The 72,089-nt window shown below is 33.0% G+C and overlaps 2 protein-coding genes and 1 long non-coding RNA gene across 3 annotated transcripts in view; all 3 read left to right on the forward strand.

Annotated features, from left to right (window-relative positions):
- Positions 1-32,828: 32,828 nt before the first annotated feature.
- Positions 32,829-40,455, forward strand: LOC134694851 (receptor tyrosine-protein kinase erbB-4-like). Its single transcript, XM_063555929.1, has 6 exons — positions 32,829-32,980; positions 36,215-36,583; positions 37,166-37,297; positions 38,813-38,893; positions 39,200-39,318; positions 40,034-40,455. Exons 1-6 carry the CDS (start codon positions 32,878-32,880, stop codon positions 40,121-40,123), a joined length of 894 nt encoding a protein of 297 aa, XP_063411999.1. The 5' UTR covers positions 32,829-32,877; the 3' UTR covers positions 40,124-40,455.
- A 4,820-nt stretch (positions 40,456-45,275) lies between these two features.
- On the forward strand, positions 45,276-48,253 carry LOC134693956 (uncharacterized). Its single transcript, XR_010102531.1, has 3 exons — positions 45,276-45,429; positions 47,160-47,194; positions 47,912-48,253. It is a non-coding gene; the product is annotated as an uncharacterized LOC134693956 (long non-coding RNA).
- A 14,135-nt stretch (positions 48,254-62,388) lies between these two features.
- Positions 62,389-72,089, forward strand: part of LOC134694428 (uncharacterized) — a 16,895-nt gene continuing 7,194 nt past the window's right edge. Inside the window, exons 1-3 of the mRNA XM_063555437.1 lie at positions 62,389-63,445; positions 64,140-64,255; positions 70,345-70,409. Of these exons, the coding sequence (XP_063411507.1) occupies positions 62,389-63,445; positions 64,140-64,255; positions 70,345-70,409 (1,238 nt within the window). The remainder of the gene's footprint in view (positions 63,446-64,139; positions 64,256-70,344; positions 70,410-72,089) is intronic.

A 72,089-nucleotide genomic window follows, 5' to 3' on the forward strand; every position in this document is an offset into this window, starting at 1 on the left:
TTCAAGTCCAAAAAAATATGACGGCAGATTAATGTTTAAGATTCGAATTGGGTAATTTGATTTGGATTTAATTCCCTGTTAATGCACATAAACTTAGGAATGATTGAACTTCCCATATAGTTTCCTTGGAATAACTTGCCAAATTAGTATAGTTAAAACTTACAAGATATGTTGTCACTTTTTTCTTTATCATTGATTGCTACATTGTAAGCAAACAAAAATTTGGTTGGACAAGAACAAGTTATTAAGGTTCTGTACAGTAGATCTTCCAGAATAAAGATAACAAAAATTCAAAAGGAAGATCATGAAGAATGAAAACTCTGAAGACTAAAATACCGACAGAGCATGCGTATGGAAACACCAATAACTTGCTTAAAAGGAACTGGTGGAGCGATATAGAAGTCTGTGTCAAATGATATTGAACAGTTTGTTTTGAGCCAACAATTTATTGTCCTGCTGAATACTAAAAATCAAACAGAACTACTTCAGGAGGCATAAGCTGTATCTAAATCTCTATCGATAACGTGCATAGTTATACGTAATCTGAGTATTTGATTCCATCATTCTTGGTTTAACTATGACCCAATAAAGACAAACATAGCGTAAATGTCAGCTGGCATAACTCTGAACTACAATGTGTAAATATCAGCTTGCAATAAATGAGTTTGTCTGCAGCGTGACAACAATAAAGCAATATTGTGCAAGCTTTTGTCATTTAAAATCAGATTTAGGTGATAAATACAGCAAATTTAATAAGCATGTTGTTATGGGATATGATATGCATTATAACTATACATTGCCTTCTTAAAATAACTTGTTTAATACTACTTTCGATAGCGTTCATATTTATCTTATACGGTACATTTATTTTTGATTACAGTTCGCATTTCTGCGTACATGATGTAGTGCGAGGTATATTTTTATAAAAATCATACAAAACTGTGTCTTAAATAAAGTTTGAATGTATTGGAAAGAATTGGTATATTTCTTATTCTGGCAAACAGCAATATTTGATATTTCCCACACGTCAGGTCTACAACAATACACAAACAAACATCGTATTGAGGCCCTTATTTGAAAATTCTGGACAAAAACAACAAGAAAAACATATGTCCATATTATCAGGAAACAACGTTAACAACAAAAACAACTATGGTAGAAAGGAACCAAAGATATAAAACGAGTAACAGATATTCGGCTGTTTCCGGTAAAAATGTAAAAGGAGCTAACCCACTGCCTTATAAATTCAGCAAACATGTCTCCTTGCGCTCGCGTTAAAGAACAATTATAGCAACAAATCTTTTTCTGAGTTCTTATGTGGTCTCTACCTTTTAAATATTTTTTGAAAGCTCTATCAATGAATACCAAAGGCATTTTTGGCTAGATTAGTTGGTTCCAATAAGAAAATGTCTCTATATTTTCAATGCGTGTTTTCGACGTGCTGTAATCAATATGAGTGTACTAGTTCTATCACACAAATACACTGCATGGAATTTGACCTGACAAGAGCAGTTTACAATTGTATAAAGATCGAAATCAAAGGAGTAGGTTCAGTAAGACCCCTTTTTGGCCTCAAAATTTACCAGTTTTACAAAATTGTGAAAAAAATTACCTTTAGGCTAATCATTAGACATGTTACGAAAAGGTATACTCACGACGCTGAGGTTGACAATTTACACTTTAAATGAGGGGAATGTGTCAAAACACAAAACAGTTTACATGTGTTTACATGTAAATTAATATTATTTAAAAACTGCATTGATCCTTTTGAAGGCAATTCTGTATGGAACGAATATCCAATAACATTTTTATCATTAGAAAAATAAGATATAGAAATGAATAAATTCCATAATATTTTAAATAAACTCTAATGCAAAAAAATGGCGAAAAAGGGGGTGTTGGGGGTGGAGGCGGTCATATGTAAATGCTGTAGATGTGCGGGGCATTGGAGTCACGGGGTACATACGGCGAGCTCTTAATAGGTCTTTCAAATAATCTTAAGTATTAAAATCTATATATAACGGTAATTTTACATACATATGAAAAGCGAACAAAGGAGTGTATGTATTTTGATCCAGTTGTTTGGCACCTAAATTTTTATCTAACAGTATCTGTTGAAACACGTATTTTATATTCTTTATAGAATTTCAACTTCAAACATGTTGCGCTATAGTTTAGAAATTATATGGGGTTTTTGATTGATTGATTGTTGGTTGCTATACATCCAGTGGCAAATATTTCATGAATATTCAGAACGATAAGAGGTTTGCGTAATATATGACTCACTACTAACCGGTTGAATATCCCTGTAGCGTTTCAAACGCATTGCATTGTGACTTTGCATTTACACTTTAACACCACTTTATGTCGATAGTTTGTATTCTATAAATTCCAAACACGTTCACTGTGGATATTCGCCAACCGTTTCATTAGAAAATGATGATAGGAAAATTAACACCGATGGCCGTGCTAGGGAGTTCTCTAAAATTATGTATGGCCTTTTTCTATTTAATCTGTTGGATGTGTACATACATGTATTACTTACTCTACAGAGGCACAGGGTTTTTTTTCAGGGAGAGTGCTAGGATTAAATTTAAAAGGGAAGAACAGGAGGTTTGAGTTTTAAAAAAAGGCTGGGTGACAAATCATGTCATAAAAGGGCATAATAAAGTTAAAAAAGGCCGGACATAATAAGGCGATAAAAAAGGCAGGGAATATATTACAAAAAACGTTTATGTTCGCATGAGCCTGTCCTAAGTTAGCTACTGTCTGTCTTACTGTTCTTCGTAAATGGTTACCCCCTACAGACACCACCAACTAAGAGCTAAAGCAGGAATAGAAAGAATTTTATATGAGAAAAAAAAAACGATTTGCGTAAATCAGAATGTCGGGCATTTGTAGAAGGTGCATAAAAACTTTCAGAATCATTGGAAGCTTATGAAGACCGAAAGAAAAAACATATCAACCAGACTGTAGAGCTTTTTGCGGGATTAATGGATCGACATATTTCAGGAACTGTAATACAACAATAAAACTAATTACTTATTGGCTAACTGTGTATATATTATCAATCTAGAATCGAATGAACTTGTATAACTCTCAGTCCCCTCCCCCTTTTTCTAGCCCACTCTCTCCTACACGCGTACACCTGTCATGTCTTATAATAGCCAGCAATGATCTCATACAAGCAATTGTCATAAGGGATGTTAAATGATGATGTTCTATATAAATGTGATTTGAAATTACCAAGACGCACAGGATTTAAATTTTACCTATTTAAATTTATAATCAATGTTTTGATACCGTCTCCAGATTTAAAGTCTAATTTGTCAACCTCAGCGTCGAGAGTATACCTTTTCGTAACATGTCTATTGGAAAGAAGAATGTTTCTGCTACATATACATGGGATGGTTTTTTACAATACAATGCACATATATCGTATGCTAGCATCATCAAGTCTTGCTAAATTACTGAAATCTTCAACATTTTAGCTTTTTAGTTAAATTTTAGACGGTTTCCGTCTTAAATGAAAGTGGCCGCATTTGTTTTTATTCATAATATAGAAGTGTTAGTTGTATTTGATGATAATACATAATATATATAAAGGTTGAGGATGAACACGGATGCGGCCACTTTCATTTTTGACAAAAAAAAACATCTGAAAAGTGACGTTTTTTGGCATATTCGATAGATTTTGCATATCTAAGCTTGAATCTGAACGTGTTTAATGACTAAATCAGTTAACATCTTTCACATAAACTATTCGAATCAATTGAAATGGGCACTTGTTTGTATAAAAAGTGTCTAAAATATTTCGTTGGATTGAAAACTTGACAAATGAGGCAAAAATCGGTCCTTACAGGACCTACTCCTTTTGATTATACAAACCAGTTAATTGCACGGACTTCTAACGGAGCAAAGACCAAGTTGAAAAGACATCCAACTGTACTTGTTTATGTACTTTTGGAGTCTCACTAGTTATCAACGGTACCAGGATTAAAATTTAGTACGCCAGACGCGCGTTTCGTCTACATAAGATTCATCAGTAACGCCCATATCAAAATATTTATAAAGCCAAACAAGTACAAAGTTGAAGAGCATTGAGGATCCAGAATTCCCAAAAAGTTGTGCCAAACACGGCTAAGGTAATCTACAAACGTTATATTCATTTTGATTTGTTTACATTTTGGTCTCAAGCATAGACACACAAGTTTTACCTAGTTACATACCCTCTTTGTGTATACACAATGAGGGTTGGCAAAAAGTATAAGGCTAGAACTTTGAAATTAGAATATAACTTTTATTTGAGATTTAATTACATATTTATAGATTTAAAAAAAAATGATCAAAAGGAACAGGATGCATAAAATATTATTAAAGATTTAAATACCCACAGCGCAAGCGCAAATAAACATTAAAAATGCTTAACAAAGGAACTAGTAGAGCGTTAAGATATTTGTGTAAAATGATATCGAACAGATTTTTTGAGCCAACAAGTAATTTCAAACCTGAATACTAAAAATCAAACAGAACCTCTTTAGAAGGCATAAACTGTATCTGAATACATATTTAGATAAAGGGATTAGTTCTACGTAATCTGAGTCTTTGATCCCTTTTTTGTTGGTTTTACTGTGAATAAATAAAGACAAATATGGCATGATTGTCAGATGGAATTAAAACTTGGAACTACTGAGTGAAAAGATCAGCTTAAAATGAGTTTTTCAGTCTGCAGAATAACAACAATGTAGAAGTATTGTGCAGCTTTTGTCAATTAAAATCAGATTTAGATGATAAACACGCATGTTATGTTATAGGATCTAATATGCATTAGCATTATATATTGCTTCCTAAAATAACTGTTTTAATGCTACTTTCGATAGAGTTCAGATCATACAAAACTATATTTTATCAAATATAGATCGAATGTATTGGAAATAATTGGTATATTTGTAATTCTGGCGAACAGCAATATTAGATTATTTTGATATTTCTATTATAATGAACATTTCCTATGACTTTTTACATTGATCTGTTAATTTTTGTACTGATATTCTCAGAATAACAGAACAAACAAATAACAGAGCAAAGTCACTTAATATATCTTCTACATGTATTTATTGCAAGACTTAGTACTTTTGTCTGAAATAGTGCTCAAATTAAATGTATAAGACATAAATAATATTATGAAATGAAATTGATAGATATGAAAAGGTGTGATATGAGTGCCAATTAGATACTCTCCATCCAAGTCACAAGTTGTAAAAGTAAACCATTAAAGGTGAAAGTACGGTCTTCAACACAGATCCTTGGCTCACACCGCATGAACAAGACATAAACGGCTCCAGAAATGTTCATGCTCACTTTTCTTTATTTTATTTTTGACTCGTAACCAAAGCTAGTTATAAGCTCAAGACGAACACTTCAACATAAAAAAACATCAGGTCACCCGATATACGTTTTAAACACACTTTTCATTCGAAATAAAAGTAAAACAATTGCTTTATGGAGGAATTATAGTTTTCAATGTTATAGTTCTCTCAGCGTTCATATAGAAAAATAGAAGTACTGGCACTCGAAGTATTTTATTGTTTTTTTACGTGTGTCAAAGTTCTGTCATTTACATGTTATATTTCCTTGTTTTTAGATTTGCTCAAGACATCATACTCCGATTGACACTTAAATGCGTGGATGAGGACAACCAACAAAAACAACAACAAATTGGTACCCTGCGAACATAAGAACTTTCAAAGTATCACAAAAGAGTAAATGTTATTCCAGTTCAAGTTAGGGTTCTCAATATATTTCAAAACATGAATATTTATCTATTCTCTTTTCTAAAAGATCTATACATCTGCAAGGCTATCGACTAAATGGTAATGATTCCCTTGACCCAGATTATTTGTCTATATTAGATATTTGTATGCTTCTTTCTGCTCTTAACTGTTTATCCGAAATTTTTGTCTATCATAAAGTTTCTCAGAGAAGACATTTTTTGAAATAACGGTAGTAGATGTATTACTATATTAACACTGGCCAGGCTTTGAAATTTGATGGAATGAAATCGAACCAGCAGTAACGTCATTGTTTCATCTATGTCCCAGGTGTCCTAGAAAGATTTTAAAGTAATATTAAATAAAATGGTCTATTGTTAATGAGATATCTCAATTAAAACTTTAGGAAGACCATAAAAAATGTATGTCACATTAACGTTAATGTTACCTTCTCAGTTAAATGAAAATAAGAAAAATACTAAACTTCGAGGGAGATTAAAAAAATGAAAGTCCCTTATCAAATGACATATTTAAAACATCAAACAAATTAAACGAATAGATAACAACTTTCATATTCCTGACTCGGTACATTTATTTTTTTAACGTAAAAAATGATGTATTAAACCGGGTTTTATAGCTACATTAAATTAACCTCTCACTTATATTTCAGTCGCATATTTGTGAACAAAACAAACAGATATAATAGGTATGTATGTCAAAAAAGGAGTACGTCAGTCAAAAATGTACTAATGTGCATTCTTTTTTTTGTTGGTGTTACTAATAGTTTTATACGCCAGACGCGCGTTTCGTCTTCATAAGACTCATCAGTGACGCTCATATCAAAATAGTTAAAAAGCCAAATAAATACAAAGTTGAAGAGCATTGAGAACCCAAAATTCCAAAAAGTTGTGCCAAATACGGCTAAGGTTATCTACTCCTGGGGTAAGAAAATCCTTAGTCTTTCGAAAAATTACTAAACTATTCCTCAAGGGATTAAAAAAAAACGATTGTGACAATGATTATGACGTCACAAGTGTAAATTTGTGAACAAAAAGTGAACATACAGGAAGGAAAAGAAAAAATATATGCATTGAAATCTGGAAGAAAACATTACGTCAAGTTTAAAGACTTGTGTAATTTGATTTCGATTAAACCTTCTTTTCAAGTACGAAAAAAAAAAATCTCTAAATGATCGAAATTCCAATATAGGTTGCATGGAATAACTATTCAACGTACCGTATAAAAAAAACAAGAAATGTTGTCATCTTTTTATATAATGGATTGCTTAGGATCTAAAACAAATATTAAGTTGTACAAAGACATGTAAATTGGCTGCTATATACGGCGGAAAATTCAAACAACTGTCACTAAAGAGTTTTTACAACATTCATTTTTTAATGCGAGACGAGGCATCAAAGTTAATCTCACTATTTCAAACGGACTTGGTTAAGTAATGTTAAATTCGGCATATCTCAAGGAACGATCATATTTAGCAGGAATATATTCTTTAGGATGATACAAGTAGAAACATTGTTTTAATTTTAAAGTACTAGTTGAGTATGAAGTCAACATACATTTGATTTTAAAGCATTTGAAAAGAATTGCGATAGGTATAAATCAGAGTTGCAAATACAATTGTATTTGTTTCTCCCGTTCAGAATCATTCATAATGCACGGGGTACATGTATATGCATACGTTTGGAATTGTATATCAAAATACAAGTGTATTATTTATAAATGGAGAAAAGCTATGGGAACATAGTGAATAAACGCTTTAATGCAGTAAAAACTTGACAAAATTTACGGATAACATATTTTCATATATACTCCATAGCATTTGACCTAACATTGCGGTTCATCCGTTTACAATTGTATAAGATCGAAAACTCAAGTTTTGAATACCCAAACCTGACAATTGCATGGACTGCACACGGAGCAAAGACCGGGCGGAACAAGAAAATTCGATTCTGCTTGTTTGTGTAGTATTTGGATGCTACCATACGTTCTATTTACTTGCTGTGACCCCATTTTATTTTTGTCTCAAGTATAGACATACAGGTTTAACCTAGATGTATGTCCTCTCTATGATGTACATGTACAAGGAAGATGATGAAGATTGAAAACAATGAAGATTGAAATACTGACAGCGCATGCGCATGTAAACATCAATATCTTGCTAAACAAAGGAACAAGTAGAGCGATACAGTACGCTGTGTAAAATAATATTGAACAGATTTTTAAAGCCAACAATTTATTTCAATGCTTAATACTAAAAATCAAACAGAACCAAATTAGATGGCAGCAACTGTATCTAAATATATATAGATAAAGTGCATAGTTATCCGTAATATGAGTCTTTGATTCAATTTTTGTTGGTTAATCTATGGTCTATTAAAGACAAATATAGCGTGATTGTCAGATGGAATTAAAACTCAGAACTACCAAGTGTGAACATCAGCTTGCAATACATAAGTTTGTAAGCAGCGCGACAACAGTATAGGAATATTGTGAAAGCTTTTGTCAATTAAAATGAAATTAAGATGATAAATTTTGCAAATTTTTTTAGCATGTTAGTTATAGGATCAAAAATGAATTATTACTATATATTGCCTTCCTAATTAAATTAATTTGTTTAATGCTACTTTCGATAGCGTTCTGATTTATCTTATACGTTACATTTATTTTTGGTTATAGTTCGCATTTGTGCGTACATGATGAAGTGTTGGTATATTTAATCATACAAAACTATTTTTCAACGTTTATAGTTCGAATTTGTTCGACAGAATTGGTATATTTCTAATTCTGGCAAACATCAATATGGTGGTTTTTTTTCTACTTAAGACCTAATTTGTGTTAACTAAAGAATTTGAAATAATTATTCACTGAAAATATTACCTCTTTGATTTGTTATGGTAAATCTGAGAACTGTATATATCGTCAATTTAAATGTTCCTGGAAAAACAATGAATAATTTCGAAATTTCTACAAAATAGTGATTTTCAAAAGAAATCTTCTGATTTATATATTATAGTTAAGGTACACCACTATTTCATGGTCCTATTGCTTTCTGTGTTAAATTCCTCCGATTCAAGCAGGCACACCTCTTTTGTTTTAAGTTCAAATAAAGTGGCAATCATTGCATTTCAAAGCAACACTTTATGGTGTCTTGCACTGAAAAAATCAACATACCTTTAATTGCATATAAGAAAGAACTGGTTCCCGGAACTTCGGATGTACCAAAACAGGTACTTCAGATCTAACAAACAGACAAAATGTACCCTCTTTTTAAAATTTGGTGCAGTCTTTTTCAATATTCAAAATTAAAAGTCAAAAAGTGTTTTACAATGATCACCAGTCCTTCAGCTTTCATTTGATACCAAAAATACCTACATATTCTACATATTTTGTAGTTACACTCATGCGTAGGAACTATTTTGTGTTACATATGTACTACTTTCTGGTATGTGCTTTCTGGCCGGGTCCGAATTAGTGGTGTTACACCTTAATGATTCCCTAATCATAATGGGTGACTGGAGAATAGGAATATGGTCATTTGGTCTTTTTCCGACCGGCAGTACAAGTGGAGCGTCCGTTTGACTGTGCGGAAAGTATCAAGTTCGCAGCCACGTCCGGTCAGAATGTGGATGTAAGATCCGATGCCTTGTATACAGAGAGAGTTACGATCTATAAAATTGAGAATGGAAATGGGTTATGTGTCAAAGAGACAACAAACCGACCAAAATAAAAAAACACAACAGCAGAAGGTCACCAACAGGTCTTCAATGTAGCGAGAAATTCCCGCACCCAGAGGCGTCCTTCAGCTGGCCCCTAAATAAATATATACTAGTTCAGTGATAATGAACGCCATACTAATTTCCAAATTGTACACAAGAAACTAAAATTTAAATAATACAAGACTAACAAAGGCCAGAGGCTCCTGACTTGGGACAGGCGCAAAAATGCGGCGGGGTTAAACATGTTTGTGAGATCTCAACCCTCCCCCTATACCTCTAACCAGTGTAGAAAAGTAAAAGCATAACAAAACGCACATTAAAATTCAGTTCAAGAGAAGTCCGAGTCTGATGTCAGAAGATGTAACCAAAGAAAATAAACAAAATGACAATAATACATAAATAACAACAGACTACTAGCAGTTAACTGACATGCCAGCTCCAGACTTCAATTAAACTGACTGAAAGATTATTATTTCATCATATGAACATCAGGCACAATCCTTCCCGTAAGGGGTTTAGTATCATACCATCATAACATATATGAGAAGAACATAACCCGTGTCATGCCAACAACTGTTTTTAGAATAAATGTGCTTAGTTCCGACGCAAAGACCTTATCAGTGACTCAATATTAACGCCAAAATATGCAATCTTTAATGACTTGACAACAGTATCGTAATTATACCCCTTCTTAATAAATCTATTCAAAGGTTTTGTAAGTTTATGAGGTGAATACTGACACCTTTGTGCTTTATAAAGAATATTTCCATAAAAAATTGGATGTGAAATACCTGAACGTATAAAAAGTCTGCATGTTGAGCTATATTTACGAATGATGTCTTTATACCGATGATAAAATTTAGTAAATGTTTTGACTAGTTTGTGATATCGAAAACCCTGGTGTATTAATTTTTCAGTAATACATAAATTTCTCTCGTTAAAATCTAAAACATTGTTACATACACGAGCGAATCGTACAAGTGGAGATATATAAACACTGTAAGATGGTGACAAGGGAACGTCACCATCCAAAAACGGATAATTAACGATAGGGAATGAAAAATCATCCCTTTTATCATAAATTTTAGTATTCAGCTTTCCGTTAGCAATATACATATCAAGATCGAGGAAAGTTCAGTGGTCATTGTTAGTATTAGCTTTATTTAAAGTAAGTTCACCAGGATAAATTTCATTAATATACATACTGAAGTCGTCATTATTGAGAGCCAAAATATCATCCAAATATCTAAAAGTATTATTAAATTTGTTTATCAGATGTTGTTTTGATGGGTCTTTGCTTATTTTTGTCATAAATTGTAACTCGTAACAATACAAAAAGAGGTCCGTAATAAGTGGTGCACAGTTAGTCCCCATTGGAATTCCGATAATCTGACGATATACGGAATCCCCAAAGCGAACAAAAATGTTATCTAGTAAAAATTCCAGGGCATATATAGTATCAAAGCATGTCCATAGTTTTTTGTTTATTGCTACTAAAAAATGACCTAAAAGAGTTTGAACATATATATTCACATTCTGATTTTTTGAATGCCCATTTAATTAGGTGTGTAATTTTTTTCTTAATGAGAATGTGAGGCAATGTGGTATACAGGGTAGAAAAATAAAAACTTTGAACAGATTCAAAATCACCAATATAAGCATGCAATTTATCAAGTACTTCCAACGAGTTCTTGACACTCCAGTGACCGGCAGTACAAGTGGAGCGTCCGTTTGACTGTGCGGAAAGTATCAAGTTCCCACGTCCGGTCAGAATGTGGATGTAAGATCCGATGCCTTGTATACAGAGAGAGTTACGATCTATGCATGTTAACTTAAGAACCCTTGTAATAACTCTCTGAAGGGGTCCGTAGTAGGCCTCTTGCAAGGCGTATTTCTGCCCTTTCCATTAAACCCTCATTTTCCAGTAGCAGTGCAGATTTCCTCGACCATCATTCCGTATCACCTCTATTACTACAAGAACAAAATGTTTATCTTTTGTATTTATTGTTAACTTTTTTTTGTCCTAAAGATGCATGAAAACTGGACGTTAAACAATCAATAATCAACCAATCATTAATCATACTGATAGACATCAGGTACTGATCAAGAAACTATATTCTTTACTGTTAAATCGATTGGTGATACTAAATTATGTACTCTACGATCCAGGTTATACATTCAATGTCGATTTTACTCATTTAAGTAATAAAAATGACGTCAAACTTATAAATGACGAAAGGAAAGGGGAAAATAAATTGGGATACGTAGAAACATGCTTTGTAGATGATTGAACATTGATCTAAGGTTCAGTTTATTATTTTGTTGCATGCAAATGAAAAGTAATGAAACAACAATGAAAATACAAATTACATGTCATTTGATCTTTGTTACTTTACAAAATGCACTATCGCAGGCGTAGTCGATCTAGTACAGCTGGTTACATAAAAGATATATATTAGGAATGAAAAACTTTTTAAAAAACAACAAACGACTATACCAAGAATCTACCAAACCGTAACGTTTTCGTAGAAGATAGAAAGCTAACCACAGATAAATGGTTTGTTTTTCTGACTGTGACAGCGATATTTTCCTCTTCGTTTTATTTCGTAACAATTCAAACTTAATCTAAAAGCAAGCGACTATTGTTCTCCAAATTGCTTATTTCACGGCCGACACTCGGCTAACCGAGAGATGGGTCGGTTAATCTATATTGAGTATGCGGCTATATCGGCAGTGGGTCTGTTAATCGGGTTGGCTAAAGTCTGTTAAGAGTAAAACTCACAATTTAATGTTAAACTCTGTTAAATATACAGATTTTTTGGCACATTATGAGAATTACATCAAAAAAAGAAAAGTGTCTGACAAAATGATATCTATCATAGAACATTTTCCACCATTAAAACAAATGCATAGCCTGCGCAATTTTAAGTATAACGAAAAGGCGTCGTGCAAGTATGTGGTTTTTATGCTTGTACGCATACCAATATTTTAGATAAAAGGCCAGAAACCATTTTTAGATATGATTTAAAGGACACAAAGTAGTACTTTGGTTCTAAAAGATCAATTGTCATTGATAAATATTTCATAATTGTTATATAAGTTGAGTTATACCACATTTTAATGAATATTAGAGGAAAACAGTCTGTTAATGGGTTGGACAATTTAAATCGTGTCAGTTAAGAGTTATTTAGCTACGACAATAGTCTTACTACCTTGAGTTTATATTTTCACATTGAAAACAATGATATGTACTTATGACGAAAAAAGTTCAATACGGTGCAACAGTATCCTTATAAAAAGAGCACTTTCATTTTAATTTTTTTTCTCTGCATTTCATTTAAAGGGTATGTCACTTCAAATTAGCGTTATATGGACTGATTGGCCGCTCGAATTTACATGAATTTATTATTTACGCCAAGTTATCAATCAGCCTTATTTTTTTGTCTGTTCAAAGTCTGTAACATCTATGAATCTGTCATGTCTTGCAATTCAGCTGGTTAAATTCCATGCGTTTTCTTTGGAATACTAAGACTTTTCTACCTTAGGAATATATTACCATATGCCGGCGTCACACATTGACGGATAGACCAGCGTGCACTAAACGTACAGAGAAAACTGACAAAGTCGGTATACGTTAGTTGCACGCCATAGGAACGCTTAGCAATCGTTCAAAGCGCGTTGCATAAGTTTGAAGTACGTCGAAATACAAAGGTAAAATTGAGAAAGGAAATGAGGAATGTGTCAAAGCGACAACAACCCGACAAAAGAATAGGCAACAGACAAAGGCCACCAATGGGTCTTCAATGTAGAAAGAAACTCCCGCACCCGTAGGCGTCCTTCAGCTGGCCCCTTAAAAAATATGCATACTAGTACAGTGATAATGGACGTCATAATAAACTCCGAATTATACACAAGAAACTAAAATTAAAATTCATTTAAGACTAACAAAGGCCAGAGGCTCCTGACTTGGGACAGGCGCAAAATTGAGGAGGGGATAAACATATTTATGAGATATCAACCATCCTCCGATACCTCTAGCCACTGAAGGAAAGTAAATACGCTTGATGAACGCTACAACCCGAGGACATTTTTATGCAGCATAAAAAAACATACAACATACGCCAACATACGTTTCTTGAACGCCGGATAAACGTTTAGCCTTAGGTATGCTTCTAGTACGCACAATTCACGCTTAAAGCATATTGGCAGCGTAAATGATTTTTAACACACCAGAGCTATACGCTGATGTGTGACGCCGGTATTAGTTGTATTTCCTCAACGCTTTTCAACTTTGTTTTTGGCCTTTTAAACATTTTTTTTACCGTCACTGGTGATTTTTTCGTAGCCGAAACTCGTGTCTGGCGTAAATATAAGGCGCAAATATCAAATTTCAATCCTGTAATCTATGAGGAGTTTATTTCCGGTATGTATTTTCCTTTGAACCGAGTCATCATTCTCATTTTCTGCCGCCTAAGGAAATGTCTGTACCAAGTTCTAAACCGTGGTTCTAAACAAGAAATAGACATTAGTAAGTTTTTTTTATATTAATGTTGGGTGCTGATTTAATGGGTAACAACAAGACAATTTTATATTCCTGTAAATCACAATAAATGCATATTATTAATTCTATTTTTCGAGTAATGATGTATTCCAATGATATCGTAAGTCATTTAGCCGACTCGCAGTCCGCAAACGTGCTTGTTTTTTTCTATCGAGTGACCTTCAGGGTGGTGTAGAGAAAGGTTGATGTTGAAAGGTTTGTCTATATTTGTTTGCATTATAAACATATTTCAGTTCATTTGATTAAAAAAATCAAAACATTAAGAAGTTTATCTCTGATTTATGTACTTGTTAACTATGTAAATGACAAATTGGTGCCATTCATATCAATGAAACAGAATCCACATGATATATGCGATCATTCTTTGTTGAAATTAATATTACTCTGATTTTACACTTTTTAAAATCATTTTTATCAATTTTCAGATTCCATTGTCTAAACTTATGTTTCATTGTTCATGTGTTGTTTCCATTTATTCTAGCCACTAATATTGGGCATATCTCTTGATTCAGATAACACCCCATATAACAATTAAAATTATAATGTCATTCATAACTCTTAACAGACCAATTAACAGACCGAGTTTTATACATCCGACCCATTAACAGACCATATTTTTATTAAAAATTGATTTATGTCACCAAAATACAGTTTTTCGTGTAGATTTTTCACATATTGATGTCAATATGGTAAACAAACATAATGCCAGTCTTTTTTCGATGTTCAAAAGATTGCATGCAAGTAAACTCAAACAACTTGTCATTTTTGTGTACATTTTTTGTGTGTAAAATGTGTATAAATTTACTGATGAGTAACTCGACTTTTCATTTTATAGATCGTTTATTGAAGCTAGAAAAAAAATAATTACACCACTGGATTCAGTACTCCAAATCATTTTGTCAGACATGAATAGTTTTTATGATATAAATATAACAAAAAAGTTACACAATGAAACATGCAGACCTTGAACTGATTTTCACGATAACACCTGATTAACAGACTTTAGCCAACCCGATTAACAGACCCACCGCCGATATAGCCACATACTCAATATAGATTAACCGACATATCTCTCGGTCAGCCGAGTGTCGGCCGTGTATTTACACGTTAAGAAGTTAATCCATTTTAATCCTAGCATTGTTCATTTCTTGTCATCATATACATGTTTTTAATTTTATTATTCGTTTATAGCATTACGTGACAAATTTCGTTATTGCATGTAGTTATGATTAAGCAAGATTACGTGATTGATATTATATTGTTTCTATGCTAATGGTCAGTTGAATACCATCGGCCAAGTTGTACGGACGCCGTGCATTTACAGTGACATTCATTGTGTTTAGTACAGAACATTTATAGGAATTAGTTACCATTTGTTTTGTCTTTTCGGAATATTTAATGTATTGCACTATTAAAGAAGTTGTATATAGAACCCCCCCCCCCCCCCCCCACCCTTTCCAATTCAAAATATAACAGGAACGACGTAAATCCCTGTAATACTGACCTCCAAGTAAAAGCGACAGTATGTTTTCAAATTTGGCAGAAACGTAATGAAACGTACGTGTTATTTACAGATTGATGGTTTGATGGTGTAAAACTATTCAAACAAAATAGAATTAATAAATGATGTAAAAAAAAAAAAAAAAAAAAAAAAAAATCATATATACAACGATCTAAAAAAAAAATTCTTTTTTTTTTTTTTATTTCTTTTAATGTTTCCTTACATATTAACTGTTTTTGAGACTTTTCGAGACCTGTCAAATGCCAAACCATATTAATCCAGTGTTAATAAAAGTGTTCAACTTTCTTTCGGTCCATCTACAATCTATGAACTTGCGTACCTACTGGAGTAATTTTAAATATTTGTTGCTGGATGTTCAGCATCTGGCAACCAAGCAAACTATCAAAATAAAAAATAGATAGATAATCAAATCAAAACGATTGGAGGCAGCTAAATTTAAGATAAACATTCGTATTCTCTACACTACAGGCGATAGACACACTATAAATGATTGACTTCCCTCTTCCTTTATCTGGCCTGGGGAACGGTAGTTCTTGCAATTTTCACCAAGTAAGGAAAACATTTTCTTGTAACAAGCTTCTGATTTTGACGGCAACAGACAAACTACTAAGGGAATATAATGTCTATTCTAAAGCCATGTATAGTATAAAGTTGTTTGAAATATTATTGACAACATTTATAGGTAGTATTAGGTACCATCAGCAAAAACTTCCTCTGTACACACTGTACACATAAATTTTAAATTAGCCTCGCATCTTATAAAATTAGCCCGCTTTTTGGATCGTTAACAATACAAAGTCAGCATCTTTGTTTGTAACAATTAACACAATATCATCTAATATTCTGTGAAATTCTGCTTGTTTTTTAGGTTGAGCCGGATGGAGTTTTCTTCTCTCTATATACATTGACTAACGCACATATTTTAAATCTTTCTTTTATAATTTTTTTCTTCAATTTTGAAAAGCTCTGAATTTATTATTTTTTGAAGGTTGTTTTGACAACATATCGGTTGCTTTTCTTTTTCAGACATCTTCACTCGTGTAAAATATTCTATTACTAAACAATTCATTTTTTTTTTAAATTTGACGAGTGTTCAGTTAAATTTTAAGTAGAAAGGTAAATTATAATACATTTATGATATAGGTAAAACATGTACAAGTATGATATAGGTAAAAATTATTTACAGGTAAATGTGGCGCAATTTCATTTCATTTAGTGGCGCAATTAATACCACCAAAATAAAAGATAGTGGCGCAATTAATACCTTTTCAAAACTACAATTGGCGCAAATTGATTCTGCCCGAAATCCTTTTCTGCCATCGACAGTACATCAACAACACCTTCTTTGTACACATGACAGTAAAAGAAATAAAACTCATACACAAATTCATATTTGCCGACAGCCCGTCGTTCGTGCTTGAAGCCAGATATAATTGTATAATATATATGTATATACATATAAATCAGAAATTAATTTGCATTTTCTTTTACAAATCATTTCATTATGTACAAAACACGGCAAGATATTGGATACTGTACGTTTAATAAAATTACCCCTCATTGATATCCAAGACCGACCAGGAAAAATCGTATTACGCAAACCTGTGCCCGAATCAATGCTAAGGATAAAGACGTCGGACCTAGTCAGTTCAAAAACAGTTTACGAAAATCAAAATTTTTGTTATAGTGTACAACAGATATATATCATCCTTTAGAATAATGTAGTCAATACGACGGCTAGAAGTGAAGCTACCACAGAAAACACACATTATATATGACCACAACTCACTCCTCTGTTTGGATAGATTTTCATCAGCCTACCGAAAACTGACGATTCTCATATCGAGCATACACCATTTTCCTGCTATACTGATTGAAACGCGGGAAAATATTAATATTCTGGTGCAGCTGTTAAGTCGTTAAAAGTAATAAAAAAAAATACATAAAATAAAACCAAAGGATCTGAAGATATATAATATCCTAATTTGTACAGCCATACTTTAAAAACACATATGAAAAAGACTGGCAAAATATTTCAAATGACATTCAAACTCACAAGTTGCTAATAAACTGACAATACCATGGTAAAAAGGGAAGACAAAAAAAGACAAACATTGACCTATAATGGTTTAGTTTTATATTGTTATTTGGATGGAGAGTTGTCTCATTGGCACTCACACCACATCTTCCTATATATTTAAAGAGCAGAATACAAAACGCAACATAGCATACTAATTTAAAACACTGAGAAACATGAACCGCTCTAAAAAAAAAACCTGTGGACGTCTCAGTGCTCCTGAAAACTGACATTTTCACCTTATCGATAAAGAAGATTCCCAAGTAACGTTTTATCCTGACTTGGCACAAAATTTACTATGTTGTTTGGGATTGTTGCCTCACTTTTAATCTTTGTGACAATAGATGAACTGTGCAGAAATCCAGTTCGGTATTCAGCTAACTTTTATTTATTTTGAACCTAGTTTCATTCATGTCCCTGAGATGTCGGCACGGGTATTTCTACGGTAGAAGAATACCCGCTTCTTTGTCTCAGGTTTCAATCTAATCCTCTCACTGGGCTATTGAATGTCACAGATACATCAACAGTGGCAGAGTGAAGGATAGTTGTTTTTGATCACCCGTAATATGGTCTGATAATATTTAAAAGGGTTAAAAGCCAGTCTTTCAACCTTGGTAAAATGTAAATCAGAGGTTTTCATTTTTTGATGTATTCTGATTTGCTTTGAATTTTTTTACTATGTACTACAACTTCAAATAGAATACAAAAAGGTTATTATAGATTTAAATTGTTTGTAGATACAAAATATGAATATGGTTATATTTATTGTAGTTCTGTCTTTTAAAGGGGAAGTAATTCATTTTTGTTCTGAAAGACAAGAGTATAATACATTATAAAGTCCCCTATAAAGTCATTCAAATTTATAACTATTAATAATACAACTAAAAAGTAAAATCACAAAAATACTGAACTCAGAGGAAAATCAATACGGAAAGTCCATAATCACATGGCAAAATCAAATAACAAAACGCATCAAAAACGAAAAATAAAATACACATTTTCCGCCACAACCTGAGAGACTTTGAAAAAGATCCAATTTATGACAAAACACTATAAGGCGTCAAAATTTACAAAATCTATAGTACCCGGGTATAGTACATACAGCTCAGAGACTGAGTTTATATTTATAATTATTTTACCCTCGCACCGTAAAATATTAAAACGAGCTATCTTGAAACATTAGACAATGGGTGCTTATTTCTCATATATTTGTATACGTAACCAAAAAGATCCAACAGTTTAATAAGTTGGAAAATGCATATTAGGTCGAGCATTAGACATGGTATCCACTCAGGCTTACGAAATTCTAGCGCTTCACAAAAAAGTAAACTCCCGGGTTTTTTTAACCTAATACATGCAGAACAGTACTCATTATTATAGTCGACGTCACTCAAAAAATAATCATAGATTCTAATCTGAAGTATTTCTTTTAATTAGGGACGGAGTTTGCAAAAGTTATCACAGTAAGACATAACAACTTGAGTTTTTTTGATCTTTTTTTACCTAGAGTACATTGGCATTATAGCACTAAATGAGTCGTTTCACTACTTTAAGTTCCAAAACATTTTAGAGTACTAGTATGTGTATATATATAGCTGATTTTTCAGTTATTGTAAAAAGAGGGGATAATGCGTCTGCGCAATGGGTCATTCCAGTTAATTTCTGACAGGTGGGGATGGATGGGGAGAATTTTGTTTATACGTATCAGAAAAAAACATCAGGAAAAACTACCTATCAGATCTAAAAATTAAGACCTATCAAAAGTAGAGTTTCTGTTCATATTGGGTGGATGGGCTTTCATGGGGGAAAATGACCTATCAAAATTTTATACTGCAAGGATTGTACCCATTATTTGAAATAAAATACCAGATAATGCATGATATGAAACTGTCTCCATTCCAAAGCGTCCCTAAGATCTAACATACCCATTTTTATAACCCCATAGATGTTATTATTTTTAATTATTTACTGCTTCAAGACCCTCAGAAGTTTTTTGCGTATGAGTGTACGTGTCAGATGAAAAAAACAAATTTTTCACCCTTAAGATGTATAAATTTTACACCCCTCAGAAAGGACCATCCAACTCCCTTTAGCAGATATTAACTGGAATGGCCCAATGCTAAGCGGTTTTGTCGTAGTAGTGAAGTGAAAAATGTAAAGAACAGGCAACAGCCTCAGCCGACGAGGAAGTTAAAAATCAAATCTAGTCTAACATTGTTAGGTTGATTTTCTATACACTTTATCTATAGATACAACGCGTATATTCTGTCACATAAAGGACGTCACAAAAAACTGCTGCGTGATTTCAAGAATTGGTGACCCTTGGGAAACCAATATTTGATATTCCCGATAAGTAAAAAATGCCGGTTCTTATGTAGACAATGGTGTATTAAATCTGTTTTTTTAGCTAGATTAACCTCTCACTTAGAGTTCAGTCGCATATTTGTGAACAAAACAAACAGACATAATAGGTATGAATGTCAAAAAAGGAGTACATCAGTCAAAAATGTACTAATGTGCATTCATTTATTGTTGGTGTTACTAAACTATTCATCAAGGGATTAAAAAAAACGATTGTGACAATGATTAAGACGTCACAAGTGTTAATTTTTTTTCTACTTTAAAAGACCTAATTTGTGTAAACTAAAGAATCTGAAATAATTATTCACTGAAAATATTACCTCTTTGATTTGTTATGATAAATCTGAGAACTGTATGTATCGTCAATTTAAATGTTCCTGGAAAAACAATGAATAATTTAGAAATTTCTACAAAATAGTGATTTTCAAAAGAAATCTTCTGATTTATATATTATTATAGTTAAGGTACACCACTAATTCATGGTCCTATTGCTTTCTATGTTAAATTCCTCCGATTCAAGCAGGCACACCTCTTTTGTTTTAAGTTCAAATAAAGTGGCAATCATTGCATTTCAAAGCAACACTTTATGGTGTCTTGTACTGAAAAAATCAACATACCTTTAATGGCATATAAGAAAGAACTGGTTCCCGGAACTTCGGATGTACCAAAACAGGTACTTCAGATCTGACAAACAGACAAAATGTACCCTCTTTTTAAAAGGAGTAGGTTCAGTAAGACCCTTTTTTGGCCCCAAAATATAGCAGTTTTACAAAACTGTTAAAATGTAAACTTTTAGTTATTTATTGGATATTAGAATGGTTCTGCTACATAAATATGGGCTGTTTTTGACAATGCAATGCTCATATATTGGGTACTAGCACCATTAAGTCATGCTATATAACTGAAATCTTGACAATTCCAGCATTTTAGTTAAAATTTAGACGGTTTCCTTGTAAAACGAAAGTGGCCGCATTCGTGTTCATCCAAAATATTGAAATGGAAGTTGTATTTTATGATAATACATAACATATATAAAGATTGAGGATGAACACGGATGCGGCCACTTTCGTTTTTGACAATAACCATCAGAAAAGTTACATTTTTTCGCATATTTGGTAGATTTTTCATATTTGAGCTTGAATCGGATCGTTTTTAGTGACTAAATAAGTTAAAATCTTCCACAAAAATTAATTGAATCACACGAAATAGACACTCAAGTGTTTAAAAAATGATCAAAATCTTTCGTCAGATGAAACTGAAATTTGAGGCCAAAATCGGTCCTTACCGGACCTACTCCTTTGATGCAGTTTTTTCAATATTCAAAATTAAAAGTCAAAAAAAAGTGTTCACAATGATCACCAGTCCTTCAGCTTTCATTTGATACCAACAGTACCTAAATATTCTACATATTTTGAAGTCACACTCATGCGTAAGAACTATTTTGTGTTACATATGTACTACTTTCTGGTATGTGCTTTCTGGCCGGACCCGAATTAGTGGTGTTACACCTTAATGATTCCCTAATCATAATGGGTGACTGGCGAATAGGAATATGGTCATTTGGTCTTTTTTCCGACCGGCAGTACAAGTGGAGCGTCCATTTGACTGTACGGATTGTATCAAGTTCGCAGCCACGTCCGGTCAGAATGTGGGTGTAAGATCCGATGCCATGTATAAAGAGAAAGTTACGATATATGCATGTTAACTTAAGAACCATTGTAATAACTCTCTGAAGGGGTCCGTAGTAGGCCTCTTGCAAGGCGTATTGCTGCCCTTTCCATTATACCCTCATTTTCCAGTAGCAGTGCAGATTTCCTCGACCATCATTCCGTATCACCTCTATTACTACAAGAACAAAATGTATATCTTTTGTATTTATTGTTAACTTGTTTTTGTCCTAAAGATGCATGAAAAATTATCCACTGGACGTTGAACAATCAATAATCAACCTATCATTAATCAAACTGATAGACATCAGGTACTGATCAAGAAACTATATTCTTTACTGTTAAATCGATTGGGGATACTAAATTATGTACTCTACGATCCCGGTTATATATTCAATATCGATTTTACTCATTTAAGTAATAAAAATGACGTCAAACTTATAAATGACGAAAGGAAAGGGCAAAATAAATTGGGATACGTAGGAACATGCTTTGTAGATGATTGAACATTGATCTAAGGTTCAGTTTATTATTTTGTTGCATGCAAATGAACAGTAATGAAACAACAATGAAAATACATATTATATGTCATTTGATCTTTGTTACTTTACAAAATGCACTATCGCAGGCGTAGTCGATCTAGTGCAGCTGGTTACATAAAAGATATATATTAGGACTGAAAAACTTTTAAAAAAACAACAAACGACAATACCAAGAATCTACCAAACCGTAACGTTTTCGTACAAGATAGAAAGCTCACCACAGATAAATGGGGTTTTTTTTTCTGACTGTGACAGCGGTATTTTCCGCTTTATATTATTTCGTAACAATTCAAACTTTATCTAAAAGCAATTAAGCGACGATTGTTCTCCAAATTGCTTATTTACACGTTAAGAAGTTAATCCATTTTAATCCTAGCATTGTTCATTTTTTGTTATCATATACATGTTTTTAATTGTATTATTCGTGTATAGCATTACGTGACAAATTTCATTATTGCATGTAGTTATGATTAAGTAAGATTACGTGATTGATATCATATTGTTTCTATGTTTCTATGCAAATGGTCAGTTGGATACCGTCGGCCAAGGTGTACGGACGCCGTGCATTTACAGTGACATTCATTGTGTTTAGTATAGAACATTTATTGGAATTACCATTTGTTTTGTCTTTTCGGAATATTTAATGTATTGCACTATTGAAGAAGTTGTATATAAACCATCGTAAAGCTAAACTTAGTTTTGTTTCATCAGTATCCAGTGACTCCCCCCCCCCCCCCCCCCCCCCCGAATTCAAAATATAACAGGAACGACGAAAACCCCTGTTATACTGTCCTCCAAGTAAAAGCGAAAGTATTTTTCAAATTTGGCAGAAACGTAATGAAACGTACGTGTTATTTACAGATTGATGGTGAAAAACTGTTCAAACAAAATAGAATTAATAAATGATGTAAAAAAAAAAAAAAAAAAAATTAAAATCATGTATACAACGATCTAAAACATTTTTTTATTTTTTTTTATTTCTTTTAATGTTTGAATTCCTTACATATTAACTGTTTTTGAGACTTTGCGAGACCTGTCAAATGCCAAACCATATTAATCCAGTGTTAATAAAGAGTGTTCAACTTTCTTTCGGTCCATCTACAATCTATGAACTTGCGTACCTCCTGGAGTAATTTTAAATATTTGTTGCTGGATGTTCAGCATCTGGCAACCAAGCAAACTATCAAAATAAAAAATAAATAGATAATCAAATCAAAACGATTGGAGACAGCCAAATTTAAGATAAACATTCGTATTCTCTACACTACAGACGATAGACACACAAATGAAATCCTTTTCTGCCATTGACAGTACACCAACAACACATTATTTGTACACATGACAGTAAAAGAAATAAAACTCATACACAAATTCAAATTTGCCGACAGCCCGTCGTACGTGATTGACGCCAGATATAATTGTATAATATACATGTATATATATAATCATGATATATAAATCAGAAATTAATTTGCATTTTCATTTACAAATCATTTCATCATGTACAAAACACGGCAAGATATTGGATACTGTACGTTTAATAAAATGACCCTCATTGATAGCCAAGACCGACCAGGAAAAACCGTATTACGCAAACCTGTGCCCGAATCAATGCTAAGGATAAAGACGTCGGACATAGTCAGTTCAAAAACAGTTTACGAAAATCAAAATTTTTGTTATAGTGTACAACAGATATATATCATCCTTTAGAATAATGTAGTCAATACGACGGCTAGAAGTGAAGCTACCACAGAAAACACACATTATATATGACCACAACTCACTCCTCTGTTTGGATAGATTTTCATCAGCCTACCGAAAACTGACGATTCTCATATCGAGCATACAACATTTTCCTGCTATACTGATTGAAACGCGGGAAAATATTAATATTCTGATGCAGCTGTTAAGTCGTTAAAAGTAATAAAAAAAAATACATAAAATAAAACCAAAGGATCTGAAGATATATAATATCCTAATTTGAACAGCCAAACTTTAAAAACACATATGAAAAAGACTGGCAAAATATTTCAAATGACATTCAAACTCACAAGTTGCTAATAAACTGACAATACCATGGTAAAAAGGGAAGACAAAAAAAGACAAACATTGACCTATAATGGTTTAGTTTTATATTGTTATTTGGATGGAGAGTTGTCTCATTGGCACTCACACCACATCTTCCTATATATTTAAAGAGCAGAATACAAAACGCAACATAGCATACTAATTTAAAACACTGAGAAACATGAACCGCTCTAAAAAAAAAACCTGTGGACGTCTCAGTGCTCCTGAAAACAGACATTTTCACCTTATCGATAAAGAAGATTCCTAAGTAACGTTTTATCCTGACTTGGCACAAAATTTACAATGTTGTTTGGAATTGTAGCCCCACTTTTAATCTTTGTGACAATAGATGAACTGTGCAGAAATCCAGTTCAGTATTCAGCTAACTTTTATTTATTTTGAACCTAGTTTCATTCATGTCCCTGAGATGTCGGCACGGGTATTTCTACTGAAGAAGAATAACCGCTTCTTTGTCTCAGGTTTCAATCTAATCCTCTCACTGGGCTATTGAATGTCACAGATACATCAACAGTGGCAGAGTGAAGGATAGTTGTTTTTGATCACCCGATTTATGGTCTGATAATATTTAAAAGGGTTAAAAGCCAGTCTTTCAACCTTGGTAAAATGTAAATCAGAGGTTTTCATTTTTTGATGTATTCTGATTTGCTTTGAATTTTTTTACTATGTACTACAACTTCAAATAGAATACAACCAGATGCTCCGCAGGGCGTAGCTTTATACGACCGCAGAGGTTGAACCCTGAACGGTAGGGGCAAATATGGACACAACATTCAAGCTGGATTCCGCTCTAAATATGGATTGTGATTAAATAGTTGACACAGCATAGGTTTCTGACACAGAATGAATGTATTCAAATGAACTTAAAATTTTTGTTTTCTCTTAGAGCAATTCACTATGCTGTTGAATATTAATCCTCTCAAAAAAATGTTTGAAGAAATTTTCTTTTTATTTATGAAATTTCAAATGAGAAAAATTGAACCCAATTTTTAAATCACATCCCCCTTTCCCTTATTCCAAAACTAATTTCAATTAAAATATTCTAATGGAGTTTGCAACAATTACTACTCATTTAAATACATCATAAAATATTAAGATGTAAAAAAACTGCTTGTTATCACTGAATGGTAAAGATTATTTAAATTTATCAGTTGGTAGTAAAAAGTGAATATACATTGTATATTGTATATAACAAAGATTAAAGTTGATTCTGGACAAAGAAAGATAACTCCAATTAAAAAAAATCTTGCAGATATTTCTTGCTTACTATACTGGACAAAGAAAGATAACTCTTAATTAAAAAAAAATTTGCTATTTCACAATATTGTGAAATTAGATATTTCTTGCCATTGCACAATACTGTGCAATTGAAAAGACTTGCTATTGCACAATACTTAATATAATAATTTTAGATCCTGATTTGGACCAACTTGAAAACTGGGCCCATAATCAAAAATCTAAGTTCATGTTTAGATTCAGCATATCAAAGAGGCCCAAGATTTAAATTTTGTTAAAATCAAACTTAGTTTAATTTTGGACCCTTTGCACTTTAATTTGGACCAATTTTAAAACTGGACCAAAAATTAAGAATGTACATACACAGTTAGATTTGGCATATCAAAGAACCCCAATTATTCAATTTTTGATGAAATCAAACAATGTTTAATTTTGGACCTCCATTTGGGCCAACTTGAAAACTGGGCCAATAATCAAAAATCTAAGTACATTTTTAGATTCAGCATATCAAAGAACCCCAAGGTTTCAATTTTTGTTAAAATCAAACTAAGTTTAATTTTGGACCCTTTGGACCTTAATGTAGACCAATTTGAACACGGGACCAAAAATTAAGAATCTACATTCACAGTTAGATTCAGCATATTAAAGAACCCCAATTATTCAATTTTGATGAAATCAAACAAAGTTTAGTTTTGGACCCTTTGGGCCCCTTTTTCCTTAACTGTTGGGACCAAAACTCCCAAAATCAATACCAACCTTCCTTTTATAGTCATAAACCTTGTGTTTAAATTTCATAGATTTCTATTTACTTATACTAATGCTATGGTGCGAAAACCAAGAAAAATGCTTATTTGGGTCCCTTTTTGGCCCCTAATTCCTAAACTGTTGGGACCGAAACTCCCAAAATCAATACCAACCTTCCTTTTGTGGTCATAAACATTGTGTTTAAATTTCATTGATTTCTATTTACTTTAACTAAAGTTATTGTGCGAAAACCAAGAATAATGCTTATTTGGGCCCTTTTTTGGCCCCTAATTCCTAAACTGTTGAAACCAAAACTCCCAAAATCAATCCCAACCTTTCTTTTGTGGTCATAAACCTTGTGTCAAAATTTCATTGATTTCTATTAACTTAAACTAAAGTTATAGTGCGAAAACCAAGAAAATGGTTATTTGGGCCCTTTTTGGCCCCTAATTCCTAAAATATTGGGACCAAAACTCCCAAAATCAATACCAGCCTTCCTTTTATGGTCATAAACCTTGTGTTAAAATTTCAAAGATTTCTATTCACTTTTACTAAAGTTAGAGTGCGAAAACTAAAAGTATTCGGACGACGACGACGACGACGACGACGACGACGACGACGACGACGACGACGACGACGCCAACGTGATAGCAATATACGACGAAAATTTTTTCAAAATTTGCGGTCGTATAAAAAGGTTATTATAAATTTAAATTGTTTGTAGATACAAAATATGAATATGGTTATATTTATTGTAGTTCTGTCTTTTAAAGGGGAAGTAATTCATTTTTGTTCTGAAAGACGAGAGTATAATACGTTATAAAGTCCCCTATAAAGTCATTCAAATTTATAACTATTAATAATACAACTAAAAAGTAAAATCACAAAAATACTGAACTCAGAGGAAAATCAATACGGAAAGTCCATAATCACATGGCAAAATCAAATAACAAAACGCATCAAAAACGAAAAATAAAATACACATTTTCCGCCACAACCTGTTCAACGTCCTTGGGGGACTAATAAAGGACGAAATCGTTTCTAAAAACTAATTTTACTGCTCTCAATATATTTGTGTGCGACTACCTTAACATGCGGTGGTAAAGAGAAAAAAAACAGGCATGCTAATGTAATTTGATACGGAGGATATATAGATGATTATACTATTTACAAACATCATCCCGGAGCACCCCTGTGATTCCGGTATGATACGTACTGAACTACGTTTCCAACAACCATATACAAATCAAGTATATAACATCCCCGCCCCGAAAGAAAAAGAAATTCAAAAATTTCGTGATGGTTGTTGGTAAACGTAGGTCAGAGAATATACAACTAAAATAAGACAACAAACATTATAGTCGACCATAATAAAAAAGATAATTAAAAAAAATATATATATACATGTATATGCAAGTTTCTCACTAAACTTCAACAGGTTCAAGCTATCAAATCTCTGACGCCGACTACCACACAAATCTCTTACAATGTAATATTTTCTCATCACAGTTCTGGTCTTGCGCATGAAACATTCAAATGAATCATAATTTCAGTTATGCAATTGAGGAATCATAGTCTATTTGATAAGTCTAGCAGAGACCTGAAACTCCTAATATTTCAGATAATACATTCATAAATAATATCAACTTTCACACACAGATTTGGTTCACACTGGCACTCTCACTTACAAAAACATACGAAAATATTATAGGAAAAATAAACAGGTTTTATATCTAGAACATGCCAATCAACCTCATTTGACACAAAGTCTATTAATGAAACGACCAATAACAACTAGTAATAATAATACAGTGATAAGAGAAAGGTGGCAGTCACACACAGTACATTCAAAAATCATAAATCTCAATACAAATTAACAATCAAATCAAATAACTTGAGTCTCAATTATGTCTACTGTTATCAACGATAACTGGTCCCTGGTACTGGACGAATATAATAGCGATGCAATCATCACTGATTAACACAACATCTGGATTCAGCAAGTTTGGCGATGCAATCATCACCGATTATAACATCATCATTGTCCAACAAGTGTGGCGATGCAATCATCACCGAACATCAAATCACTAAGCTGGTTGTGGCGATGCAATCATCACCGATCATAAAAACATCTTCGTAGGTATTTACAAAAACACATTTAAGTAAACGGTTAAAACTACACTTTGGCGATACAATTATCACCGAATAATAACAAAATATCCATGAGCTCTGAATGTGTGATAATCTTACTATCCAACATTATTGAAACAATTACGGTATATTACACTAGCGGAGGTGGCCTAGCAATAATCAGCTCCTGTGCTTTTGGTGGTAGCTCCGACAACGGTTTCCATTTTGCATTTTGTGCAGGCTCGCCTATCAAGTGCCGAAACATGTATTAAAAGCTGTATAACGAGAAGATTCAGGTGTTATGCCCATTTGGAAAAATCCTGATGATAAGTCAATCGATGTTATATAATTCGGCGTCATTTCCGAAAACGATTCAGTAAGCTCCTGCAGATTTGGTATGGTATACTTAAATTCCTGTGTTTGAGAATTCAAATAACGAAAATCACAACAAAATCGAAAGTTCTGAGGAGCATGCTGGTCGGAAGATTTCGAACGTTTTGTTACTAAAACTATCGGACTTGTTATTGGCAAATCTTCGGTCTCACTGACTGGTGAGATTATACCTTGTGTCAAAAGTTTATCTAAGTGATGTCTCAAAATCTCACGCTTGTATGATGGTAATCGATACGGTTTCTGGTGTTTACCACTAGCATCGGGCTTCAAATGAATCGTACGTTCGATTAGTTTTGTATATCCCAAGTTAGGATTGTCATCGGTAACAAATAAGTCTATATTTTTATAAAGAAGCGATGCAAGTTCAGTCTGTTGACTTTCTGAAAGGTGATCAGACAAGGTGAATTGATCCTTTACCTTCTCTATATGTTCATTACTAGCACAACTTTCACTACAATCATTCAAATCAGGTTTAACACAACTATTTACAATATCAATATTCTGTACAACTAGACAACTTTGGTCAATAGGCACATAACTGTAATCGGAATTAAGCGATAAAAACTCCGCTATAGTTCTGTCTTTCGGAATAAAAAACACTCAATGCTGTTACGTTTAAAACTTTCACAGGAACCTTGTGATTATAAGAAACTGTGACAAGAGATTTAGCTACCATTAAACCTTTTTCGAGTATGAACTTATGATTCGAACAAACACCATTTAATCCAGGCAGAACATAAGTAGGAACATGTCCTCATACAATACATTCGGAATTGGGAGGAATTGTAAGTTTCTTGTGTGTTTGCACTTTGTCTGATTAAAATGTAGAAATGGAAGCTGATGTGTTTTTGTGTGTCCATATGTAATCGCCTCCATCCATGCTACCAGAGCTATTCCCCTAGTCTGTAATATGGAAGCGGGTGAGTATGATGAAGACATTAAGGAAGTTGTGTTTCTAGTAAACGGTAAATGAGAAATGTCCGTTCGAGGAGTAGATTTTGAAATGTTGGTTATGTTGTCAAACGAACGTGTCGGGGTCGGTAAAGATTTAAACTCGTCCTCTTGTATAGCTTGTTTCGAAATAAAACTGTCACTTAATAAATATCTAGACTGAGAGAGGTCATTTGAATGTTCTTTACACATGTTTTCAATTGAAGATTCAGAAATGTTGGGGTTCATTTTGTCTTCCTCAAAAGTTACAGACTTACTCATACCATGTCGTATTAATACAAAGCAATCATGAACTTAAACTTGGTCTGGCGAGACAATTCTCACCGAGAGCCTCATCTGTATACACATAAAACAAATAAATTCTTCAACACTGACAATTCCTTTATTACAATAAAACATATGTGATTATGCGCAATCAACAACAATCAAAGCTACTATTCGCAACAGCCATAGTTTGGACAGCAATGATGTAGGATGAATTCCATCTAAATAAAAGGCATTAAATTCGTATGTAAACCGGCTATTTCCCATTTGTCTGCATTGTGTAATTTTAAATATTTACCTTTACTATCGGATAAAATTATAGGTGTTTTATTAAAGGCACGTTGATGTGAAAGTTTGTTTCTCAATTTAAGAATTTCTCGCTGTAGCTTATCATTGCTCATTATCATGTAGCTCATTATCATGTAGCTGGTCACTGCAATCTAAAAATACATTCCTTATCTGCATGACGATTGCGTGCAGACGATACACACACTAAGCTGTAATTTGGGTCAAATTCTCACAATCAAAATGCATTATTAAAACTAGTATTATTTAAAGACGGAATGCAAACAAAAAATACAATGTTCATAACGCCAGCGGGAAGTATTTGAGGTCCTCCACCATTCAACGTCCTTGGGGGACTAATAAAGGACGAAATCGTTTCTAAAAACTAATTTTACTGCTCTCAATATATTTGTGTGCGACTACCTTAACATGCGGTGGTAAAGAGAAAAAAAACAGGCATGCTAATGTAATTTGATACGGAGGATATATAGATGATTATACTATTTACAAACATCATCCCGGAGCACCCCTGTGATTCCGGTATGATACGTACTGAACTACGTTTCCAACAACCATATACAAATCAAGTATATAACACCTGAGAGACTTTAAAAAAGATCCAATTTATGACAAAACACTATAAGGCGTCAAAATTTACAAAATCTATAGTACCCGGGTATAGTACATACAGCTCAGAGACTGAGTTTATATTTATAATTATTTTACCCTCGCACCGTAAAATATTAAAACGAGCTATCTTGAAACATTAGACAATGGGTGCTTATTTCTCATATATTTGTAAACGTAACCAAAAAGATCCAACAGTTTAATAAGTTGGAAAATGCATATTAGGTCGAGCATTAGACATGGTATCCACTCAGGCCTAGGCTTACGAAATTCTAGCGCTTCACAAAAAAGTAAACTCCCGGTTTTTTTTAACCTAATACATGCAGAACAGTACTCATAATTATAGTCGACGTCACTCAAAAAATAATCATAGATTCTAATCTGAAGTATTTCTTTTAATTAGGGACGGAGTTTGCAAAAGTTATCACAGTAAGACATAACAACTTGAGTTTTTTTTATCTTTTTTTACCTAGAATACATTGGCATTATAGCACTAAATGAGTCGTTTCACTACTTTAAGTTCCAAAACATTTTAGAGTACTAGTATGTGTATATATATAGCTGATTTTTCAGTTATTGTAAAAAGAGGGGATAATGCGTCTGCGCAATGGGCCATTCCAGTTAATTTCTGACAGGTGGGGATGGATGGGGAGAATTTTGTTTATACGTATCAGAAAAAAACATCAGGAAAAACTACCTATCAGATCTAAAAATTAAGACCTATCAGATGTAGAGTTTCTGTTCATATTGGGTGGATGGGCTTTCATGGGGGAAAATGACCTATCAAAATTTTATACTGCAAGGATTGTACCCATTATTTGAAATAAAATACCAGATAATGCATGATATGAAACTGTCTCCATTCCAAAGCGTCCCTAAGATCTAACATACGCATTTTTATAACCCCTAAGATGTTATTATTTTTAATTATTTACTGCTTCAAGACCCTCAGAAGTTTTTTGCGTATGAGTGTACGTGTCAGATGAAAAAAACACATTTTTCACCCTTAAGATGTATAAATTTTACACCCCTCAGAAAGGACCATCCAACTCCCTTTAGCAGATATTAACTGGAATGGCCCAATGCTAAGCGGTTTTGTCGTGGTAGTGAAGTGAAAAATGTAAAGAACAGGCACCAGCCTCAGCCGACGAGGAAGTTAAAAATCAAATCTAGTCTAACATTGTTAGGTTGATTTTCTATACACTTTATTTATAGATACAACGCGTATATTCTGGCACATAAAGGACGTCACAAGAAAAACTGCTGCGTGAATTCAAGCATTGGTGACCAATATTTGACATTCCCGATAGGTAAAAAATGCCGGTTCCAGAATCGTTTAGAGGAACTTTCAGATGTACTCAAACATTTTAGGTTGATTTTCTAGGAACTTTCAACATAAATATGAATTAACTGAATTTTCCACTTCCTGGTTCTAAATCAGTTTTCAACATAACTGTGTACAATCATTTTTTTAAACAATTATTTTTTTTAACAATATTTGTTCATTAATGAAATCCTCATTTACATACATCTTTCATTTTTACCACGTGAATTTTCCAAATCTGACTAAATAAATGATCTATTATTGAATATTGTGCATATAGTTTTTAACATCTAAGATAGTTTATCTCTAAAAGAGAGTTTACAATCTCATCTACTTATCGTTTTAAAGTCTTCATAGGTGTGTGAAATATTTGCCACTGAACATTAAGCAGTCTTCAATTAATCAAAACGCATGTTGTTTTTCGATGTGGTTAAATTTAAACCCTCCCTTTAGTAAGTTAACTTTTGGCTTGGTTTTTCTATATTTTTATATGCACAATAACATAAGATACATTTTCTTTTTTACATCTTCCGCATCACTTAGCTAATGAGGTAGCATGAGAACATATCACGTGACTATGAACTTTTTACATCAGCAGTCAAAATGGAAGATTTTTCGGGTTTCTTGTGTTTATTTACTTTTCTTTGTGTGTTAAATTTCCTTTCTGGTGTTGAAATAGTGAACGTGGAAAGTGAAGTAACTAAAGGTATGTTAATTAATTATCTAAATATTTCTAATATTTGGTTAAATATTTTGAAAATAATAACTTAAATGAATCATTTGAATGCATGTTGTGCTAATTAAAAAGTGTAACGCTAATCTGCAAATAGATTTCAGTGTATCAAACTTAAAGTAATGTAGACAAAGTCACATATCAAATATTATATTTTTATCAACATTTATTCTAGTATAGTAAATTATAAATCAGAAATACACACACCATGATTGTGGTGTGTAAATACTCTACTAATGATTATAACTGCACTTAAAACTTCACAAGAATGTGACCTTTGTTAACCTTTCACTATATGATTAGATTATATATACAGACACACTTCAGACATGAAATACACACATGCATATATCATGTTGTATATTTATCGTTATTTGATCATAGAAAAATTAAGATTCTGTATAAAATAACAACCTGTCTCAAAAATCAAAAACACATTTATTAATTTGATATGATGTAATCCCTAATTAAACATAAAATGTCAGAGAATATAACTTATAAAAATGATAAAGGAGTGGAGTTTGTAAAGTAAAACACGTCCGCTTAGAGAATAGCAACTTACGTTGCAGAAACATTTATCTTTCAAATTTTTAAAATATTTTGGACCAGTATATATTCGATCTCACCAAGATTAACATTGTATCTCATTCGTCTCAACTCGGCCGATTCTGTACCCTCATCTAAGGTAGAAGGAGAGTAGCGGATTCTACCGAGGATTGCCGAATGATTGTATCTAAGACATTTTGAATGAACATTTTCCGATTCCATTCGTCTAGATCACCTTTTATCTTATTCGCCTGTAGTTTTTGTGAGAAAAAATAGTGTTTTTTATTCATTCTAGCAGCTAAAAGTTTCAGGTTTTAAAATAACAGGAGTTCAAATCTGATTCAATTTTAATTTGGAAAGCTAAGAATAGAGGGTCATAATATATAAACTACTGTTATTCTAGTGAGTAATATAGTATGGATTTAGCGCATGTACACATTTAATTAATACGTCAAAACAGATTAAATATTAACATTACAGTAACTAATGAAACACCAATGAAAAAGGGTGTCGTTTTCCCATATTATTCCAACAAAAATTTCAAAAAGACAACTTTTATTAACAGCAACTCAGAATTATTTCTTTGTAAACAGCGCAGTTTATTTTATCTAATCGTTTGTTAATTTCTGTGTCATTTTGGTCTCTTGTGGAGAGTTGTCTCATTTGCAATCTTCTTTTCTTTATATTATCACCAACTTTTCTCTGTTTTCTGTTGATTTCAATTTTTCTCAAATTATAAAAATAAAAAACTTAAAACATGTGAGGTTGGTTAGACGTCAACAAGAGCTCTACTTTACTAAAAACATAAATCACACCTATCAATTTCGTCTCAATTCAAAGCTAAATTTGTAAATATAGTATAAAGCCTCGGTCACACCTTACCGGATAGCTCGAACGGACGCCTAACGGATAAAAAAAAAAGCTATCCGTTGACAAAATTTTTATCCGTTGGGAGTCCGTTGGTGTACTAACGGACATGTAACGATTGCCTAACGGACACACAACGGACATTGAACGTACGTGAAACGGATACGTACCGGACAGAACGGACTTCGAACGTACATCCAACGGACGAGTACCGGATAAAACGGACACCTAACGGAAGCGTAACGGATAAAACGGATGAATAAAATAATCTGAAATTAAAGGCAATAAACCATCTAAAAATTAAAGGCAATAAACCATCTGAAAATTAAAAGCAATAAAGCATCTGAAAATTAAAGGCGCGTCAGATGGACATGGTATCTAGTTATGTTATAATATTTGCTTCTGGGAAAGTGTGGTCAGTAGGACAGGTATTAAGGTCACACGTACCAAATAAAATGAACAATTTATCTGATTTTTTTTACGTTTTTACACACGAGGGTCACTTTAGTTAAATGGTTTAGTTGATTTTATTTTATATTGCGTCTTGTTTAGCATGATATGTGTGCAAATATAGAGCTCCTCTGATTAAAAAAAAATCAAGGTAGAAGCAGTGTGGTAATTCAGTCTTATAGAGTTTAAGTTGATTTTCTGAATTTGTTTATATTATGTACCTCTGGTATGAGAATGGATATGGTGTTATGCGGAACACTCCATCCGTACTACATGCTACGATATTTTGCTCCAGAAGCAAGCTGTTTAAGTGTAATTGCTAACTTGAGTCATGGTTCCAGTGGATTTCTGTAATAGGTATTCTGCTTGGCTATGCGAGGTCCAACCCGCTGCAATATCTCGTCGAACATCTCTGTGGGCATTCGAAGGAAGTGTACAAAGGACTGCCGATCCTCCCGCCCAATTTCGGTCATGAGTTGGTCATATAGACCAAAACTGCGTCGTCTTTCAGGACTAAGCTATGGTCGTGTCCACCATCTCCTGTGTCTTCTCCTTCTTCTCCTTTCGACAGCTTTAAGGTTTATATTTGCTACATTTAAGTTGAGTCTGGCCTGAATAAGAGCTGCTTGGTAGCGAAGACGTGCTCTTACTCCAAGATCCATCACGAATAATAAATATTCATTACACTCAAGAATCTAACATACCAAGTATTGGCATTTCTGACGCTAAATTTCAATTGGCATTTGTGCGTTTTACATATGGTAAGAATCCGTTTTATCCGTTATCCTTCCGTTAATGTCCGTTTCACATCCGTTTTATCCGTTAGGCGTCCGTTAGACGTCCGTTAGTCGTCCGGTAGACGTCCGTTGGTGAATTGGTCTACCGGATCTCTAACGGATGCATAACGGACACGTAACGGATACAAAACGGACGAGTACCGTACAAAACGAACGCTTAACGGACGTTCAACGGACATTTTATCCATTGGACGTCCTTTCAAAGTTTTGAACATGCTCAAAATTTTCCACCGGACAGATTGGACGTCAAGGAATAAAACGGACGCTTAACGAACATGCAACGGATATGGACGGACGCCTAACGGATAAGAACGGACGTCTAACGGACATCAACGGATTGAAAAAAAGTTATCCGGTAGCCGTCCGTTCGAGCTATCCGGTAAGGTGTGACCGAGGCTTTAGCCCCAATCATAAAAATAATATCTTTTGTAAGATAGCTCCACATTTCCGGACTTCTTTTGGTCTGATAATGTCCATGTCTTTAGAATCTTAAGCTTGCTATCTCAATTTTTTTGGAAATCATAATAATTAACATAATACTTTATAGAATGTTATGGAACCCATGTTGGATTTGGAATGTCTGGTAACCAGGACGACCATTACGAATCACTCCGCAGGAGATTCAAAGACTGCACCCATGTGGAAGGAAATCTTGAGATAACTCACGTGGACAAGGCCATTAACTCTTCCTATGACATTAGTTTCCTGTCTTCCATCAAAGTAGTCACTGGTTATGTTTTACTGGGACTGTTAGAAGTACAAACTATTCCACTTATCAACTTACGATTGATCAGAGCAGACAGTACCTACAACATAATGGGTGAAGAATACGGCCTTGTAGTGGCCTTGACCTCTGAAGCCGGAAATGACCCTAAACGGGTAGGACTCCGGGAACTTCAATTACCATCATTGTTAGGTAACAACTTGATATTTACGTTCAATACTATTTTTATTTCATGTCATATTTTGAAGAAAAAATATAAACCTATTAAAAGACAAACCCCAGTCTGAAAAACACTACTAATAAAACTAAGACTAGGCTACACGAACACTATGGTATAAAGGGAGATGCACCTTTATTTTAAGAACTATAATTTACATACGGGAAAAATCATGCAGAAACGAATACACGTGCAACAGAGTAGATGGTTCACTGATAGACCCACAACGTAAATATATAACAACGACCGTCATCTTCCATCACTTCTTGCCAAAACGCAAAGAAACGTGTAAAGCAGGAAAACCTATTATTACTCTGCACAGTGTTTTCGTAAATATGAAATACTTCTAATTATGTAGATAAGTCCAGAGGATCTTATTCCATGTCTGACCGCTTTATGAAAGCTTAACTATAGATTCTATCTGTCAGATTTTCCTTCTTACGTTTCACGTTAAATAGCCATCACGTACAATTGACGGTGTATTATGAAAAAGACAATCCGATTATATATATACGTATGTACTTTTACATTCTCACCCACGATGTGTTTATTTTCAGAAATCTCCAAAGGAAAAGTGTTCTTTGCACAGAATCCTCATCTGTGTTATATTGATACAATAGATTGGGGTTCGATTGTTCCTGATAACGAGGGTCCAGTAAAGTATGGAGAACTGGCTTATTCTGATAATTGTAAGTATGACGAGATAGCTTCCCTTAGACAATGTGGTAGATATTTAGTTAGCCGTAATCGGTCGAGCTAAGAAAGGGCGTTTTTATTTAGCTCAGTCGGTATACGCGCCAGCCTGCCTTGTAACACGGGGGTCCCGGGTTCGAATGCCGGAGTAGACGAACAATTTTGAAGAGAAATTCATGCTCTCCGGTTACATAAGCCTTTGATAGTTTATAAACTAAGAAAAATATGTCATATTTTAGTATATAAAAAAGACAGCTTGATTGTTAAAATATTCAATTTTGCAATACATTTTACAGTGTTTGACAATGTCGACGGTACTAAATCAAACATTGTAGCAATGAACTGTCTGTTTTTTTAGTGGGTACTGATATTTAAGAGAAAATCGTGATTAAATCTATTTTCCTAGACAAAAGATTCTATTTATATGACAGTTGCGAATAAAATGTAATCTTCTTATCTAATCCATACTTGTAGACGTATTTGTAATTATTGTTAGGTAGCTGTCTCATTGTACTTTTAAATTACCATTGAAGATAAAGCCATGGAACAAAACAGCAGTTATTAGGTCATGAATCAAAATATATAAAACAAACAATTTTTTTTTCTTCATCGAATAAATATTTTTGCAAATCTAAATAATCAATTTTATCGACTTTTATCTTTAGACATTTCAACTTCGAAATTAAAAAAGGCCTTCGACTTTAGAAGAAAACTTTTTATTTTTCATAATACATTTAAGTTCTGTAGTCTTTGGCGAGTTTCACGAAGCAAGCAACACATCCTAATTGAATTTCTCATAGATATTTCTTTGACTACATTTGGAATTTTTATAATCCACCATATTGCATTAACCGCATGATTTATGTCATTGGTGAAGGGTTACCTTCAGGTAATCCCGTGCTGTGGGGCTATTGCTGCTCAATCTAATATTTATTTTTGGGGTTTTTTTTTTGTCGACTGTTATTTTTCTTTTTGACGTTTTGGTGTCTTTATATCTTCAATTGAATTTTTTTAATTGTCTAATAATAGTTGATGTCGTCTTCCTTTTTTTTCGACAGTCATTTATGATGCGATCAACTGAATAGATGGATTTCTTTTTTTCAAAAATACGATTTAAGAACTTATAAGATTCCGCTGCAGTTATAATCATTGAACAAAACATTTGTGGAGTGAGCTATGATTTTATAAGCTCACAACTTAAAATTGTCATTTAATTTAAGAATGGAAATAGAGAATGCCTCTAAGAGTTTCTAACCTGACCAAGGAGTCGATAACAGTCCAAAGCCACCAATGAAATTCAACACGCGAAAAACTCTGCCCATTTTCTTCATTTTGCTAGTACAATTTTGTTTGTATTTATTGAGTTCTTTAATGTGAAAAATTGTCGTTATGAAGTAATAGTTTGCAAAACCTTGAAACGATAAGTTTGTTTAGAAAAAAGAAATAATATTGAAGAATATCTTAATGTTATTAATGTTCTTAACAAAATAGATATTATTTTACATATTAAGGTGAGAAGAAATGTGATACAGAGTGTGAGGTTGAGGGAGTAAACCGTTGTTGGGGAGAATCTAGATTCATGTGTCAGACAGGTACTTGCTTTAATTTGTTTTCGCTACATATACACAACGCAGAGGCCGCAAGATTTGTTTTGTATAGCCCTTTGTTGAAAATCTTAAACAAACCATGTAAGCTAAAACCATCTTCTGTATAAATCGACTATATATAGGCAAACTACATACTGATCGTATAAAAATTGAAACATGTTACAATAAAAAAAAGCGAGATAACCAGATTAATATTTTACCAAAAAAATGCAGCCACGGTTGTCTTTCTTAGAAGATCAAACGTTCCAGGATTTAAACATCCAATGAACATATTTTGTTTTCTTTCTTCAGTGCGGAGCTCACATTGCCACTCTTCCTGTCCAGGCCGTTGCTATGACAGTTATATATTAGGTTGTTGCCATCCAGAATGTGCCATAGGGTGTTATGGTCCAAGCGATTCTGATTGTGAGGTAAAATTGTTTGCAGAAATATTGTCACGTGATAAGGCATTGTTGTATTATGTACTTCAGGTTTTAACGAACTGATTTATTTACGTAACCAAAAAACTTCTAATGTTGAATGATTGTAAATGAGAAAGCCATCCAACAGAGAACAACCAAAGACTTTATAACCAACAGCATTTTATTTAAACATGGTATCACAGTTAATCAAATCGTGAACTAACTTATGCGAATCTCTGGTTCAATTAAGTCCGGTTTAGCTGTCTATAAAAAATATTCTTATATTTTATTTTTTTATTAGATGGAAATGATTTTCAAAGTCAGCTAACAATGAATTATTCAATGATTGCCATCATCTGAATTTCGAGATGGTTGATGCTATAGTATCTTTACAACGACCTTGAAAATCTCCTGCATGAACACAATTACGCCTTAAAATAATAAAGGGTGTGTGTGAAGTGGAGCACCGTTGCAATAACTTCCAATAGCCGACAGTTTAAAAAAAAACAAAAATTGATAATCATTATTTCTTACCTTGAAAAAAATGAACAAATTTAAGGTTCATGTACATGTACCAGGCTCACATGGGCTTGTTATTTTTTGCCGGGTTTCCCACGGATATCAAATCCAGCTAATAGTAACAAACTCCTGTGCCAGGCTTCTTATTTTGTACGTCAAATACACGTTTCGCCTACAAAAGTACATTGTGTGTTATTTTTTTCAGATGTGCAAGTATTTCCAGTTCGGTGATAGATGTGTTCCTAGCTGTCCGACAAATGCACGTAGAATAGGACAAGAATGTATCATGCCTTAAAAGGCAATCATGGTTATATACAAGGGAGACCACTCACAATGCAAATTGCATGTTACTTCTTTTCGTTTGAGAACATTTACGGAAACAGTGAAATCTATTATATGTATGAAAACACATCAATATATTTGATTAGAGACGTATGGAGCGATTGAACGAAAACGAGACTGTTAAGGATGTACATTTTTTTACACGTTATACATATGATAGATTATGATCTTATTTTGTTGTTGTAAAATGCATATGTAATATATCAGGAATGTACTATTCAAAACGAACCCAAGACATTGTTTTAAAAGTATTAATGTATTTTCAAATTAAAACATTAAATTTAACACGCATTATTCTTCTTTTTGTCTATTTGGTTTTTAGGATAAAGGACCGATGCCACATATTTTAAGAACACCTGAAATTAATTAATTTAAGATTCATTTGCCTTGCATATAATGTATGTATTCCCTTGAATTAAAATTAAACATTTAATAATATTTTTATTGATTTTATTACGACTGAAACGTTATCCGCACAAAATTATCAGTAAATTATGTAATCTATTTTCGCTCACTTTGATACTTCCTTAGGAGTAAAAATATCTATATAGAAAAGATAATTTTATATTGAAATTTTACAAAAAAAGGTCACATGTCTCTGACACACAGTCAATTGCACTATGAAATACTGATTACGTGTCCATCCTTTTTCCAAAAATATCAAGTCCGTTTCGTAAATCTTTAATTCTCTGTAGGAATCCCAATAATTGATACATGTACATTAAACATAGTAAAATATTCAAACTTGCAATAAAAGATCGGCATCAACAAGAGACTAAAATGACACAGACATTAACAACTATAGGTCACCGTACGGCCTTCAATAATGAGCAAAGCCCATATTGCATAGTCAGCTATAAAAGGCCCCGATATGACAATGTAAAAGAATTCAAACGAGAAAACTAACGGCCTTATCTATATAAAAAATGAACGAAAAACAAATATGTAACACATAAACAAACGACAACCACTGAATTGCAGTCTCCTGACTTGAGACAGGTACATTGTACATACATAAATAATGTGGCGTGGTTAAACATGCTAGCGGGATCCCAACCCTCCCCCTAACCTGGGACATTGGTATTATAGTACAACATAAGAAAGAACTATAAATATCAGTTGAAAAGGCTTAACTCATCAGATGGATTAGTCTGTTAAAATATTACAGGATGCACACATTGTATATATGTAAATCGTCTTTAATCAGATCACAGTGGTGGATTCAAGGGGTCGTTACCAGCCTTTGATCAGAAAATATATAATATAAAAGCAAGAAATTATCAACAACAAAAATCGTCTCGCTACGCTCTGCAATATTTCTTACATTTTATGGAATAACAACACCCCTTTGAAAAATTTTGAACTATGAAGTCTATAGAAGCAATTTACATTGTGCAATCTACTAGAATTTTATAAAGTTTTTAATACCGAAGTTTCAGATGTGTACTTGTACCTTTAAGTTCTAATAAAGTTATTTTAACATTATGCTTTTTCTAGATCATGAATTACATAGTAGGTTGAAGGTGACCCGGAGCTTCTGTTTGATAAACTTGGTTAACTTTTGTATATGTTTTCCACTATGAATTAAAATGGCATTTCTAACCAAACCTACATGTAGCATTGATACATGTATATGTTACAGTAGAGGTAAACTATGGAATACACTTCATACTCAAATTCGATTAGTTGATTACAGACGTCCTTCCAAGCAAATTTTCAAAGAAATGAAAATTCAATGTGTCAAAATTGTTTTCAACACAGAAGCTAGCATCCACAAAGTTCAATGCTACGTGTAACCACAATTTATACAAACAACACTGTTTGAAAAATCTTATCATATACTTTATACACGTTATTACTTGGCCAGTTTTCACACTTTGCCGGGATAAAATAAGGATAGTGGATATAACCAATACATCTTTCAATACTATATATATATATATATATATATAATTAGGGACGACATCAAAAGATCGATGTAGGATAAAAAAAAAAAAACTTAAATCAAATAGTTTGGGGGAGGAGTTAAAATTCTGCAAGTTTTGTATATCTGTTCCGGACCATATGAGTATTTGGACCATACGCGTATGGTCATGACCATATGCGTATACTCATATGGTCCGACCATACGCGTATGGTCCGACCGTACGCGTATGGTCGGACCATATGAGTATTATACTTGTTTGGTTATTAACGGGCCGGACCATATGAGTATTTGGACCATATAGGTATTTTATCAAATATACAATAGAAATAAAACAATCAACTTTATCTTAAAAACAAATGTGTTTACAAAAAAAATGAATTAGTTTTACATTTCAAAAGCTACATAATCATTAAATATTGATGCCACAGTCAGTTGATCTTAGTTTTCATCGCTAATTGTATTCGTGTATACTTTTGTATATTTCGAATGACCTTCACACGATACCATACATGTAGCTTTTCTGCGATTGCTTGTTTTGGCTGCGTGCAGTGATATCGATTGGGACAGTTCAGATGTGTCTACGGTGTTTTTAAGAAACTCTTGATCTCCAATATCGTAAAATAAATATTACAGATGAAATTAAATAAAAGCAGTGGCTATTTCATAGCTCTTAAATGCTATTTTACCGGTCTTATAATAAAGATTAAAATAGAAATATAGAAATAAAGAATAGAAAAAAATAATGAAACATACACTTTTAATATTTTACTTATCAAAAATGTCTTCAAAAATGTCATGATCTTTAAATAAATATCATGATCCTTGGCGGTGATGTAACCTACTTTAAACAATAAAATTCCTTTTAAGATATGCTCATTTGATTTTGACATCTTCTTATAATTGTACTTACAAATAGTAAGTAATATTAACTGTGTGAAACTGGGTTTTTTTAATAAGTTGTTTTAATATATAATAAAATTACATTTTAGTAACGTTACAACCAGAAGGGTCACACCAAATGAAGAGTTTAAAAGTATACGTGTTGATTACCCCGACCATACGCGTACGGTCCGACCATACGCGTATGGTCGGACCATATGAGTATATACCCATATGGTCATGACCATACGCGTATGGTCCAGATACTCATATGGTCCGGAACATATCTAAAATCGATTTTTACATATATCACTATTGGTAAATCAATTTTCCCGGGTCAGTGAAAAAACTATGTGAATTAAAAGGTTTTTTTATCCTACATTCAACTTTGGATGTCGTCCCTTACATGTACCTGCCATACGACATTAAATCTTGTGCCAGTAAATTGTAATTTTAATTCAAACATCAAAAACACAAAATACACTCTAGATAGTTTATTTCCTGCACTTCATTTAAGAGATAACATATAAAAGCCACAGATAACGTTTCCAAAGTTATTAGTATTAGCTTTTTATTTCTAGATTTATTATATTAATATATTTCAATTTAAACAAGAAATTAAAAAAAAAAACGTATATTGGCCTGATAAATTGAAGAATTACCACGTGTGATTTCATTACTTATGCGGAAGTAGGTACCAGTTAAGATAACAGTTAATACCAGATACAGATCATGTCACATGCAAATGTGATAGTTTTTTAAAGAATATTTCCTTTCAAAGAAGGAAGTAACACAACATGCATAGTTTTAATTTACCTTTATAATAAACGCTATCGTCCCGTACATGCAGTGTAAATGATTAATATATTGTTGCTTGCTTAAAATCCTGCTAGGTTAAATATTTCATGAATGTTCGGTACAAGAGAAGACATCATAATTATACTTTCTTTTAGGGTTCGTAACGTGTCATTCTTTCTATACGAGGCATAAGACTTTGTGTCATTTTGGTCTTTTGTGGATAGTTGTCGTCTCATTGGCAATCATACCACATCTTCTTTTTTATATAAGACATAAAGCTCAAATAACCATTTCGACGGAACGTGGTTGCGTATTTATATATTACATCCCGCATTGCAATCAAGCGCACCACTTAAGCAAGGGTTTCACAGCCGTAACGGGTGAAGCTAAATGAGAGACAATACTTCTATACACAGATAACCCTTTAAGTTAGTATCTGTGTATATCGAGCTAACCATAAAAGACATTGTCAAAACCTATTTTGCATTTAACTGACTTTCTTTCAACTTCGAATTTTATTTGACCTTTTTAACCTATTGATTTGAGCTACTTTGATGAGTCTTTTCTGTAGAAGAAACGAACGTCTGGCGTCCGTTGGAAGGTGACGAGAAATCGCTGGCCCGTGTTAAGAGAGAGCGATATCTCTTGCATGTAAAAGATACCTTGTATATTTCAAAAAAGAGCAGGCTAATGCCGCTTCAAGGTCACTGAACGGTCTTCAACAATGGACAAAACCCAAGTATTTCAGTTCGTATGGCCATGCTGTTGTTGATAATAATTTTGAGATTCAGCTGGATCAAATTTGGTGAAATTATATATAGGTTTGCTTTGAAGAAGATTGGCTACTACCAATGACCATCGTAAAGAAGAGGTTATTAAACAATACATCTTTCTGGATGACATTTATTTTGATATCAAGATGAGTTAAATGCTTTACAGAATTTAATTTGTCTATAAAACACAGTACGTATTTTCCTAATTATCAGTTTGATTTATATCATGTTTTGAATGCATCTAAATTTTCTTAAATTAGTCATACTTTCATGCTTAGTTCATTTAGATTTTAAATCTCCCTTGTTGAGCAACATTTCAGTATCGCTTGTACTTTATATATGACATATATGCCAGTTGATACGATATTTTAGGAGTTGATTCTATATCATGATTCGATGACAGTTGGTATACCTACATGCAAAATGTACACGTATTACAAAGCTCTTGCACCAACCTCACCAACCCCATTTATCTACTTTAAGGTACACGTGCACTTAATTATTCCAACGTATATGAAAATATCTGACATACGGGAAAACGACTGGTTTAGAAAATGTCATCAGTCAACTGTTACCCTTAATATAAAAAAACTAATCTCAGCAACTCAAGAATCGGGAACTGGTAAAGAGATGTGATTTTAAAAGATAAATACGATTTTATTGTGACGTAATCGAAGATTATCGACCACAACGAACGTTATCTAGGTATTTATGAATTGTCCTGCTGACGAACGGTTTGATAAATGAATTTTTCCTGATAAAGTTTTTATCATAGTTTAACATTAGTTTGGGTGTGGGTCTAATAAATCTGTGTATGAAAATAGGACTTCAAATTATTGAGGACAGTACAACGGAAAAATCTGGATTGCTCTATGTTTACATGTAAGTTTATAACGGATATTTAGCTAAGGATTAATTTCGTAAATATTAGGTGACCACAATCATGACCGAAGTTAGAAAACCTCAGTGTATGATACTATAAGCGACTTATGAGCTCTTATAAATCATAAAGGGAACTATTTTTACATGACTTGAATGTGTGATCTGTATAGTAAATTGAGTATACAAATAATGTGATTATTCTTCGTGATAATTTCATTCTAATACGTAAAGAAACACGGAAAGGGCGCAAAGACAATAGCAATTTAATGAAACCAGTCAGTTTGGAGGTGTTGAAGATGCAGTAGCAAACGTACGAACACACATTGTTCCGGTTCACCGTATGAATACATGCATGTTTCGGTGTCTGGATAGGGTTGGAGTGAGGGTACTTCAAATATGTATTTTAGATAATTCTATATATAGGCGTGTCCTCTCTCCTTTTTTTGTATATCGCACATTGCCGTACTCCGTATATACTTAAGCCCCATTATTGTCTATTCTGTTAGTTTATTCTTTATGTTTTTGACCGTTATTTGCGTTAATTCTCTGTTATCTTAACCATTCAGACCCTCGATTATGTCTATTAATTATTTCCGTAACAAATATAAATACTGGTGATAGGTCTACTCGTCATACCCATGATGTTATATTACGTTTTTCCAAGTTGTATCATTGTTCTTCATGTGCAATTGTATATTTCGTTTTTTTATTGATTGATTGATTGTATGTTGCTTAACGTCCAGTGGCAAATACTTCAAGCATGTTAAGGACATACGTTTTCCATCGAATGATGTATATACTAAAGTATATAGGTCTATCTATACGTAAAGAGGAAACTACCTACATGTTTAACATAATATTTAATAAATGAAGTTTTTTTTTACCTTTAATCTGCAAATCATAATTAAACAAAAATGATTCGAATTATGTTCTTTTTTGTGTGATGATCGAGTCATAGGTGGATCCATTCAGTTATGAATTTCTAACCTATTCTTTGTAAATTTTACAACACAGCATAACACATTTTCCAAAATTTAGTCTTTTAAAAGAAAAATACTTCTATGGAAATATGCATATTATTAGTATTAGAAAATAAGGTGTATCAGATAAAAATGAAATATTTATTAAACATTGTCAATGACTTTTCATAGCGAAACAAGGACTTCTTTTACTTAATAGTACGGGTTAGGTTTACGGTTAGGGCTACTGTTTTGTGTCGGTTTGGGTTACTTTTAAAAAGTATGCCGGTTGGGTATATTAATCAACAAATTTAACTGGTCTTGTAAACTGCAGATATTACAATGCGTATTTCATTTCATAAATAAAATGTCCAAATCTCTAGTTGAGTTCACGATAGGAAATTACTAAAAATTGCAAACATGTCTTTAATTATATTTGAAACATTACTTGTTCATAAGATAGCTCAATTATTAAGGACCTTAAATTTATACTTTTAAGATAATAATGTTATTTTTCTCGTAGTATTAGAAATGCACTTATCTGGATGAATTTGAATAAGAAAGGGACAATTTCAAGATAATAATACGAATTCACTTTTTTTATGCTGAAAACGAAAATAAATCCCTGTATACATGTATCTCGTTTTGAACCTTTTCCTGTCTGTGTGTTCAAAGATTCCGGTACACTAACTATACCATTTTGAAGCAAAATATATATTCATACAGATTATTTATTTACACAGCGACATTAATTATTTTTTATTATTACAGGAACATCTTTTAGAACCACACAATGAACATGAGATGTAAGTATTTAGTATTTAAAGGATGGCAAATGATCTCTTTTGATTTTAAAGGGGGCAATTCTAAATTATTGATTGGGTTCGTGTTGCTTAACCATTAGTTTTCTTTAGAGTAATTGTTTATCTGTTCGTCTTTTTGACGTTGTTTTGTCTGTTTTTCTTCTACAAAAGATTTTCTGTCGCTCTCTTTGTCTTTTTCATACATTTTTTTTGCATTTATAGTGCATACAAAAATAATGTGAAGGGTAAACGATTTTCTTAGTAATTTCGACTCCTTACTTTTTGCGTTATTACCCCATGTTTTGTTTGGTAAACAAGATCACGAATTTCAGATAAGACATTATGTTTTACGTTGAAAATTGAAGTTTAGAACATTTTTGTTATAGTAAAAATAAAACATCGTTCTTTATTTTTTTTGGAAATAGTCCATAGAATAATGTCAAAATATTTGCTTAAAATTACACTTCATTTTTCATGACAAATAGTTTTGACGAAATAAGGAAACAAGTTATTATGCACAATAACATCATGCAAAAAAGAATGGTTACAAGAGATTGAAAATATTAAGGGGGAAATGAAAAATAATACTGAAAAATGGTATAATCGAAACAATGATATGTCTTATTTTGAAAATTGTCTTACTATAAAGTGTTTAGCCTATACATGTATACTCACTATGTATGTTTAGAACAATCGATCACAACAAACTCTTTCTTTCAGTAATTGCAATGATAAGCAGCATTGTTTTAGTGAATGCAACTTTGTCACCAGGAACTGATTCATCTACTTCGCCCGTGACAGGAAATCTAGGATCTACTGTTTCAGCCGTCCGAAATTCACAAAGTACCTCACAAACAACTACACCGTCACCCATCTCTTTTACATCTCTTACAACTACTTCAAGTCCTTCAATGTCCGATTCTACAATTCCGACGTTGAAATCATTATCTTCGGTAAATATGCCTAATACACCAAACAATACGCATGTTACCATTTCAACTAATCATAACAACAACAAAAATAGTACCCCGAGTACATCAAATGTTCATACTCCTAATATCAATAGTTCGACACAGCAATCAAACGGATCAGAAGAAATAACTACTCAAGTTCCAAGTGTTACGAAAGCACCTGTAAATGTTCCTGTTACAACAGTTAAACAAACTACAGGTAAGTTTTAAGTTTAGCATTATCTGTCAAACGCATTTTAAGGTTCATCATAACCTTTCGGCTAATATGGCCGTATTTTCACAACAAATTTTACTCTGATTACAGACAAACCTATGCACCTGCTTAAAATTGGACTATAAAATCCAGGTACGTTTTCAATTTTCTGAAACGTATACTACATGTAACTTTTATATATCTAGTCTCTGTCATGCCTTAAAACTTTCCCAGATATACCAGTTATTTTGTAAATTTTGACGTGTGAACACGACCAAACTTTCAATTCCTTATGGTGAACTTTAATAACACGTGTTAATGGCAAGCCGTTTTGCTATTTATTCTTACTTCAAGATATCTCATAAACTTTGTAAGATATCTTATATAGTTTATAAGATATCTTATATAGTTTATAAGATATCTCATATAGTTTATAAGATATCTTATATAGTTTATAAGATATCTCATATAATTTATCAGATATCTTATATAATTGTCTTTATAAGATATCTCATAAACTATATAAAATATCTTATAAACTATATAAGATATCTTATAAACTATATAAGATATATTATATAAAAATTGTTTATAAGATATCTCATATACTTTATAAGATATCTTATAAACTTTAGAAAATATCTTATAAACTTTAGAAGATATCTTATAAACTTTAGAAGATATCTTATAAAGTATATAAGATATCTTATAACTTATAGGAGATCTCATAAAAATTAAATTATATTTAATATCTTATATATTATAGAAGATATCTTATATATTATAAGAGATATCTTATATATTATTGGAGATATCTTATGTAGTTTTTAAGATATCTCCTAAAGTTTATAAGATATCTACTAAAGTTTATATGATATCTCCTAAAGTTTATAAGATATCTCATAAAGTTCATAAGATATCTTATATAGTTTATAAGATATCTTATATAGTTTATAAGATATCTTATATAGTTTATAAGATATCTTATATAGTTTATAAGATATCTTATATAGTTTATAAGATATCTTGTATAGTTTATCAGATTTCTTATATAATTGTCTTTATAAGATATCTCATAAACTATATATGATATCTTATAAACTATATAAGATATCTTATAGAATAGATAAGATATTTTATATAAAAGTTGTTTATAAGATATCTCATATACTTTATGAGATATCTACGGAAGCCTGGAGCTGCCTTGTATTATTGTTTATAACTAAACCATATATGATAATCATCGCGATAATGTTTTGAATATTGCAATACGACGCCTTATTTATCGCAATATTTCGCTATATTTAACAACAAGGCACTTTATTTAGCGCAATGATTTTTTGTATTTAACAGTAAGAAGACTTAATTATCGCAAGAATTTGCTTTATGTAATAAGACGACTTATTTATCGCAATTGTTTCGCTATATCTAACACCAAGGCACCATATTTAGAGCAATGCATTGCTATATTTAAAAAGAAGAAGCCTTATTTATCGTTATTATTTCTTATAAATAACAAGACGCCTTATTTATCGCAATATTTCGCTATATCTAACAACAAGACGTCTTAGTTATCGCAATGATTTGCTCTAGACACCTTATATATCGCCATACGAACAAGACGCCTTAGTTATCGCAATATTTTGATTTCAATATATATTCCCACACTTCAGACTGTCTATCAACCCCTGTGTACATTAACCTCAATTTCAGGTACAGAGATGTGGTCTTTTATGACATGTGCTTTAGACCAACCACAAGAATTCGCGATCATCCGATGTTCAGTGCTTCAATACTTTGAATAAAATCTTTTATTGTATATCATGGATCTACATGCAAGTATACAACGTATACCAGACGATTCTAAGAATGATTTTTTTTCTCCCTCTCTCTTTTTTTTTTTTATAAATCCCTTGTATCTTGTAAATATTAAACAATGGACACAAATAAATGCATGACAAAATTGTAGGTTTGGTGATGTTTATGTGTTTGTAGATCTTACTTTACTGAACATTTGTGTGCTACAATATTTCTATCTATAATGAACTTGGCCCAGTAATTACAGTGGAAGATATTTTGTAAAAAATTACAAAAAATTATGAAAATTGAAAAAAATTGACTATAAAGAAAAGAAAGATCTTCGCCTGATAAACAATTTATCTCTCTGGTTTCAGAGATATAAGCCTAAATATGCATTTTACCCCTATGTTTTATTTTAATCCATGGCGGCCATATTGATTGTTTGGCCGGGTCATCGGACAATTTTCTTAAACAAGATACCATAATGATGGTTGTGACCTAGTATGGTTGAATTTGGCCTTTTAGTTTCAGAGGAGAAGATTTTTGTAAAAGTTTTCGGACCACGGACCACGGACGACGCCAAGTGATAAGAAAAGATCACTTGGCCCTGTGGGCCAGGTGAGCTAAAAAGGAAGAGGTGGAAGACATTTGTCTCCCCAGAACTGCTTGCAGCGAAAAGAACTGAAGAACGAAAAAAATATAAAGAATTCAAGAATAAAATTATTGGTTTCGCATGAATGCACACTGGTTTTAAGGGAATTATGAAAGGTGACCTTTGGTGACACCCTTCGCTCAAGAACAGGATAAAAGTCTATGGGGGCACTAGAAGTACATGTTTGCCTAAACCACCAGGCTATTATACTAACACATTTCACATGTATGGTGTCTCTGACTGTTAAATGCAGCCTGTATATATGGTGTCTGTGGTTATAAGATGTTGTCTGTGGTTGTTAGATGTAGTCTATATATGCATGTTGTCTGTGGTTGTAAGATGTAGTCTTCATATATATAATGCTTTATGTGACAGTTAGTTAAAGTCTGTATATATATGACGTCTGTGGTTGTTAAATTTAGTCTTTACATGGTATCTGTTGTTGTTAGATGTAGTCTATATATGGTGTCTGTGATTGTTAGATTTAGTTTTTATATGGTGTCTTTGGTATTTAGATAAAGTCTGTATAGATATGGTGTCTGTGGTTAGATTTAGTCTTTATACGATGTCTGTGGTTGTTAGATGTAGTTTTTACATGGAATACATCTATTGTTTTTAGATGTAGTCTATAAATGGTGTCTATGGTAGTTAGATAAAGTCTGTATAGATATGGTGTCTGTGGTATGTAGATAAAGTCTACTGTATATATACATGGTATATGTAGATATAGGTAGATGTGGTGTGAGTGCCAATGAGACAACTCTCCATCCAAATGTGGTTGTTAAATGTAGTCTTACTATGGTATACGTTGTTGTTAGATGTAGTCTATATATGGTGTCTGTGGTAGTTAGATACAGTCTTTATATGGTGTCTGTGGAAGTTAGAAGTCTGTGTATATATGGTGTCTGTGGTTGTTAAATGTAGTCTGTATATGGTATCTGTGGTAAGCAGATGTAGTCTGTATATATATATATATATATATATATATATATGGTGTATGTGGTAGTTAAATAAAGTCTTTATATGCTGTCTTTAGTAGTTAAAAGTCTGTGTGTAAATGGTGTCTGTGGTTATCAAATGTAGTCTTTATATGGTATCTGTGGTAGGTAGATGTAGTATTTATATGGTATCTGTGGTAGTTAAATGTAGTCTTTATATGGTGACTGTGGTTGGTAAATGTAGTCTTTATATGGTATCCGTGGTAGTTAGATGTAGTCTTTATAAGGTGTCTGTGGTAGGTAGATGTAGTCTTTATATGGTATCTGTGGTAGTAAAATGTAGTCTTTATATGGTGTCTGTGGTTGTTAAATGTAGTCTTTATATGGTGTCTGTGGTAGTTAGATGCAGTCTTTATAAGGTATCCGTGGTAGTTAGATGAAGTCTATATATGGTGTCTGTGGTAGGTAGAAGTAGTCTTTCTATGGTGTCTGTGGTAGTAAGATAAAGTCTGTATATAAGGTGTCTGGGGTTGTTAGATGTAGTCTTTATATGATGTCTGTGGTTATTATATGTAGTCTTTACATGGTATCCGTGGTAGTTAGATGTAGTCTTTATAAGGTGTCTGTGGTAGGTAGATGTAGTCTTTATATGGTGTCTGTGGTAGTTAAATGTAGTCTTTATATGGTGTCTATTGTTGTTAAATGTAGTCTTTATATGGTATCCATGGTAGTTAAATGTAGTCTTAATACGGTGTCTGTGGTAGGTAGATGTAGTCTTTATATGGTGTCTGTGGTAGTAAGATAAAGTCTGTATATATATAAGGTGTCTGTGGTTATTATATGTAGTCTTTATATGGTGTCTGTGGTTGTTAGATACTATCAACGTAAAACAAAATAGAAGTTGTTTTTATATGGTGTCTGTTATTGTTAGATGAAGTCTGTATATGGTGTCTGTGGTGTTAGATACGGTCTGTATAAGGTGTATGTAGTTGTTATGCACAGTTTCACTCTGTATTTGGTTTCTTGGGTTGCAAGATGCATTCCGTATATGATGTATGTGGTTGTTAGATAATGTCTACGTATAACAAAAACAAGTAGAACATGTGGTGTGATTGCCAATGACACAGTCAAACTGTCAAGGGGGGCCAAAACAATGAAGTGTTACAACTTTGAAATCGTATAAGGGTAAACGTAATAGTAAATGTATGTTTTCAATTATTTAGTTACAAGGATTGAGTTTTAAAGGTATGCAAAGGAAAGTTATTGCTTTTCATATGTTTATTATTTACAATCAAGTCTATACGATATGGCAGCGAACACAATCATGATCATGATGTAATGTGATTTAAACCCGCGTTGAAATTAGACAACACTGATCTTTATTTTAACTTGGTAGTTGATACTACGAAAGGTTTTCGTGCAGAAGGACACAAGTCATCATAAAAAGTCCCATTAAATAGTACAATTGGGCTGACCAGTATTTTTCCTATTGAACAATAACTTGCTTTGAATCGAATGTTTATCCATAGTATGAACATATAATATGATAATTGCATGTCTTTTGCTGGACTTCTGTTGCACGTAGTTTTACATTTATGTCAAGGTAGCACTGTACAGTTAGAAAAACATTAATCAAAATTGAACCACAAAATGCTTCATCATCCTCTATTCATATTTTTCAAATACATTAACCTAACTGTTTGTGTTATACATGTTCAAATGTATCTTTCATAGATTTGATTTTCAAAAGTGAAAAGAGTGAAATATAATTCCTGTTTTGTGTATCCATGGGAACATTTTGCATTTTTTTACGTAACATATTGCAAAAAGAAGGGTGAAAATGTCACGTATTCCCCAAAAATTTGAATCAAACTAGAAGTTCAATGCCTTTGAGTGATAGTACCCTTTTCAGAAACTGTTGATAATAATCTTCCAAATGATCAAATAAAAAAATGGGTGTCTCTCGACCCATTTTTGTCGCAAAATTAATCACAAAGTTCGTGCAACAAAAAGTTGTAAAAATATATTACAATAATTGACTATTGCCTGGTCTGGATATGCAAAGACATACTGTCATACAGAAAACAGGCCACATTTCATACATTATATACTCTTGATGCTCACTATGAAGGCTATTTTAATCATCTTAATCATCAGCTATCCAAAAAAGAATTTTGTTGAAAACTAGCTCTTATATTTGAAAAAGTGATCAAAATGCGAAACTACACACCGAACTGTGGAATGCTACCTAAATCATAGTTGTGGTATAAATAAGAAGAACTAATGTACATGAATGTCGTGTATTTCCAGTACTCATTATATCACTGTATTGATCATGAGTTCTTTCTGTAAGTGTATTAGTAAATTGCGTTGCTTTAAGCTAAGTCCATTATTATGCAAATGTATTTTGTGTGAAACAAAAATTTGACAAACTCAGTGGCAGATCCAGAAATTTTCATGAATAGGGGCCAATTGAATGCCTAAGTAGGGACCCGTTCCGGTCATTATTCATTCATTTCCTGTATAAGCAAATAAAATTTCTCCCAAAAATAGTTCATGCATGTAGGTTCTCAGATACTATCAAATACCATCTCGTAAATTTAAACCAAATCATTCTGAAAAGCACATAATGTATTACTCTCCTTTTTTGTTTTAACTGGCATTTAATTTCAGTTATTTTATAAGAATCATTTGGTAATGCATGCAATTAGCGTCTCCTACGTGACAGTCTTTAACAATATAACCTACTATTAGAAACAAAAACACACGAATAATTGTAGTGTTTGGTACAGGTAAAATTGAGAAAGGAAATGGGGAATGTGTCAAAGCGTTAACAACCCGAATATAGAGCAGACAACAGCCGAAGGCCACCAATTGGTCTTCAATGTAGCGAGAAACTCCCACACCCGTAGGCGTCCTTCAGCTGGCCCCTTAAAAATATGTATACTAGTACAGTGATAATGGACGTCCATTAAATTTTAACTAAACTCCGAATTATACACAAGAAACTAAAATTGAAAGTCATACAAGACTAACAAAGGTCAGAGGTAGAGTGTCAGTTTGATACAGTTGAACATAGGACAGTTTAATGCTGAATAAAGGAGAGAACTCTTTTTCTCAGAAAATACAGGCAAACATTCAAACAATCTATCCACTCTGAACTGTGTCCACACTTGTTTCCCAAGTAAAACTCGCCATGTTTTCTTTAATAAGTCTATAGATGGCTGCTTGCAGAAGTAATGTGCAGGTTGAAAAAAAACCCATAAATAGTTAAAACGGCTTACACAGACAAATCTATGTTACAATAAAGCAACATTGGGTACTGGTAATATGACTCTAGGTATTTCATTTGCCAGGTCATTTCTATACCAACTTTTATCTACTGTGTAACTACAATAACATGCCCTAGATACCTTGGAATCGAAAGTGGATAATGACAAAATCTAAAGATTTGTTAAACTACATACAACCAAAGTATGTTTTATTGTGCACGAATATTCACCATTCCGATGTTAAGGAAACATTTGAATAATTGGTCTTGCACTAATCTACCAACATACATAATTAACATAGATTCAAAGACGTTGAATTAACGAGAAATAAATCGTACTTTAGAAAAATTTAAACCCACTCAAATCAGAAATGAACAGTATATCTTAAATTGATGCTATAAACAAAGGTTTCTTAATTTTTGTTACGTTCGAAAGATGAGTTTTTCAATACTTTAGTAACCAATCGGCATTGCAATGAGAAACAAACGTGTTTCTCTTCTTCTCGACTTGTTCATGCAGTTACCTGTTTACATTAGCTTCTAAAAACGAATGAAAAGCAACTAAACAGATATTTGCATCTCCCTGAATAAGTCAAGTTTGGTGACTATGTTACGTTGAACGCATTGATCTCATCGATCATGGAATAAATGGATAAAACATATATACAATTAAGTCTGTCTTATATCATAACTTGCATCTTTAATTGACAATGAGGGTCGGTTTAAAACAAATCTGTTGATTTTTACTGGTTTTGTATATTTAAATATGTTCAGCAATGTTGAATGACGTGTGTTGTATCAAATCATACATATACCCCGAAAAATACTAAGGGTTTAGACTCATAGAAAACAAGTAAGATTTCCTCAATATTTTTGTTGAATACTAGTAGGTGCAATTTTGGTACTCGGTGCAATTTGGGTACTGTGACGTTATATACCTTCCAAATATCGTGGTGTATGTGAAACCCTGCCCCCTTTTATACTCAGTGACGTGAGCGACAGACATGATACATCATACATTTTGTTTCTCTTTAGTTTAGCTACACTCTGACCAGTTCATTAAGAATGAAATGGATTGGTTGAGTTGACACCAAATAAGATTTGATTGTTCTTAATATTTTGTTAATGTATGACACGTTAAATTTTATGGAAAAGTGTTTGGTTATTGTAACAGATACAAAAATGACTGAATGATACTCAGCTACATCATGAAGGAATAGATCAATATGGCATATTTAAATGTGTCGAACTGTTAGCAATTTAATGATGACTCGGGCATAGGAAAGACTTGTTAAAAGAAACAGTAGGCATTTATTCTTAACTATTTTTATAATACTAAATACAACAGAACATATTCATTCAATATTTTCATCAATTCTGACAAAAAAGAAGCATTATCAACAAAAAACAAGAAAATTAGTAAGCAAACATTATGCACTTCAATGTTGTTCTTTGCATCAACAGATCAAATATCTTATGCGCGTATAAATTCGGGTCCATATATTCGACAACATGGTGACATATTTAACAGATACTTATCATGAATAATAAATGTTAAATCTGTAAATGTTTATCGATTTAACAAATGTTGTGATATTACGCCCGATAATAAGTTGAACAATTCTTTGGCCTGTGTTGGAGTTTCAATGACATCGAATTCTTCGATATCTAAAAACGTGAGAGTATTTATTAATTGTCTAAATTCTTCTTTAGTGCCTCTAGGTAGAACAGCATCCGTGTATATATCAGCTAAGTAATCCAATACAACTATGTCACACGGCAATTCATAAGAGCAGTCATATTTATCGTAAATAAAAGGTTGGTAGTACATAACGTCAGGTATACCATGTGGACATTCAACATTTCTTTGAGATCTTATTCTGTGTGAGTTCCATGATTGTAGAAACATGTCTAAATGTCTCTGAATAAGTGGTAGGAAACAAAACCGTATGCATTCAAGATGCACAGGGTCAGCATTGTTAAGTATACCTTCATCTACCATATCTTTAAACAAATTCCTCCAAAATGTTGTAAAATTTCGCATCAGAAAACTCCATAGCATTTCGATCTTTTGGTTGGCCGTTGATCTTCCTATTGAAACACTTCTATGTCCTGCCATGCTATCAGCATGAAATGACCTCAAAGCTATTTGAATACGTTCAACTATAACATTTTCAGTTCCTGCATCCATGCGTACTACCCTTGGAATCCTCTTGCTTGTCTTCAAATACTCAAGAAAATGTCCTGCAACTATACGGGGATTTTTGTTTGAACTTGTAGCCTTCACCCAAAGTATCTTTCTTGAAAAACCGTCGATTCCACCATGGACAGATATTCCAAACGGCTTTAACTTATCATATCCATCGACGTGGATGCACAAACTCGGTCCGTTACTTGTGTATCGTCTTCTTGTAAGCCTATGTCTTTGTCTCCTTAAAACGACGTCTCCGTCAATAGCTTTCAAAACTAGCCTAACCGTGTGTTGTGAAGCTCTCACGCCTAGACAGCGAAGTACATTCCATAAAGATCGATAACCTATATTGGTATATCCTGCATTTCTTTACTGTAAAATTTTTGTAACAATATCAGCAATAGCACTTTCAACTCCTCTTTTTTGCAATCTAAAACGTTTTTTAATTCTATAAAAAGATCTTTCGCTCAGCATTATATGATGTATGTTTAGTAAAAACCCGAGTACTTCTTTTGTTGTAAATGAAAAACTTGTATAGTATACAACTAGTTCATCTAATGATGCATCTGTGTCTGGATATGGAATAGCACTGGCCTTGCAGAACAGGAGAAGAGCAATTACCATCTGAAACATAAAAGTGTACAATTTAGAACTTAAGACTATTATTTTATTGAATTTGTTCCACTGAAATGGTCTTATCCGATGTATAGTAAACTTGGGGAAGATGTTCAGATAGCCTTAAAGATTGGATCAAAATGAATGTATGCAAAGATATTTATCAGTAGATAACTGTATTATATTTTAAGCTGCGACGGCAGCAATTCGTGATTGGATGGTCGCAAATTAACTTTACTGGCAACGCGTAGACAGAGCCAGTAAACGGGGTATTTGCGATCTTCAAATCACAAATTGATGCCGTGGAGCTTAAACTTAATATTGTTATCTTCATTCTTATGAAACTGAGAGAAAACTCAAATCATAAATTTAAAATCTGCATTGCATCGTTTGCGCTTGTGTGAACATTATCATAACATCACTGATTGTCAATTGATGCCATGAAAATTAATGACTTTATCCTATCATATGGAACTAAAATACTGAACTCCGATGAAAATTCAAGACGGAAAGTCCCTTATCAAATGGCAAAATCAAATGACAGAACACATCAAACGGATGGACAACGACTGTAATATTCCTGACTTGGTACAGGCAAAATCAAATGAAGAAAATGTAGGATTGAACCTGGTTTTATAGCGCCAAACTTCTCACTTGTATGACAGTCGTATCAAATTTCATTATATATAAAACGATGTACATGTATGAACAAAACAGACATAATAGGTCAAATAGTCACAATATGGGTATATCAGTCATGCTTGTGTCACAATCTCAAAACAAACAAATATTTAACAAAAATTCACCTATCAAATTAAAAACCCGCAAAGGGTTGCTAGCGAACTCGTACGAGCTTTCTAAAAACTGTTTTTTCTTCAATGCCAATGTTATAGGTCTTATTTTGAGGTTAATGTAGAAGTATGTGAATGGATGTTGAAATATACAAATGACTTAAGGTTAATTTTGTTCTACCAAACAGATCATATTGAAATTCTATCACGATGTTAAAGTTGATTAAAGAAAGGTTTGGGTGGAAAATTTGGATTGTACTTTCAACCGTTTTTAAATGACAGTTATTATACCTTGTTGACCAGACTAACATCCGCCCCTTTTTATTTTTGCTTATTTCTAACTTCCTCTGTGGTAGTTTTTTTGACATAAAAGTAATAATCAAAAACATTTTTAAATAAAACCACGGAAAGTCATGATCAATACAAATCTATTTCAAATAAGTCATGCTCTTAGTAGTTCAAATGTAAAGAAACTGTATTTTTGCTCATTTTGATATGCATGCAAGGTGTAAAAACTAAAGTTGATTATTTTCCTTTCTTCTTTTCTGGCTGAATCGGAACCAAACAATTTATTTAATCTTTTTCCCTTGGGATCAGAAAGCACTACTCAAAATGATTATTTGATGACACAAGTAAAATTGTATATGATTTGATATGGTTAACCATTTATGCCTGTTATAAACAGGTCGGGAACTCTAGATTTTCTGACGTGAGAATATTTTGCATAGTAAAAATGTAGTAACTTTCAAAAACGGAAGGCTGATATGGCCTTAAAATGATCACCAATCGACTCAATGCCAATGCATTGTAGGCTATTTCGAGTTTACTATGACTCGGAAACTCGTGGAATTAGTAGGAAAACTGTCAACTCTTATAGTTTCTGGGACTCTCATAATAGATGGTGTTGTTCTGTGAATATGTCTAATGTAAAATACATAACATAATATTCAATTTGCATGTTCAGATTAAAATAAGTATTGTTTACTGGCTTCACGATTCTATTTTCCTTTTCGCCTTGTAAAAGTAGTTGAACTGTTTTTTATACGCCTGTCAAAATTTTGACGGACCTATTATGGTATATAATTGTCTTCTGTCCGTCAGTTTTGTTCAGTGGTTTAGGTTGACCTTGCAGTTGCGAATAAGAAATGAATACCCTTTGGTAATCGGTTGCAAAGTCCATGTTTTGCTTTGGCAAACCCAAAAAATATAAATTTCAATCAATATATGAAATAAAAGGTGCACAGAGGCATTATATTATAAAGAATTTGTGAAAGTTTTATTAAGTTTTGTTCAATTGACAAGGATGAGTCTCGCAGATAAAAGATTGGTACCTCCTGCATGGCTAACCCATAACGGACGGCAAGACGGGCGGGGGCAACGATTTCTATATACCCGCACGTTTCAAGTGGGTGGTATAAAAAGAACAAACAGTAGCTATTATGTTGATACCATGAAATATTTACTTACCAAAAGCATTGTTCAGAATGAGGGGTAGCTTCCTTTGTATGTAGGTCCACTTAGTCTTCTCTAGTCAAATGAAGAAATAATTAAACTATGATTCATACGGGAGAATATGGTCTGGTTGATCAGGTGTTGATCATAACGGAAATGGCCGTTGAATGGCTGCTCACGCCAAATATGTAAATTGAAATGTGCTATCGCCATAATTATGATGACTTAGCTTAAACTTCCGAAATTTAAAGCGAAAAAAAATCATAAATTGCGTTAATTAAGTGGTACTGTTTTTACACAATAAAATCATCGCAATAACAAAGACGTCTTGTTGTTAGATATAACGAAATATTGCCATAAATAAGGCGACTTGTGGTATATATATATAGCAAATATTGCGATAAGTAAGTCTTCTTAGTGTTAAATTTAACAAATCATTGCGCTAAATAAAGTGCCTTGGTGTTAGATACAGCGAATAATTGCGATAAATAAGGCGTCATTTTGCAATATACAAAACATTATCGCAATGATTATCAAATATGGTTTAGTTATAAACAATTACACAAGGCAGCTCCAGGCTTCCGTAGATATCTTATAAACTTTAGGAGATATCTTATAAAGTATATAAGATATCTTATAAAGTATATAAGATATATTATAAACTATATAAGATATCTTATAAACTATATAAGATATCTTATAAACTTTAGGAGATATCTTATAAACTTTAGGAGATATCTTATATAATATATGAGATATCTTATAAAAATGAAATTATATAAAATATCTTATATATTAAAGGAGATATATTATATATAATCGGAGATATCTTGAAATTCGAATAAATAGTAAAACGGCTTGCCATACGTGTTGATTACATTAAAACGTATTCCAAAAATCTTAATCATCTAAACTTCCATTATATATCATTTCAATCAATCCTCACACGGATATAGAATCACTAGTTACTTATAAGTGGAAAATACAATAGCGTGTTTATTTAATCCCCAGTTCGTACGATTTTCCAAAGCTTGGGTATCTGTTCATAATTTCTTTTATATAGGGTTACTGATTATAGGGAAGCTATTGTATTAAGGGCAACACAGGAAATAAGGTCATTCTACAATCGCCATTATGATGTGATTGGCTGTAATGGAATAGTTGTCACTGATACGCTTAACTTGTTGTGACTATAAGAACAATACCGTTTTTTTTTGTCCAATTCGAAGATTACCGAATGCGATTGATTACCGGGTTTCAACTGGAAAAAAAAGTAATTAGTAGCTGTAGATCTGTGTCTTTTGTGTTTTAAAGGTTTTAATTATTGCTGTATCTATCTAACGAATAAAAACCCTTTTCGACTTATTTTTATAAGTTTTCTTATGCTGTACTGTTTCACCAATTTCCCAGTTTACCGTCAGAGTAAAACGCCAGCAACCATGATGTTTAATTCCACCCCTTCTTTGTACAGACTGTACTTGTACATCTGTACAAATTATTCTGGTGAAGAACTGTCAAAACTGATCTGTAAAAACCTGTACAAATTGTTGAGTCATTGACCTGTACAAACTGTTTTTGTGTAGATCTGTCAAATTGTTTTTGTATTGACCTGTACAAACTGTTCTTGTTTAGTCCTGTTTAAACTGTTCTGTTGTAGTTAATGTAGACCTTTCCCATCAGTTCTGGCGTAAAACTGTTATAAAACAGAATATCGCCACATAAATAATAACTAAACGTCATTCATTTGGGGCCAAAGGTAAATTCACAATATGTTCTAGGTCCTATTTAACTGTTAAAAACTGTTCTAGGGTTATACTGTCAGAATCTTCTAGAGTTATACGCTTAGAATATGTTCTAGATTAGATCTGCTGATCAAAACTGTTTAGGCTCAAACTGCCCAAAGGTGTTTGAAGACAGAACCGATCCTGTCAGAAACTGTTCTCAAGGTGTTAGACGTGTACTAAAGACTGTCAATGAAAAGTCCGTTTGGTCGTATCTGACAGATTTTTCAAATAAGTGATGGCTGATCCCAACTGTATTGCGTAGGAAATACGGTTTTACGACGCTCCATTGAACTTTCTTGCACAACGGAAATTAAAAATAAAAACATCACGGACAAAATGTTTATTATGATTTTTCTGTTTCAGCTTTTCATTGTAATTGTTCGAAATTTTTCACAACATCAGCAGTATCAGTAAGTCAGTCACCAACACCTTCGCCATCACTTTCAACATATACTACGGAAACATCAACAAAATTGGCAACGACAACATCAAACAATACAGCATTACCAGTAAATGCGACAACGACATCTTTAAAAACTATGCCACCACCAGTTTCTGAGAAAAAAACAATAACTACGACAAAACAATCATATACGGTAAAACCAGTAACTATCACACAATCAGGAACTACGGCACTACCAACATCTACCGCACTACCAACATCTACGGCACTACCAACATCTACGGCACTACCAACAACTCCGGCAAAACAAGTAAATACGGTAACACCAACAACTCCGGCAAAACAAGTAAATACGGTAACACCTATAACTACGGCAAAACAAGTAAATACGGTAACACCAACAACTCCGGCAAAACAAGTAAATACGGTAACACCTATAACTACGGCAAAACAAGTAAATACGGTAACACCTATAACTACGGCAAAACAAGTAAATACGGTAAAACAAGTAACTACGGCAAAACCAGCATCAACGGCAAAACCAACATCAACGGCACTACCAACAACTCCGGCAAAACAAGTAAATACGGTAACACCAGTAACTACAGCAAAACAAGTAAATACGGTAACACCAGTAACTACGGCAAAACAAGTAAATACGGTAAAACCAGTCACTACGGCAAAATCAGCATCAACGGCAAAACCAGCATCAACGGCAAAACCAACATCTACGGCACTACCAACAACTCCGGTAAAACAAGTAAATACGGTAACACCAGTAACTACGGCAAAACAAGTAAATACGGTAACACCAGTAACTACGGCAAAACAAGTAAATACGGTAAAACCAGTAACTATGGCAATATCAGCATCTACGGCAAAACCAGCATCTACGGCACAACCAGGAAATACGGCACTACCAACAACTCCGGTAAAACAAGGAACTACAGTAAAACAAGCAACTATCACACCAAAAAAACACAAACGGAGCCGTCGAGATGTCATGAATATTGAGGTTGAAAACATTCAATCTGAAGATATAAGTGATGTGTACGACGATACCCTTCAATTTGATATAAAATGTATGAACTATTGTAATGTAACAGTGACTGAAACAACACCTATACCACCCTTAACTACAACAACAGAAAGGTCAACGACTAGTACACCAAGGCATCGATCAATTGATTTAAGTAAGTAATTACATACTATTTCAAAAGATCATACCATCAATTATCAGATATCATATTTTAAGAAGTTTATATTTTATGCAGAACATCATTTGATCGCAATCGGGGAAGTTCTTCGACGATGCGAATTAGACATTTGTTCTTCCCTCATTATAAAAATTGTCATCTTGAAACTGTAAATGTATATATAATTTAGCTCTTTAGCATCGATTAAATAGCATTAAAATGACTAATATCAATTACTTTATTGCAGGCCTAGGATTTCAGATCTAAAGAACATCAATTTCGAAATCGATAACTTTTCACCAAGATTTTTGCATTACACTTTTGATAAACATTTCGTTTTGCAACTTATCTATACAATGTCAGAAAAAAATTGTTTTCTTATAAAACATAATTAAATAAAATGTTAGAAGTGAAGATTTGTATGTACATTGTACTTTCCGATTTTTCCCGTAATGTTTCGAAGTGAGCCTTATACAATAAAGCTGTATTGGATGTATATAAAGGATATATTCGATCAAAAAGCTTGAATGCCTAAAATATTTTTTATATCCAGAAACAGAACTTATGCTGTACTGTTTCACCATGAATCTGTACCTTGTTTGTGTATCTCCTCTAATTTGGCAATCGAAATGGTTATTTTTGGTTCAAAGTCTGATTACTTTAAAAATATGGAACACCTTGCATTTTTCAGGCGGAAAATCAGTGGTGCTTCAATTAGTCATTGTTGTTAATGACACTTTTACGTCAGATATGAGAAACGAAAGTTCTACAGTATACACCAATTTGGCCAAACAGTACAAAGAATCGGTAAGCTGGTATACATAAAATAAATTGGCAATATGAATTAGAAAAGATAGTACTAATTGGGGACTCTTCATAAGTTGGGGCTACAACGAATAAGCAAGGTTTCAATAAAAAGATGTCCAAAGATTGGAAATAAGATTTAATGAAAACATAACAATTTGATCTTTTGTCGTAAAAAAAAGACTAACCAGAGATATGGAGTAGATATACATGTAAACGATAAATTAACGTTAACAACATTATAGAATGAAAATTAAACATAAATGCATATATAATATATATTCAACATAAACAGACAGAAGTTTTAGGTAAAGGCGCGATATTTTACAAAGAAGAGGAAATAAATTTTGATACTATAAATATTTATACAAAAAGCCAAGGAAATACGGTTATTGCACTATTGAGGATTGTCGTACATGATTATATTACACGCAAATTAGAGGGACAGTGTTCCTCATTGGTTATGCAATAACAATTATGTGATTTGATACCAACCATTTCAGAACGTTGACAATGTTTTGTTTATTTCATGCAGCTCCGGAACCTGCAATAGAGAAATAAAGTCCATTTCAATATCTTGGTAACCTTTGCATTCTCTTGATGCCAAATATGTTACTCGCATAGTCTTTATTGCATACAAAACCTCAAACTGGAAGTAATTAGACGCTTTATCGACCAAGACGTGCAATGCTTTTAACCTCTTTGTAATTTCTCTCCGTTTTAGTCAATCTTTTTAGAAGAAGACTAGTGTAAAATAGATATCGGCAAATATTGCATTTTTATTATACAAATAAAAATAAATCAATTATTTTCCGAAGTCACAATATAATAGAAGTATGCATTTAAGCAAACTGACATCAGCTGTACGAAATTAAAGAGCATTAAAAAACGAAAATTCCAAAATTAAACGATTGAATCACTGTGAAAAGGTTTATCAATGCCGTTTGCATGCATATTAGTAGGGACTTTTCTGTTTTTTAATTTCCCCTGGAGTTCGGAATGTTTAGTTCTTTTACTTTTTACTTTTATTATTGTTTTTTTTTTCTTCAGCATTACCTATAAACCGCTTGTTTGTACAGATATAAACGTATACTGTAATAATCTCCATAACAATACTTAAATCCAAATTATGTTCTACCTCGCTATGCTCGTCCGAACATAAATTATTTCTCATTCTATATAAAGAAACAACAAAGACTAATATGGCAGGAGGTACACACCAAACAGTTTTAATATAACATTTTCAAAATACAAGTATCCCGTGCAATCAAATATAAATGTCCATACATCATGCGTCATTATATTATCTATATATGAAGTCATCTCAACCGTGATCATACTAATATCTACAAAAAGAAAATACAAAGAATTAGGATTTATACAAAGCATAATATTACAATCTAAATGTTATAAAGTTGTCGAACACGTTTGGTGTGTGAAATCTCGATGAAATGAAAAGGGCGCGTAAAACAGTATATAAAGTCCGAAAACCGAATTACTCAGTATTCCGCGACAGAAATAGAAAGAAATCTCAAAACGAAAAGAAATATAATTATGTTCTACCTCGCTATGCTCGTCCGAACATAAATTATTTCTCATTCTATATAAAGAAACAACAAAGACTAATATGGCAGGAGGTACACACCAAACAGTTCGACAAAACAAAGGAAATATGTGTAGATTAGTATAAATAAAGTACAAAAATGACAATTTACAAATTCAAATTATTGGTAACAGATAACCTGTTATATAAATTTTCTTTTATGTAACCGTCTTTTGAAAGATCTGACTTCCATCGACCGTGTGCTTTTAATAATCTTTCTGGTATTCTATTATGAGCTGCCTGTGTCACACCTCCACTTCTCAAACTATGAAGGCCAAATTTACTTTTATCAAAACCTGCTTGACGCAAAGCATCTAAAAGTAGCTCTCTTGCTCTAGTGTATGATATAGGTTTGTTAATTTTGCATAACGCGTAACTGTTTTTGCTTTTTAAGAATGTAATTGCTCTAAATACATATTCGCTGGAAATCACAGAAATATTTGTTAATTTTAAATATCTCTCTAACGTTGTCACTGGACACAAGTCCGTGTTAGTTCTAGCAATACAAATAGTGTTACCCTGTCTATACACATCAGTTTTACTACTTTCTATCATAATTTCAAGATGAGATTTCTGAAAAGTTAAATTTGATGCTTTAATATTTGCAAGTTCGCTGAAACGCATAAAACCGGCGTCAAACAACATATTCTTAAATTCTTAATGTTATTCAAATCTTCATAATTATCGAAAACTTTTCGTAAAATTTCAGCTGTAATTGGTTCTTTTTTATTAACGGGCTTTGATAAAATTCTGGTTCCTCCTTCTAAAATCAACTGCAAAAATGCTTCAGAAAACACTGAATTGTACAAGTTAAGCTCATGTTCCCATTTAATTGCGTAATAAGCATTTTGTAAAACTGAAGAAGATACTTCCAACTGAATTAAATATGATAAATAGAGTGCAATGTTAGAAACTGACGATGGTAACGCACATAAGTCATAATTTGTACACCAAATGTTAAATTTTTTAAAAGCGTAATCATAAACTTTTAAAGTGTTTTTACTTTTGCTGGACATAACAATACGGGGTAGTTTATCAGCGAGGTTGCGTAAACAGGGATTTTCAAAAGAATTCAGATCCTTCCAGTGAGAAAAATTAAACCGAACCTGAAAGGAAAAGAAAGCAATTAAAAAAAAAAGACTTATATTACGCCAAGTATCGTATCTTGTAAGGGTCTCCGTCACGGAATTGACAAATTTCATCACAGTAGAGATAGTCCCATCACGGGAAATAAACGAAATCCCATCACGGGAACATAAACAAAATCCCATCACGGGAACTTCAACAAAATCCCATCACAGGAAATAATAAATTCAGTTATAAACACCCATAACAGGTTAAGAATATCAATACCCATCACGGGTTATTACAATGACTGAAATAACTCCCATCACGGGAAAATTAATACTAGTTTATAATTGCCGTCAGCTTCTGAAATCTAACCTCAAGACGAGAATATTTAATGATAATTTCTCAGCAACGAAAATACTGTTGACATCAGAGCCTTTATGAAAAAACTTCTTGGGTTTTGCGTACTCGATTACATCTTTCACGAAGTATTTAAATTTTTGATCATTAAATGACCACAATAAAGGCCAAAAAGGTGACGATGTCCATTTCGGTATGACTAAAGTGCCTTGACCTTTACAGGTAAACAGGTGTGAAATTGACCTACTTATTAATTTTACAGGTGGTACAATCCAACAGATAAATTCTGACCAATTTTGTGCGAAAGCGTCTACTCCACTGGTCCCGGGGCACCAATAAGGAGAATAGAATTTTTCCAACTTTCGGTTATTGCTGTCTGCAAATAGATCACACGTGTATGGGCCCCACGCTTTATTAAAATAATTAAAATATAAATCGGATACAAACCAATCATCGAAGTCAAAAATTTTACTGTAAGTGTCAGCAATTTGATTTTGATTTCTAGGTATCCATTCTACTTCTAGAGAAATGCTGAATTTTAAACAAAAATTAAAAATTTCAATTGCAATATCTTGTAATTCAGAGTTCATGCTTCCTGCCTTTATAATTCTTCCTACGTTCTGATTATCAGTGTAAAGTTTAACTAAACGATTGCTGAAACATTGAACCAAAGAAGATAAAGTAATAAAGACGGCCTTTAATTCTCTATAAGTCGAACTTTTAGATGCTTCTATATTAGACCACATCTTGTGAACTACTTGATGAACTGTCTCTACTATAAAACCAGCACATGCATAACTGCTAGCGTCTGTATACACTATTCTGTCGGGTAGGTATGTTTGTTGGAATATATTTTTTCTAGGTAAATTATGACAATTATTCAACCAAAAAATTATTTCCTGCTGTGCTTTATATGTTAAAATTATTCTTTCTTCCCAAAAACGAGAAGTAGCAACTAACATCATCATATTTCTACTCATGATCCTACAAATGTTACCTAAACTAGGCATGAAAGAAATAATTTTCCCTGTAATTCTGGCTAACTGTCTTGCTGACAGCGAATTACAGGAAAGCTTATTTATGTCTTTTTTAAAACGAACAATTTTATCTATAGGAAGATCCAAAGTTGAATTGTGCAAATCCCATTCAAAACCCAGCCAAGTTAATTTTTGAGTAGGCTCCCAAACGCTTTTTTCTTGGTTAACGAAAAAACCTGCGGATTTAAGATCTAACTGCATGATATTAGATAAAACTTTACAAGATTGTGCATTAGACTCTACTCCCCAACCATCGTCAAGGTATAATATAACTCTAAGACCCTGCGAACGCCAATGCTTGACGACAGGACGTAAAACTTTTGAAAACACATGTGCTGCTGTAGATAACCCAAATGGGAGAGCTGAAAATTTAAAGTATTTAGTTGTGTTCTGAAATTTCCAGGAAAATCCCAAATATGTCTGATGGTCTTTGTGAACACTCACGTGATGATACCCGCTAGTTAAATCAAATTTAAGCATGTATCCGTCTTTAATTGTGTATTGTAAAGCCTCCGCTACACCCTCAAACTTAAATTTCCTTTTTTCTATAAATAGATTGACGTGCCTTAAATCTAAGATCAACCTTTCTTTACCTGAGGCGTGAACTGATACGGTTAGTGGATTGATAACAAAAGGAATGTGATCTTTGCATTCAATAGCTGCCCCCGTTTCTAAAAGCTTATTAATAGCGCGCTCCACGAATACTGAATGCTTAAAAGCAGAAGTATTATTGTTCAATCTAACTGATGAAGGGTTTTTATAAAAAGGTATTAAATAACCGCTAGAAATTACGTTGAGAACAAAATTGTTTGCTTTTAAGATATCTTTCCAAAATGAAAAGTTTTCGTTAAGACTACCAACATGAAATGAGGTTTTTTCTTTAAGTGAATTTTCATATTCATAATCTTGCTCGTGTAAATTATAAAACTGGTACTTAACTGTTTCACTGCTGCTGCTTCTCTGGGGGGTATCTGCCTGCTTTTCTGGGACATTGGTAGGCCCAATTACCTTCCTCATTGCAGTAGAAACAGCGTGTTGCTCCTTTCTTTCCACCAAAGTACTCGCTAGATAAGTAGATACCTTTGCCACCGGCCGTACTCCTGCTCCTAGATGATTCTTCTGAATATGTTGAGCTAGGGCGACGAAAAAGGTCAGACGTAGCCTTTTCTTCGACTGGGTTCTTGTAATAAGGGTTTGGTCGGTCGGTTTTTGCGTACTTGTCCTTCCTCTTCAAATTCGCTCTGTATTCTGCCTGCTTTAGCCTAGTAGCCTCTTCTGTACTTTCGGTTAACGGGTCGTCCATGAACTCTTCAACTACGTCCCAACCATATTTGTCGGCAATGCGGAGTAGCTTGTTCCTTTCCTTTAAAGCTGCTTCTGCTTGCTCCAAGGCTTTAACTGCTGCACCGACGGAACCACGCTCTAGAAGATCTGTCGCTCTGCTAAGCTCGTTTATACGAGCAGTATTGAACTCGTGCTGCCTTCCATTGCCCTCGAATTTAAACTTTGGAGCGATTGATGGTAAACGAGAACTCTTTTCCAGGGAACTATTGCCAATCTTTAAGTCAATTTGTGCGAAAAGTTCTTTCTTGTGTCTAACTAAAGCGGTATCTTATTGACGGGAAAACAAAGAAAGGGCGTCTTCAGGTGAAAATCCTACATGATTACCTGGGTCTGTTTGATTTGGCGGTTCACTATCTCGGTTAGTAACATCGCGTGGGTCTTCCTCGTCACTCATGTTGAACTAAAGTTGTCGAACACGTTTGGTGTGTGAAATCTCGATGAAATGAAAAGGGCGCGTAAAACAGTATATAAAGTCCGAAAACCGAATTACTCAGTATTCCGCGACAGAAATAGAAAGAAATCTCAAAACGAAAAGAAATATAATTAAGTACAGCGTATATGCTATACATTCAATTTTTGACAAATCAATTATATAAGTGTAATCGTTCTTAGTTTGAATGAACACGATAATTGTACAAATGTGGAATACAAATTTTAATTACACTATTTTTTTTATCTAGCTAACAGAATTCTATAGCAGTCTTCTTCCAGCAAAACATAATAAAATTGTTATCCATGGATTTTCGTAAGTATTCTTAAAGGCAACGATATCATTACTTGCCATTACAGACTACTACAAATACATACTGATCACTATAGACAATAACTAAAACATGTTAAAGTAAGTTAATATTTTGGCCACGAGCATCACTGAAGAGACATGTATTGTCGAAATGCGCATCTGGTGCAAGAAAATTGGTACCGTTAATTTTATTATACAAGGGTTGATGTCGGAAACGAGAAAATATCTACGCTTATATAGAGCCTGTGAATTACAAATATTATAAAATATTCAGTAGTAAACAGGTAAGGCAATACAAAATGAATAGATTCAGTTTAACACTTTGCAATGTTTTGCATTGATATTTGCCGAATGTATTTTAAACAAAATCTGAATTAAATTACTTTTAAAATAATTGCACTTTGTGTTTTTATAATGTATTCACATTGCACGCAACATAGTGGAATATATTTTCAAAGACACAAACAATTTGCGAGTAAAAATTGCATGCTATTAGTGCATTTTTTTATAAAAGTTTTCTTACACAAAAGAACTTTCAATTGAACAGTGTGTTATATTTTGGTAAGTTTCGAATGTAAACTGTAAATGATTTTGTGTTTTAATTTTAGGTTTCCATATAGGTAATCTTGAAATACAGTAGCTTTAAAAGAGTGTCGTCTAGACTGTAAATTAGTGTGCATGATTCATTATAGTATAATAGTAGATATGAAAAAAGTTCAAATATCTTGGATACTAAAACAAAATGTTAATTTTTTGTGACAATTCTCCACTTCAGTATATAGCCATAAAAATGAAAAGAACGTCGTGTCATTCATTTGGTTGATGTTTATTGATAAAAAATAGTTATCTATTGTTGGCTAGATGTATAGGTGGAGGGTTGAGATCTCATAAACATGTTTAACCCCGCCGCATTTTTGCGCCTGTCCCAAGTCAGGAGTCTCTGGTCTTTGTTTGTCTTGTATTATCTTAATTTCAGTTTCTTGTTTACAATTTAGAAATTAGTATGGCGTTCATTATCACTGAACTAGTATATATTTGTTTAGGTGCCAGCTGAAGGACGCCTCCGGGTGCGGAAATTTCCCGTTACATTGAAGACCTGTTGGTGACCTTCTACTAGCATTATAATTTGATACACAGGACGCGCGTTTCGTCTTCACCTGATGAGTAATTAACCTGGTCCTCAGATTTGATTTAAATGCTTAAGTTTAAGAGATATATAAGTAAAAAAAAAATTCATCCCATATTCTATTTTTAGTCATGTGGGCCATAATGGTTAATGGCGGGTTCATCGGATACATTTTAAAACTTTATATAAAGGATGATTTAGGTCAAGTTTGGTTCAATGTGGCCCAGTAGTTTCAGAGGAGAACATGTTTGTACAGATTACAAACAGATCACAAACATTTTCAAATAATTGACTTTAATGGGCGACAACTCCTTATGTGGTCAATTGACAAATTTGTAGAAATTACTTTGCTGAACAATTTTGCTGTAATGTTCATCTCATTCATGGATAATATTCAAGATCATAATCAAAAACTCCAAAATTACCTAAAATTATCAATTCAGGTTTAGCACCCCAATCGAAGCGTCTGAACATTTCAGAGCAGGTATATCTTAACCTAAAGAACATGTTTTACCTCATGTCAGATTTGGTCTAAATGGTTTATTGTCAGAGATGTT

Source organism: Mytilus trossulus, chromosome 13 (assembly GCF_036588685.1).
Source record: "Mytilus trossulus isolate FHL-02 chromosome 13, PNRI_Mtr1.1.1.hap1, whole genome shotgun sequence".
Lineage (NCBI taxonomy): Eukaryota > Metazoa > Mollusca > Bivalvia > Mytilida > Mytilidae > Mytilus > Mytilus trossulus.

Excerpts from the sequence above, each read along its gene's own strand:
- LOC134694851 (XM_063555929.1), top strand. The coding sequence starts at position 32,878 with ATGGAAGATTTTTCGGGTTTCTTGTGTTTATTTACTTTTCTTTGTGTG. Across the intron at positions 32,981-36,214 it reads GGAAAGTGAAGTAACTAAAG|AATGTTATGGAACCCATGTT; the intron begins GTATGTTAATTA and ends AATACTTTATAG. Across the intron at positions 36,584-37,165 it reads TCAATTACCATCATTGTTAG|AAATCTCCAAAGGAAAAGTG; the intron begins GTAACAACTTGA and ends GTTTATTTTCAG.